This window comes from Cnephaeus nilssonii, assembly GCF_951640355.1.
Source record: "Cnephaeus nilssonii genome assembly, chromosome: X".
Taxonomy (NCBI): Eukaryota; Metazoa; Chordata; class Mammalia; order Chiroptera; family Vespertilionidae; genus Cnephaeus; species Cnephaeus nilssonii.
Window position 1 is genome coordinate 38,967,271 of NC_137071.1, and position 60,948 is coordinate 39,028,218.

The following is a 60,948-nucleotide window of genomic DNA, read 5'->3' on the forward strand; positions in this document are numbered from 1 at the left end:
TAGATTCTATGCAATCCCCTTAAGATACAAACGGCATATTTCACAGACCTAGAACAAACTCTCTAAAAAAAAAATCATACGACATAAAAAAAGACCCTGAATAGCCATAGCAATCCTGAGAAAGAAGTACAAAGTTGGAAGGATCACAACACCAGATATCAAGCTACATTACAAAGCCACTATTCCCAAATCTGCCTGGTACTGGCACAAGAACAGACATATAGACCAATGGAACAGAACAGAGAACCCAGAAATCGACCCAAGCCAGTATGCTCAGTTAATATTTGACAAAGGAGGCAAGAGCATACAATGGAGTCAAGACTGTATCTTCAATAAATGGTGTTGGGAAAATTGGTCAGATACATGCAAAAAAAATGAGAATAGACCACCAACTTACACCATACACAAAATAAACTCAAAATGGATAAAGGACTTGAATGTAAGATGGGAAACCATAAAAATTTTAGAAGAATCCATAGGCAGCAGAATAGCAGACATATGTCATAGCAATATCTTTAAAGATACAGCTCTTAGGACAATGGAAACTAAGGAGAAAATAAACAAATGGGACTACATTAAAATAAAAGGCTTCTGCAAAGCAAAAGAAACCATCAACAAAACAAGTAAGCCCACTGCATGGGAGAACATGTTTGCCAATGTTATCTCCAATAAGGGTTTAATCTCCAAAATTTATTGGGAACTCATACAATTTAACAAAAGGAAGATAAATAATCCAATAAAAATGGGCAAAGGACCTAAATAAACACTTTTGAAAAGAGGACACACAAAAGCCCAAGAGAGATATGGAAACATGCTCAATGACACTAATCATCCAAGAGATGCAAATCAAAACAACAATTAGGTGCCATCTCACACCTGTCAGAATGGCTATCATCAACAAATAAACAACAACAAGTACTGGAGAGGATGCGGAGAAAAAGGAATTCTCTTGCACTGCTGGTGGGAATGCAGACTGGTGCAACCACAGTGGAAAACAGTATGGAGTTTCCTCAAAAAATTAAAAATGGAACTGCCATTTGACCCAGTAATCCCACTTCTAGGACTATATCCCAAGAAACCAGAAACACCAATTAGAAAGGATCTATGCACCCCTATGTTCATAGCAGCACAGTTTACAATAGCTAAGATTTGGAAACAGACTAAATGCCCATCAGCAGATGAGTGGATTAAAAAACTGTGGTACATCTGCACAATGGAATACTATGCTGCTGTAAAGAAGAAGGAACTCTTACCATTTGAAGCAGCATGGCTGAACCTGCAGAGCATTATGCTAAGTGAAATAAGTCAATCAGAGAAAGATAAATATCACATGATATCACTCATTTGAGGAATATAATGACCAACATAAACTGATGAACAAAAATAAAGCCAGAGAAGAAAAATATTTTAGAATATAATAGAAGCAATTCTGTTATTTGCAGATTTTTAATATTTCCTACAACTTTTGTGATATTATACTATGTTAGTATAGTTTGGGTAATATTATTATATTAAAATTTTTTTCTTGTAATATTAATGTTTATTGCATGTAATATACTTAAAATTCTTTTTCTTAAAATATTAATGTTTATTGCATGTTAAAAAAGAAAGAAACCCGAAGCACCAATCAGAAAGAATGTAAACACCCTATGTTCATAGCAGCATCCTATCTAATAATAGACAAATATGCAAATTTACCATACCTCCGCTACACCCAAGCCACGCCCACCAGGCCAAGCCACGCCCACCAGCCAATCAGAGCGAGTATGCAAATAAACCGAACCAAGATGGCTACAGCCACAGAGAGCAAGGTTTCCCAGGCAATAGAGGGAAACAAGCTTTCCGCCTGCCCTTGACAGACCTAAGCCTCCACTCAAGCTACCAAGTTTCAATTATAGAAGGTAAACAAATTCAAACAGAATGGCGGCAGACACGGAGCTGGAGAGACCAGGCCAGGGTTGCCCGCGGTAACGGAGAAAACAAAGCTTTCTGCACACCCTGGCCAGGCTCAGGCCTCTGCTTAAGGCTACAAAGTTTCAATTATAGAAGGTGAATTAACTCAAACAGAAATGGCTGCCAGTGGAGCATGCAGGAGGCTTGGCTCTGCTCCAGGCTACAAAGTTTCAATTGTAGAAGGTAAATAAATTCCAGATACCAGTGCCTCCGCTTGGGTCATCAGGGGGCGTGGCTGGCTTGCAAACCACCACAGGCCCTTTGCTCAGGCTGCCCCATACCCCAAGGGAACCCCCACCCTTATCTGGGACACCCTTCAGGGCAAACCAGCTGGCCCCCACTTCTGCACCAGGCCTCTATCCTGTCTAATAAAAGAGTAATATGCAGATTGACCACCACTCCAACACACAATATGTCTGCCCCCATGTGGTCAAAGATCCTGCCCCCATGTGGACACACGATGGCCACCACAAGATGGCCAGCAGGGGAGGGCAGTTGGGAGGCACCTGGCCTGCAAGGGAGGGAAGTTGGAGGTGATCAACCCTGCAGGGGAGGGCAGTTAGGGGTGACCGGGCCGGCAGAGGAGGGAAGTTGGGGGCAAACAGGCTGGCAGGGGAGCAATTAGGCATCAATCAGGCTGGCAGCGGAGTGGTTAGGGGGTGATCAGGCTGGTAGGCAGAAGCAGTTAGGGGCAATCAGGAAGGCAGGCAGGCAAGCAGTTGGGAGCCTACAGTCCTGGATTGTGAGAGGGATAACCAACTGCCCATTTAGGCCCGATCCCCCTAGGATCGGGCCTAAATGGGCAGTCGGACATCCCTCGAGGGGTCCCAGATTGGAGAGGGTACAGGCTGGGCTGAGGGACACCCCACCCTCCGTGCACGAATTTCGTGCACCGGGCCTCTAGTAATTTATAATAGCTAAGATCTGGAAACAGCCCAAATGCCCATCAGCAGATGAGTGGATAAAAATACTGTGGTACATTTACACCATGGAATACTATGCAGCAGTAAAATGAAGAATCTCTTACCCTTTGAGACAGTATGGAAGGACCTGGAGAATATCATGCTAAGTGAAATAAGTCAGTCAGAGAAAGACAAGTATCACATGATCACACTCATATGTGGAATCTAATTAACAAAATAAACTGATGAATGGAGTTGTTCCAGAGACTCTAAGCATGGAACAGAAGGCGGAATCTCAGAAAGCAGGGGAGGGTGGGTGGGTGGATGGTAATCAGCCAAAGACCTTGTATGCATATATGCATAACCTTTGGACACAGACAATAGGGTGCTGAAGGCCTGGGGCAGGGTGGGGGTGGTGTCAGGCTAGAGGGGGTCAATGGGGGGGAAAGGAGGACATATGTAATACTTTCAACAATAAAGAATTATTTTAAAAAAAAAGATTCCAACAAAACACTACCAGATCTAATAAATGAATTTGACAAAATTCAAAATTAATATTCAGAAATTGGTGTCTTCTTTATACATTTTAATGAACTATCACAAAGAGAAACTAAGAAAACAATCCCATTTACTATTGCAACAACAACAAATTAAGGTAAATAGGAATACATTTAACCAACAAGATAAAAGACCTCTACTCAGAAAACTATAGGACATTGAAGAAAGAAATTGGGAAAGATATAAATAACTGGAAGCATATACCATGTTCATGGACTGGAAAAATTCAAATCATTAAAATATCCATACTACTCAAAGCAATATATAGATTCAGCACAATTCCTATAAAATACCAATGGTGTATTTCACAGATCTAGAACAAATATTCCAAAAATGTATGTGGAACCAAAAAAGACCCTGACCAGCCTCAGCAATATTAAGCAAGAACAAAGTTGGAGGCATCACAATACCAGATATCAAGTTATATGGCAAAGACACTGTAATAAAAACAGCCTGGGAATGGCACAAGAACAGACATATAGATCAATGGAACAGAACAGAGACCCCAGAAATCAACCCATGATTTTACGGTCAATTAATATTTGACAGAGGACACAAGAGAATACAATGTAGTAAAGACATTCTCTTCAATAAATGATCTTGGGAAAATTGGATAGGTATATGCAAAACAAAATGAAACTAGACCACCAAATTACACTATACACAAGAATAAATTCAAAATGGATAAAAAGACATATGTAAGTTGTGAAGCCATAAAAATTCTAGAAGTGCCCTAGCTGGTTTGGCCCAGTGGGTAGAGTGTAGGCCTGTGGACCAAAGGGTCCCAGGTTCAATTTCAGTCAAGGGCACATACCTGAGTTGTCAGCTCCTCCCTGACCTGGGCTCTGGTTGGGGGTCATCCATGAGGCAACCAATCGATGTGTTTCTCTCATATCGATATTTATCTCTGTCTTTCCCTCTCTCTTACACTGTCTAAAAATCAATGGAAAAATATCTTTGGGTGAGGATTGAAAAAAAGTTCTTGAAGAAAACATAGGCAGTAAAGTCTCAGCCATCTCTTGTAGCAATATTTTTGCTGATATATCTCTTAGGGCACAGGAAACAAAGGAAAAAAATAAACAAATGGGACTACATCAAACTAAAAAGCTTCTGCATAGCAAAAAAACAAACAAACCATCAACAAAATGAAAAGGGAACCCACTGTACGGGAGAATATATTTTCCAATGATACATCTGATAAAGGGTTAGTTTCCAAAATATATAAAGAACTTATACAACTTAATACCAGGAACACAAAAAATCCAATTAAAATGGGCAAAGGACCTAGACACTCCTCCAAAGAAGGCGTACACATGGCCAATAGACAAATGAAAAAATGTTCAACATCACTAATCATCAGAGAGATAAAAACTAAAACAATATTGAGATATTACCTCACACCTGCCAGAATGGCTATCATCAATAAATCAACAAACAATAAGTGCTGGTGAGGATGTGAAGAAAAGGGAACCACACTACACTGTTGGTGGGAATGCAGACTGGTGCAGCCATTATGGAAAACAGTATGGAGTGTCCTCAAAAAATTAAAAATGGAATTGCCTTTTGACTTAGCAGTTCCACTTTTGGAAATATATCTAAGAATCTCAAAACACCAATCACAAAGTATATATGCGCCCCCATGTTCATAGCAACACTATTTACAATAGCCAAGATCTAGAAACAGTGCACGTGCCCATCAGTAGAGGAGTGGATAAAAAAGCTGTGGTACATTTACACAATGGAATACTATGTGGGTATAAAAAAAGGAATTTTTACGTTTTGCAACAGCATGGATGGGCTTGGAAATTATTATGCTAAGTGAAATGAGCCAGTCAGAGAAAAACTAATACCATATGATCTCACTTGTATGTGGAATTTAATGAAAAAAAAAATAAACTGATGGAAACAAAATAGAAACAGAGGCATGAATACATGGAACAGTCTGACAGAGTTCTGAGGGGATAGGGAAGGGTGACTGAGTGAAGGTGAAGAGATTAGCTAAAGAACATGTATGCATGACAAACACAGACAGCAGTGGTGATGGCCAGAGGAAAGGGGAGGGGGAGAATGGGAGGCAGGTGGGCAAGGGAGGGTGGAATGGGGACATCTGTAAAAGTGTCAACAATAAAAAATTAAAAAAATAAAGTCATGAAAAAAAGATGGCGACTGGCAGGAAGGTAGGGAGAGAGAGAGTGTGAGTGAGGAACCCATAGAGGAGAGTGTAGATGTGTGTGGTGTGTGTGTGTGTATGAGATAGGGTCAGTTAGATTCTGCAGGTCTTCCAAGGGGCTCCCTAACAGGGCAGCCCTAGACGGCGGAGCCCCGCGCACAAAGCGGACACTTCTCGGCGGCTGGTGCGGACGCGGAGACCACGCCATCTTGAGAAACAGAGCTGCCTGAGACTCGTATCCTGGCTTCTGACACAAACCAGGACCCTGCAGCCACTGGGGACAGAGAACTGCTATCACAGCTTCAGACCAACAAACAACAAGAATCCAGACTTCCCCGCAGATTTCCGTGAGTCAAAGAGCCTATCCCCCTCCCCGCAGGCGCGGAGGATAGCGCCATAGTAACTGATAGACCCGCCCCTCACCCAAGCTGACGAGCTTTGCGCAGGGACTCGCTCCCCGGTAGGGAATTTGGCGCACACGCGTGTGCGGGACAGAAGCAGCTCCCCGTCGGGGAAATCTGTCAGTGCGCACAGAGGGATCCCCTTCGGGGAATTTGGGGGAATTTGGCTCGCGGGTCACAGCTCCCCCTTCGGGGATTCTTAGAGCGTGCACAGAGGGGCTTCCCTTTGGGGGATTTGGCACACAGGACGGACTCCGCCCCCCTTCCGGGACTCTGGGAGAGTGCACTGAGCCAGCTCACCTTCAGGATTTTAAGAATGTGCGCTCTAGCCGGTTTGGCTCAGTAGAGAGAGCACACACAGGACGCAGCTCCACTTCAGGGAATTTGGCACGCCGGACACAGCTGCCTGGGATCCCTGACTCACAGCGCATTCACACTAAGAGCCAGCGACCCCAATTGTTGGTGCGTGCACACACAGGGACCCTGATTCTCAACGAGAAACGGCACAAGGCAACAGAGACTTTGACACTCGAGTCTTGGTGCAGACACAGGGAACTCTGACTCCTGGCACATGCTAAGGATCTCATTTTCGGCACATACCAACAGTGTGGTGCGGACAGGGCCCCTGATTCTAAATGTGCACACGAGACCACACGGAACACTGGGGACACTGATCCTGGGCAAGTCTGGTTCCCACCAACCAAAGGCAGCCACACGTCCAAGTGTCAGAGCACTTCAGTGAAACTAGGGTGGAGCGAAGTCCCCACAGCACATGGCCCAGGTCCACGCAAACGGAAGCTTGAGATTTCTGGTAATAGCCAGAATGGGGAAACGAAATAACTCACAGAGGAAAGAAAATGTGGAGTCGCCAAGAAAGGAAATTAGTGAAACTGAAGCTTGCAACATGACCGAAAAGGAGTTCAGAGTAATGGTCATGGAATTTATACATCGGATGGATGAGAAAATCAACAACTTATGCAAGAATCAGGAAGAAATGAAAAGTGATATAGCTACAATCAAAAACACCATGGAAAGTTTCAACAGTAGACTACAAGAAGCAGAGGACCGAATTAGTGAGTTAGAAGATCAGGTACAGAAACAAGCTCAATCTGAACAGCAATTGGAGAAAAAAATTAAAAAGCAGGAGGAAAGCCTAAGGGAGCTTCGGGACAACATGAAACGAAGTAACATGCATATAATAGGGTTGCCAGAAGGACAAGAAGAGCAGCAGGGATTAGAAAATCTATTCGAAGAAATAATGACAGAAAACTTCCCGGATATAGGAAAGATAAAAGTTACGCAAGTACAGAGAGTCCCAAGCAGGATCAACCCCAAAAGACCCACAACAAGACATGTCATAATTTCAATGGCAAATATAAATGATAAAGAGAGAATACTAAAGGCGGCAAGAGAGAGACAGAGAGTTACCTACAAAGGAACACCCATCAGATTGTCAAATGATTACTCAACAGAAACACAACAAGCTAGGAGTGATTGGAAGGAGGTATACAAAGTGTTGCAAAGCAAAGGACTGAATCCAAGAATACTATATCCAGCAAGACTATCAATCAAAATTGAAGGGGAAATCAGGAGCTTTGCAGACAAAAAAAGCCTCAGGGAGTTTATCACCACCAAACCAGCAATGCAAGAATTGCTAAAGGGAATACTGTAAAAAGAAGAAATAAACAGGTAAGAAGGAATACAGACACAAAAATAGATATGAATACAAACAAATACCTTTCAGTAATAACTTTAAATGTAAACGGACTAAATGCTCCAATCAAAAGACATCGAGTAGCTGAATGGATAAAAAAACACGACCCATATATATGCTGTCTACAAGAGAACCACCTCAGAACAAGAGACTCACACAGATTGAAAGTGAAGGGATGGAAAAATATCTTTCAGGCAAATGGAAATGAAAAAAAAGCTGGGGTAGCGATACTTATATCTGACAAAATAGACCTCAAAGTAAATGCCATAACAAGAGATAAGGAAGGCCACTTCATAATACTAAAGGGAGAAATCCAACAAGAAAAAATAATTCTGGTAAACATATACGCTCCCAATATAGGAACACCCAAATACATGAAAAAAACTCCTGGAGGATATCAAGGGAGAGATTAATAGCAATACAATCATAGTAGGAGACTTTAATACCCCACTATCACCACTGGACAAATCCTCTAAACAAAAAATCAGCAAAGAAACAGCAATCCTAAATGACTCACTAGACCAGATGGAATTAATTGACATCTTCAGAACATTTCACCCCAAAGCCACAGAATATACATTCTTCTCAAGTACACATGGGTCATTTTCAAAGATAGACCATATGCTGGGTCACAGGCAAAGTCTCTTCAAATTCAAGAAGATAGAAATTATATCAAGCATCTTCTCAGATCACAGTGGCATAAAACTGGAAATCAACTACAATAAATACAATCCAAAGAAATCAAACACATGGAGACTAAACAGCATGCTATTAAACAAGGACTGGGTCACCAGAGAGATCAAGGAAGAAATAAAAAACATCATGGCAACAAATGACAATGAAAACACAACAATCCAAAATCTATGGGACACAGCAAAAGCAGTCTTGAGAGGGAAGTTCATAGCTCTACAAGCCTATTGCAAAAAACAAGAAACAATGGTAATAAATTACTTAACCCTACAACTCAAAGAGCTAGAAAAAGAGCAGCAAGAAAAGCCCAGTGTAACCAGAAGGAAGGAAATAACAAAGATCAGAGTGGAGATAAATGACATAGAGACCAAAGAAACAATACATAAGATCAACAAAACCAAGAGCTGGTTCTTTGAAAGGATAAACAAGATTGATGGACCTCTAGCAAGGCTCACCAAGAAGCAAAGAGAGAGGACCCAAATAAACAAAATCAGAAATGAAAGAGGTGAAATAACAACAGACCCCGCTGAGATACTAAGGATTGTTACAAAATACTACGAACAACTCTATTCCAACAAACTGGACAACCTGGAGGAAATGGACATATTCCTAGAAAAATATAACCTTCCAAAAATCAATCAAGAAGAATCTAAACAGCTCAATAGGCCAATAACTATGGACGAAATTGAAGCAGTCATCAAAAAGCTTCCGGCAAACAAAAGCCCGGGGCCTGATGGCTTCACAGGAGAGTTTTACCAAACATTCAAGGAAGAACTAAAACCTATCCTCCTCAGACTATTCCAAAAAATTCAAGTGGAAGGAACACTTCCAAGCTCCTTCTATGAAGCCAGCATTACCCTAATACCAAAATCAGATAAAGACAACACAATGAAAGAGAATTACAGACCAATATCCCTCATGAACATAGATGCCAAAATACTCAACAAAATTCTAGCAAATCGGCTCCAGCAGTACATCAGAAAGATCATACACCATGACCAAGTAGGATTTATCCCAGGAATGCAAGGATGGTACAATATCCGCAAATCAATAAACGTGATACATCACATAAACAAATTGAAAGATAAAAATCACATAGTCATATCAATTGATGCAGAAAAAGCATTTGACAAAATCCAACACCCTTTCTTGATAAAAACTCTCAACAAGGTGGGAATAGATGGCTCATACCTCAACATAATAAAAGCTATATATGATAAACCCACAGCAAATATCATACTCAATGGACAAAAACTAAAAACATTTCCCCTAAGAACAGGAACAAGACAGGGATGCCCACTCTCACCACTCCTGTTTGACATAGTACTGGAAGTATTAGCCATTGCAATTAGACAAGAAGAAGAAATAAAAGGCATCCAAATTGGAAAAGAACAAGTAAAGCTGTCTTTATTTGCAGACGACATGATATTGTACATAAAAAATCCGAAAGACTCCATCAAAAAACTAATAGACTTAATAAATGAATTCGGCAATGTAGCAGGATACAAAATTAACGCGAAGAAATCTATGGCCTTTCTATACACCAATAGTGAACTTACAGACAGAGAGACTAAAAAGGCAATCCCATTTACCATTGCACCAAAAAAATTAAGATACCTAGGAATAAACTTAACTAAGGAGGTAAAAGACCTATACACGGAAAACTACAGGACACTGAAAAAAGAGATAGAGGAAGACGTAAACAGATGGAAGAACATACCATGTTCATGGATTGGTAGAATCAACATCATTAAAATGTCCATACTACCCAAAGCAATCTATAGATTCAATGCACTCCCCATTAAAATACCAACGGCATATTTCACAGACCTTGAAAGAACTCTCCAAAAATTCATCTGGAATAAAAAAAGACCCCGAATAGCCACAGCAATCCTGAGAAAGAAGAATAAAGTAGGAGGGATCTCAATACTAGATTTCAAGCTGTATTACAAGGCCACTGTTCTCAAAACAGCCTGGTACTGGCACAAGAACAGACATATAGATCAATGGAACAGAATAGAGAATCCAGATATTGACCCAAACCACTATGCTCAATTAATATTTGACAAAGGAGGCATGAACATACAATGGAATAAAGACAGTTTCTTTAATAAATGGTGTTGGGAAAATTGGTCAGATACATGCAAAAAAATGAAGCTTGATCACCAACTTACGCCATACACAAAAATAAACTCAAAATGGATACAGGACTTAAACATAAGACGGGAAACCATAAAAATACTAGAGCAATCCACAGGCAGCAAAATGTCAGACATATGCCAAAAGAAATTCTTCACTGACACTGCCCCTAGGGCAATGGAAGCTAAAGAGAAAATTAACAAATGGGACTACATAAAAATAAAAAGCTTTTTCACAGCAAAAGAAACCATCAACAAAACAACAAGAAGGCCCACTGCATGGGAGAACATAATTGCAAATGGCATCACTGATAAAGGTTTAATCTCCAACATCTACAGGCAGCTTATACAACTTAATAAAAGGAAGATAAATGATCCAATAAAAAAATGGGCAACAGACCTAAATAGAATCTTTTCAAAAGAAGATAGAAGGAAGGCCAAGAGACACATGAAAACATGCTCAACGTCACTAATTATGCGAGAGATGCAAATCAAAACAACAATGCGGTACCATCTCACACCTGTCAGAATGGCTATCATCAACAAATCAACAAACGACAAGTGTTGGCGAGGATGTGGAGAAAAAGGAACCCTCGTGCACTGCTGGTGGGAATGCAGACAGGTGCAGCCACTGTGGAGAACAGTATGGAGTTTCCTCAAAAAACTGAAAATGGAACTCCCATTTGACCCAGTAATCCCACTCCTGGGAATATATCCGAAGAAACTAAAAACACCAATTAGAAAGGATATATGCACCCCTATGTTCATAGCAGCACAATTCACCATAGCTAAGATTTGGAAACAGCCTAGGTGCCCGTCAGCAGATGACTGGATCAGTAAACTGTGGTACATCTACACAATGGAATACTATGCTGCCATAAAAAAGAAGGAATTCTCATCATTTGCAGCAACCTGGGTGGAATTGGAGAACATTATGTTAAGTGAAATAAGTCAGTCAATGAAAGAAAAATACCACATGATCTCACTCATTTATGGACAATAAAGAACATTATAAACTTGAACAAAAAGATAGATACAGAGACAGTAAAGCATCAAACAGACTGTCAAATTACAAGGGGAAGGTTAGGGAGATATGAGATCAATCAAAGGACTTGTATGCATGCATATAAGCATAACCAATGGATGCAAAACTCTGGGGGGTGGGGGCATATATGGGAGTGGGGTGTGGGGGGGGGCAATGGTAAGATATGTACACATATAATACCTTAATAAAAAATTGAGAAAAAAAATAAAAAAAAATAAAGTCATGTAACTATCAAAAGTTTTCATGACATAGTAACTACATGAACTTTTAGACATTTGGAGAGTTATTGCTATACATTTTTTATTATTTTTAATCTCTACTATGAAAAAGGTGCTTTCCAAAAAACTAATAATGTTCACTGAAATACAAAATCAATTATATATAGGTTTTATGAAAATCCCCCTTAGATAATAAGTTACTAAAAATAAATCATTTTAACCCAACTCTTCATCATTTATTTAAAAGTTAGGGTTAAAGGAACCAAGATTGTGGCATAGGTAAACGCCTGTACTCACCACCTCCCACAACCACATCAAAATACAGAAAAATCATCATTCAGAACCAACTGAAAGATGGCTGAATGGAAATCCTGCAACTAGAGAAGTAAAGAAGAAAGCACATTGAGACTGTAAGGTGGTGCGTAGGTGCAGAACAGGCTGAACCGACACCCATGTGTGCCCTTTTTTTAATCAGAAGGGAGATGGTCTCTGCAGATGCCCTCTGTGAGGAGCAAGGGGTCCCAGCCCCACACCAGAACCTGAGCCCAGGATCCCAGATCTGGGAAGAGAATTCCCCATAACTAAGGGCTGTAAAAACCAACGGGGATTGGGGCTCAGTGACATGGAGGCTGCTGGAGATCCAGGTGTTCCTTTTATTTTATTTTTTCAGGTGTTCCTTTTAAAGGGCCAGCGCACGAACTGAACTTACTAGTACAAGGTCCCGCTTCCTCAGAACTCCAGTGCCAGAGTGAGGCTCTGGTGGACCCAGACACAAACAAGGAGGAACTAGATTGTCTGGAATTCAGGCAGTAACTTGGGGGTGGGGCAGCTTTCTCCCAGACTGAGGTGCTCACAGGGGTCATTGTTCCCATGCTGGGACTTAACCTGTTGCAAGGCTGACTGGCAGCCATATATGTTTGCTCCACCCTGGTGATTTCCTGAGACCCCTCCCCATCCAATTTGCAGCCCCAGCTAATCTGTTTGCAGTGGCTTTTACATATGAATTTGTCAGGGCCAGCCTGACGGTTGAACCTGGCTGAGGTAGGGAGGTGGGAATTGAGAAAATAAAGAAAGACAGGACAGCGGGATCGGGAGGACTATGAGTCATCGAGAGACTGTAGTGTGTTTATTAACCATGTAATGCCTTTTATACACAAATACTGAATAGGAGGTCTGTGAAGAGGAATGTATTCTTTGTTCCTCTTAATCTCTAAGGGAGAGACAGAGCAGAAGGACAAATTCTCGGCACAGCAAATCAGGCAGATTCTTAGTATTGTAAATTTCAGTAAATAGTTACAGACTTCTTGGCAAGCCATGAATGGTTCCTCTCATTCTACTGATAACCGCCATCCAAACAGGCCTGGGAAAACTGTGTGGGTAGGGGGCCAAGCCTTGCTAGCCCCTTCAGGTGCAAGGACCATGTCAGCTTACACCTGGTCTCCAACATGAATTGCCTATACTTGCTCAGGTTTCAGGCTTTGCTAAAATCTCTCAAGCCACAGCTGGGGCAGCATGTCCCAAAGCTATCAATAAGAGACCCATGAGCTAGCACTAGCACAAGCCTACCTTGTTTCACAGCTGGGCCTTGCCTGGGCACCTCCAAGCCCAATGCAAATAGCTCCTGCATGGTGGCCCCAATCAGTGGCTGACTTTGCACCTCCCTGGAGGCCCAGAGCCAGCGCACCCAGTGGACAGCTTCAAACCATGGCAGGTTACAACTCTACCCATCCATAATCTGCCCTCAAGGGGCAGATTCAGTGAGCACCAAAGCCCCACTGAAACAAGTCCTGCTCCATAAAGGTGTCTCCTACATAGCAGTTCTTTCATTGTAGATGTAGCTGGTCCTCACAGCCAATTGGCCTGGAGGTCAAGTCCTCCCAGTGATGCCAACAGCAATCAAGGCTCAACTGCAGCAAGACTGTGCACACAGCCCACTCTGGGAGGCACCTAGAGTGCCCAGCTCAGGTGACTGGGGAGGCTGAGCCATTGAGCCCTACAGGGCACCTACTACACAAGGCCACTCTACCAATTCCAAGAAACATATAAGCTCTACCTAATACATAGAAACAAACACAAGGAAGCAGCTAAAATGGGGAGACAAAGAAACATGTCACAATGAAAGAAATGTAAGCAAGCAAACTTTTGGATACAGAGTTCAAAACCATGGTTATAAGTTTACTCAAGTATCTTCATGAGACTTTAAAGGATATTAGTGAGAACATTAAAGACATGAAAAATGACCTGTCAGAAATTAAGAATATACTAACTGAAATAAAGAATAATTTACACGGATTCAACATAATTTATTCAACAATAATTTACACGGAGTCTGATAATCAAGTCAATGATGTGAAATATGGGGAAGCAAAAACACCAATGAGAAGAACAAAAAGAAAAAAGAATTTAAAAATATGAAGATAGTGTAAGGAGCCTCTGGGACAACTTCAAGCATACCAACATTCGCATTATGGGGCTGCCAGAAGTAGATGAGAGAGAGCAAGATATTGAAAACCTATTTTAAGAAATAATGACAGAAAACTTCTCCTACCTCATGAAAGAAACAGACTTACATGTCCAGGAAGTGCAGAGAATCCCAAACAAGATGAACCCAAAGAGGCTCACACCAAGACCCATCATAATTAAAATGCCATGGGCTAAATACAAAGAGATAATCTTAAAAGCAGCAAGATAAAAGCAGTTAGTTACCTACAAGGGAGCACCCATACAACTGTCAGCTGATTTCTCAACAGAAACTTTGCAGGCCAGAAGGGAGTGGCAAGAAATATTCAAAGTGATGAATAGCAAGAATCTACAACAACCAAGATTACTCTACCCAGCAAAGCTATCATTTAGAATTGAAGATCAGATAAAGAGCTTTACAAACAAGAGAAAGCTAAAGGAGTTCATCACCACCAAACCAGTATTGCAAGAAATGTTGAAGGGTATTCTTTAACAAGAAGAAGAAGAGATTTAAAAAAACATGAATAATAAAGTGGCAACAAATACATCTATTAACAATTGAATCTAAAAATAAAAATAAACAAACAAGAAATCTAATGAACAAAATAAACTGGTCAATAAAACAGAACCAGAGGCATGGAAGCATGGAACAGACTGATGAATCTCAGAGGGAAGGGGGCAATGGCAGTGGGAAGAGATTAACCAAAGATCTTACCTATGGACACAGACAGTAGGGGGTGGTGAAGGCCTGGGGTGGGTTTGGAACTGGGTGGAGAGGGGCAATGGGGGTAAAGGGGAGAACATCTGTAATACTCTCAATAATAAAGATTAAATTAATAAATATCAGTCTTATATATAACTGCTATAAAGTCAAATGGTTTTTATTATTTTGATCAACTACAATTGACTGCATGCTTCTATAAATAAGTCAGAAGCCACGACAGTACAAACAGGAAACATTTAATAAAATACTTATTTAAACCTTACCACATATATAGCAATATGCTTAGTGTTGGGATTAGGTAAAGCAGAGATACAAACATGAATGTGAATGGTTCTTTCCTTTACTGGAGCTCACATTCTGGTGGAGGAGACAGACAAATGAGGGAGATAATGAAGTGAGAGAAGTATAAGGGCAAGAATCCTGTGTGTGGAGAGCATTACTCACTATTTTTGACCCCACCATGGTCCTTCACATGTTTATGACCTTTAACATGCTAATCCATCTGGTCAGAATGTCTTCTACAATTTCCTTACCCTTTCCCTGATGAATCCTCAAAACCAGCTCAAATTTTACTTCCCTTACCTCAGATAACAGAATTACTTATTCCCTCCTTGGTATTCACTTAGCATTTATGAACAAATTTATGAGAACATATTATATTGTTCTGTAGCTATTTATGTGTTTGTCTCACCTAATAGAATGTGAGCACCTCATAGGGACTTGCCATATTTGTTTTAGAACCCTAAATACTTGGAGCTGGGCCCATAGTATGCAGAGAAGGAGTGAAAAATTAGAACTTCCTAACTTCAAAGATCCAAATTGGCACAGTGATTTTATAATGTGGGAGGGTAGCTTTTGGATATCTTCCTAGTATTAATATATGAATAAGTGATGAGTGCAAGCCTAAGAGAAATACTACTTTGACATGCTTCTACAGTATAGTTGATTGTGAAGCAACCTACTATGACTGGGGTATGAAAATAGATCAGATGGACAACTGGTAGAGAATTTTACAGCTTATAAACAGCTTTTGAATGTTTTGCATTTAATCTTTACAAACCCTTATGAAATAGGTGCCATCATTGTTCTCACTTTACAGGTGAGAAAACTATGGCTCAGAGAGATATTATAATTTGCTCATGATCCCATAATTAGTTACAGTAGAGTTGGGACTAGCACTTTACTGACTCTCATTTTACTATAGTTGTCACTGCTTATTAAACAGTTCCACCTCTCTCTGCTGTAACAAACAGTAACAATGTCTTACATGTATACAATTTTACAACTTATAACATAATTTTATCATACATTTTCTTGTTCCTCACACCAGTCCTCTCAGCAGACAGATAAGAAAACAGACTCATAGGTGACATGCCTGCATAGAATCACACAGCTCTTGTAAGTGGTAGAAGGACGATTTGAACCCATATCTCCTGACTCCAACTCCAAATACAGAAAGTTTCCCACTATTATTTGACTCACCTATTCCTGTTTGGAACCTTCAAGGATCACCAACAAGCTAGGCTGATGGGGCAGGCAGGAGAGTACCTCTGGCATAACATGGTTGACACATTTAGTATAACATCTATTGCATTATTACGTATTCTTTATTCTGAAAGCCTCTGAAATATTTTAAAACTATTTCTTTTTTTTTAATCCTTACCCAAGGATATTTTTCCATTGAATTTTAGAGAGAGTGGGAGAGAGAGAGAAAGACAGAGAGAAATATCGATGTGAGAGAAACACATCAATTGGTTGCCTCCTGCACGAGCCCCTACCAGGGCCCAGGCAACCAAGCCAAGGTACGTGCCCTTGACTGGAATAGAACACCAGACTCTTCATTCCATTTTTAAAACTATTTCTTATGAACTTCACTGACCACAGAAGTGTAGCGCTGCTGAGATAGAACAAAGCTGTTGAAAACAACAGCATATAACTGTCTGAGGAAGTGAAAACAAATAGTGTATTGTTTTATTTTTTAATTTTTTATTGATTTCATAGTGGAAGGGAGGGAGGGAGAGAGAAAAACATCAATGATGAGAGAGAATGATTGATTGGCTGCCTCTTGCACGCCCCACACTGGAGATCGAGCCTGCAACCCGGGCATGTTCCCCTACTGGGAATCGAACTGTGACCTCCTGGTTCATAGGTTGATGCTCAACTGCTGAACCACGCCGGCCAGGCAATGTATTGGTTTAAATAAGGAGAATTAAGACTTAGGAGCGTCTAATAACATCTGTTCCACCTCCCACCTTTCCCTTCTACTTCAATTTGCCTATCAATACATTTCAGATTTCTTCTTGAGGATCTTTGGGTATAACCAGACTTAAGTTGATGACATCATGGCTGCAATACTGCATCCATTCCTCAGAACTGTCCTGACTATTCAGTCCTTTCTCATTTTAGTCTAATTATTTGCACATGAAGAAAAAAAACAGAATATACTCTAGTCCATTCATTTTTCAAAGCAATTGAATTGGAGAGAATAAAAAAAGATCAAGCTCAGTATTATTAACTGAATGTAATACTTAACACACGTTTATTGCAGTTAAAGTTATAAAACAGGCACTATTTTTTTCCCAATTTACTGGAAGTATAGAATGGCATAGCCACATTTCCCTACAGCTTTTGACCAAGAGTCTTAGGAGTGGGAGTGTGTAGCATAAAGAGAAAGAGAGAGGCCCTCACTGGTTTGGCTCAGTGGACAGAGCATCAGCCTGCGGACTGAAAGGTCCCAGGTTCGATTCCAGACAAGGGCACATGGCCGGTTGCAGACTGGATCCCCACTGGGGGGTGGGGGTGCAGGAGGCAGCCTATCAATTATTCTCTCTCATTATTGATGTTTCTCTCTCCCTCTCCCTTCCTCTCTGAAATAAATGAAAATATATTTTTAAAAAAGAAAGAGAGAGAATGGAGAGGAGGGAGAGAAAAGGGGAGAGGTAAAAGAGGAGATAAGAAAGCAAAAGAGAAATAAGGAACTTCACAAATGAGTCATGGAAATTGGAGCCACTTTAATAACAACTCCCCAGGCGTCACTAGAGTGACTAGAGAACACACATTCACTGCACAGTTACTCTAACAGAGACCATCTCCTGTAGTGTATGATGCAGCTTTCTTACATGAATTTAAGCTGATTTTTTCCAGACTTTATATAGCAAGAAGTAACTAGTAAGTATGTAAACTACAGCTTTCTTGTCCTTCTAGAACATTAAACACTATAAATGCTTTGTGTGGGAGATGGAATCCAGTACAAATTAAGGTTATATTTACCAATATGGTTTCAATTAGTTTTGACAACAGAGTGTATGTGTGTAATGCAAGGTGTTTTAGATGTGCTATGGACATAAGCCCTTCCTAATGGGATAAATGGTGGTGGAAGGTAGCAGGAAAATGAACCCTAGGTCAAAACCTAGGAATAATGGGTCTTGAAATCAAATCACTGTGTGTCTATTATGTTTGAAATCCTAAAAGGATGAATGGATAATGAAAATCAACAGCCTATTATTTTCCGATCAATATTTTGCATAAAAATTCAACGTTTGATGTGGGGGCAAGGGACAAGAATTGAAGCCATCTAATCATACAAAGCTATAAAATTTTAAATAAGTTTAGCTGTGCTTAGTTCTTATGGTGACAATTTTTAATATATTTTTATTGATTTAAGAGAGGAAGGGAGAGGGAGAGAGATAGAAACATCAATGATGAGAATCATTGATTGGCTGCTTCCTGCAGGCCTCCCCCCTTCCCCCCCCCCCGGGGAATGAGCCACAACCAGGGCATGTGCCATGACTGGGAATGGAACCGTGACTTCCTGGTTTATAGGTCGATGCTCAACCATTGAGCCACACCGGCTAGGCTTGTGATGATAATTTTTGCTGTGACATACATCATATTGAGAATGCACGGAAGACAAAAAAATGCAACAAGAAAAAAAGAAAAATCCAATTTTATTTTAGAGGGTAGTGTAAAAACAGACAGTCCAACAAGCATGTTCTCAGTGCTTGAGGAAAATCTCATTTTCACAAACCATAGAAAATATGCTATTTCTTGTACTTATTTCTTTGCTATTTCTTATACTTATTTCTTTGCTAAGTGTTACGTACCTATAAACCATTTAAGAGTGCGTGAATTAGTGGGTATAATTGGAGATTGAGGAAGCAGTGAAGCAAGTCTTTATCTCCTTTATGATATAATTGCTGTATATAATTGATTTAATATAAATAAAAATGGAAACATTTTATTTATTTTTAAATATGTTTTTATTGATTTTTTTATAGAGAGAGGACAGAAGAGAGAGAGAGAGAGAGAGAGAAGACTCAATGTGAGAGAGAAACATCAATCAGTTGCCTCCCACAGGTACCCTAACCTGCTACCTGGGTAAGTGCCCTGACCGGGAATTTAACAGGTGACCTTTCGGTGCACAGGGTGATGATCAACCAACTGAGCCACACTGGCCAAGGTGGAAGATTTTGGATTATCTCAATTAGCCTTCATGTGAACTCTTTACATTTTTAGAATCAGTAAATGTTTCAAGTCCCTTTGCTTCCCAAGCATTAAAAAACCTTACACTTTGTTTCTCCCTAGGATTTGTGTAACTTATTCCAATGATGTCCTTGACACAGGGAATTAAAGGTGGGCTATATAAGTTAATAACAACCCAAATCTGGGTTTTATAAGTAATGATGTAGTCCTGTTGATTGAAAGTGTGTATGTGAAAGCACTTAGATTTGTTCCTCTTTAAAACTAATTCCTTAAAAATGGTACAGTTCAAAAAGTAGAAACTAAGAAAAGAGCTTAATGTTCTCATGATGACTGAACTATAGTTCCTTCTCATTTACCTGGGCCCCACTAAAATGCCCACTTAGTAGATAATTTTATTCACATATTTTATTTTTAAAGTACATTTTATTAATTTCAGAAAGGGAAAGAGAGCTAGAAACATCAATAATGAGAGAGAGTCATTGATAGGTTGACTCTTGCACACCCCCTACTGGGGATTGAGCCCACAACTCAGGTGTGTGCTCTGACTGGAATCGAACTGTGACCTCATGGTTCATAGATCGACACTCAACCACTGAGCCACACTGGCCAGGCTATACACATATTTTCTTTGAGGATGCCTGCTATTAAAAAAAATGATAAAGGAGAAAGGGAAAGGCAGTTCTCTAAACAGGTATTTCTAAATCTTTCTCAAAACACTCCTTTATACAGCACAGCTTGAGATTTAACAATTCCACAAATAATAAAGTGGTTTAACCATATGTAGATAATTGAGAATTTACTATTCTGTTCTTTTTTAAAATGTTATTTTATTCTTGAGAGTATTATGGATGTCCTCTGCTTTCCCCCTCCACCCATCTCTTACCCCATCCCACGCCTTCACCTGTCTATTGTCTGTGTCTATGGGCTATGACTAATTTGTACTTCTAAATCCCTTCACGTTTTTCACCCATTCCCCCAAACCCCCACCCATCTGTCAACCATCAAAATGATCTCTGTATCTATAAGTCTGTTATTGTTCTGCCTGATTGTTTATTTTTATATTTAATTGTTGATAGATATGTATTTATTACCATTTTATTGCTCCTATCCTTGATATTTTTTCTTCTTATCAAAGAAGACCCTTTAACATTTCATGTAATACTCCTTTAGTTTTTTCTTGTCTGGGAATCTCTCTAACCTTCAATTCTAAATTATATCTCTGCTGCAGGGAGTAATCTTGGTTGTCGGTCATCTGTTTTATTGACCAGTTTATTTTGTTCATTGGATTTCTTGTTTGTTTATTTTTATTTTTAGATTCAATTGTTAATAGATGTATTTGTTGCCACTTTATTATTCATATTTTTTAAATCTCTTCTTCTTGTTGTTAAAGAATGCCCTTCAACATTTCTTGCAATACTGGTTTGGTGGTGATGAACTCCTTTAGCTTTCTCTTGTTTGTACAGCTCTTTATCTGATCTTCAATTCTAAATGATAGCTTTGCTGGGTAGAGTAATCTTGGTTGTAGATTCTTGCTATTCATCACTTTGAATATTTCTTGCCACTCCCTTCTGGCCTGCAAAGTTTCTGTTGAGAAATCAGCTGACAGTTGTATGGGTGCTCCCTTGTAGGTAATTAACTGCTTTTATCTTGCTGCTTTTAAGATTATCTCTTTGTATTTAGCCCATGGCATTTTAATTATGATGGGTCTTGGTGTGAGCCTCTTTGGGTTCATCTTGTTTGGGACTCTCTGTGTTTCCTGGAGTTGTATGTCTATTTCTTTCACCAGGTAAGAGAATTTTTCTTTCATTACTTTTTCAAACAGGTTTTCAATATCTTGCTCCCTCTATTCTCTTTCCAGTACCCCATGATATGAATGTTGGTATGCTTGAAGTTGTCCCAGAGGCTCCTACACTATCTTCATATTTTTTAATTCTTTTTTCTTTTTGCTCTTCTGATTGGGTGTGTTTTGCTTCCTCATATTCCAAATCGCTGATTTCATTCTTAGTGTCCTCTATTGTTGGTTCCCTGTAAATATTCTTCATTTAAGTTAGTGTAGCCTTCATTTCTGACTGGTTCTTCTTTATGTTGTTGATGTACTCACTAAGTTTCTTGAAGTCCTCACTAAGTTCCTTGAGCATCCTTATAACCATTGTTTTGAACTCTGTATCTAGTAGTTTGTTTGCTTCCAATTAATTTAGTTCTTTTTCTGGATATTTCTTCTGTTCTTTAATTTGTGACATATTTCTTTGTCTCCACATTTTTGCTACTTCCCTGTATTTGTTTCTATGCATTAGGTAGAGCTGCTATGTCTCTTGGAATTGGTAGAGTGGCCTTTTGTAATAGGTGTCATGTAGGGCCCAGTGGCTCAGCCTCCCCAGTCACCTGGGCTGGGAACTCCAGGTGCAGCCCTGTGGGAGCTTTGTGCACTGTGCAACTGTAGCTGAGTCTTTCTTGATATTGACACCACTGGGAGGTATTGACCACCAGGCCAAACAGTTAGGAGGATCAGCTGCTACTACAGCAGAAGACCTGCTGTGCAAGACACACCCCTATGGAGTAGGACTTGCTTTAGTGGGGCTTTGGTGCTCACCAAGTCTGCCCCGTGAGTGTGTTACTCATGAATGTGGTAGGGTTGTAACTGTGTGTTCAAAGCTGACGACCAGGTGCACTGGGGCCTCCCTGGAGGTGGAAAGGCAACCACTGCCTGTACTCGGCCCACCGCCACCCAGCATGAGCTACAAAGCATTCTGGAGATGGCTGCTACTTGTGTTGGGCTTGGAGCTTCCAGGAAGAGGCCAAGCTAGGACCCAAGGCAAGTACCAGGCCTGGGGCAAGTTATTAAGAAGTACAGGTCACTCTCACCACTACTGTTTGACATAATACTGAAAGTATTAGCCATTGCACTACACAAGAAGAAGAAATAAAAGGCATTCAAATTGGAAAAGAAGTAAAACCGGCCTTATTTGCAGATGACATGATATTGTACATAAAAAACCTAAAAGACTCCATCAAAAAACTATTACACTTAATAAATGAATTCAGCAATGTAGCAGGATACAAAATTAATGCCAAGAAATATATAGCATTTCTATACACCAATAGTGAACTTACAGAAAGAGAGACTAAAAAAGCAATCCCATTTACCATCGCAACAAAAAAATTAAGATACCTAGGAATAAACTTAACTAAGGAGGTAAAAGACCTATATGCAGAAAACGACAGGACACTGAAAAAAGAGATAGAGGAAGACATAAACAGATGGAAGAACATACTGTGTTCATGGATTGGTAGAATCAACATCATTAAAATGTCCATACTACCCAAAGCAATCTATAGATTCAAGGCACTCCCCATTAAAATATCAGCGGCATATTTCACAGAACTAAAAAGAACTCTCCAAAAATTCATCTGGAATAAAAAAAGACCCCGAAAACCACAGCAATCCTGAGAAAGAAGAACAAAGTAGGTGGGATCTCAGTACCAGATTTCAAGCTGTATTACAAGGCCACTGTTCTCAAAACAGCCTGGTACTGGCACAAGAACAGACATATAGACCAATGCAATAGAATAGAGAACCCAGATATCGACCCAAGCCATTATACTCAATTAATAATTGACAAGAAAGGCAAGATCATACAATGGATTCAAGACAGTCTCTTCAATAAATGGTGTTGGGAAAATTGGACAGACACATGCAAAAAAATGAAACTAGACCACCAACTTACACCATACACAAAAATAAACTAAAAATGGATACAGGACTTAAACATAAGATGGGAAACCATAAAAATACTAGAGGAATCCACAGGCAGAGGAATCTCAGACATATGCCGAAAGAACTTCTTCACTGATACTTCTACTAGTGCAATGGAAACTAAAGAGAAAATAAACAAATGGGACTACATCAAAATAAAAAGCTTTTGCCCAGCAAAAGAAACGATCAACAAAAGAAAACCCACTGTAAGGGAGAACATATTTGCACATGTTATCACTGGTAAAGGTTTAATCTCCAACATCTACAGGGAACTTATAGAACTTAATAAAAGGAAGATAAATGATCCGATAAAGAAATTGGCAATGGATCTAAATAGAATCTTTTCAAAAGAAGACAGAAGGAAAGCCAAGAGACATATGAAAACATGCTCAAAGTCACTAATTATCTGAGAGATGCAAATCAAAACGACAATGCCGTACCATCTCACACCTGTCAGAATGGCAATCATCAACAAATCAACAAATGACAAGTGCTGGCGAGGATGCGGAGAAAAAGGAACCCTCGTGCACTGCTGGTGGGAATGCAGACAGGTGCAGCCACTGTGGAGAACAGTATGGAGTTTCCTCAAAAAACTAAAAATGGAACTCCCATTTGACCCAGTAATCCCACTTCTAGGAATATATCCCAAGAAACTAGAAACACCAATCAGAAAGGATATATGCACCCCTATGTTCATAGCAGCACAATTCACATAGCTAAGATTTGGAAACAGCCTAAATGCCCATCAGCAGATGAGTGGATTAGAAAACAATGGTACATCTACACAATGGAATACTACGCTGCTATAAAAAAGAAGGAATTCTTACCATTTGCAGCAGTATGGATTGACCTGGAGAGCATTATGTTGAATGAAATAAGCCAGTCAAGGAAAGAAAAATACCACATGATCTCACTCATTTATGGAAAATAAAGAACATTATAACCTGATGAGAAAAAAGATAGATACAGAGGCAGTAAAACACCGAACAGACTGTCAAATTACAGCAGGAAGGCTGGGGAGTGTTGGGGAGGGGGGGAAAGATATCAACCGAAGGACTTGTATGCATGCATATAAGTACAACCAATGGACACAAAAGAGACTGGGGGCGGGGGTGGGATGAGGGCATGGTACAAGGGTTAGGGGAGGCTGGGGGACGGTCAACGGGGAAAAATAAGGAGATATATGTACGACTATATGTAATACTTTAAACAATAAAAAAATTACAAAAAAAGAAGTACAGGGAATGCTGAGGCCTGGTGCTGCTTGTTTGAGAGCTTTTAGGAAAGTCCAAAGCATGAGGCAAAAGAAGCCAGTTGTATGGAAAAGTCACTGGAAATGGCTTGGATGAGTCTGAAAATAACAAGAGGTAGGGTCTCAGGGAATCACTAGGGTGGGGCAAAAAGTGTGATCCAGGTTGATAGAGATTCATATATGGTGCCCTGTCTGTCAGCTGCATTGAAGTGAGGGCTCAGCAAAGAAACAATGTACTCTGCTAGCACTTATGACTTAGAGAAATCTGTCCCTTCAACTCTTGCCCTGACTCCGGGCAAGTTAGTTCCTTCCCCAATATCCCAGGTTCCTTTCAAGCTGTTACCCTAGCACTGGAGCTCAGAGGCAGTGAGTCCAAGTAAGTTTGTGTGCGGGCCCTTTAAGAGGAACTGCCTGGGACTCCAGCAGCTTCCATGTCACTAGGCCACAATTCCCGCTGGTTTTTATAGCCACAAGATGTGGGGACTTCTCTTCCCGGTACTGGAACCCTGGGCTGGGGAGCCTAGTGTAAAAGTGTTTATAGTGGTGGTGGTGGGGAGTGGAGCCAGACAATCCTATAGAATAAAGAGGTAATATGCAAATTGTGTAGGGCTGGGCCCCCCCCCCCCCCCCCCCCCCATTCCTCAGGGAAACCTCCACAACCAAGATATTCCTCCCGGTTTTAAAACACCACATGTGGGTGTGGAACCAGCTGGTTCGAAGATTCTGCACTGTGTCTCTACCTTTCCTACCAGTCTGGATGTCCTTAGTTGTAGGACTTCCAGTCAGCCAGATTTCTGGTGGCTCTGAATGATGGCTGTTCTGCATTTTAGTTGTAATTTTGATATGGTTGTGGCAGGTGGTGAGTCCCATGTTTACGTACACTGCCATCTTGATGGAACTCTCTATTCTATTCTTGATGTAGCATATGCTGGATAGCTCTGTCCTCCATTACTATTGGACTTTCTTTTTAACATTTCCAGTGGTTTTGGCTCAGTAGACATGTCAGGTGTTTGTGTTTTCATGCAGGGTGTTTTACCCCCCACATATTTTGATTTAAAAAAATAAAGTAACATTTGTAGTAGTATCTAAATATTGATCTTAGAAGATTTTTCTGTGCATATGAAAAATAAATGAATGTTATTTCATATAAAATGATGGGATTGGAGGAAGAATGAATGGTAATAAGAATATTTTGTTTTGATTTGATTTGTTTTCTCTTTTTTCTTGATGGAAATTTCTTGAGGTCACAATTGGTAGCTTTTCCCTGCATAGGTTTCTCTGCTATTTTAGATTCAAGTGTAAGTTTGCAATCATTTGCTTAATCATATTTGAAAACAAATTATAGGCAAATTCTGTACTTATAATACGTGGCTTTCTTTAAACAAATTACATCCAGTCCTATAATTTCATCTGACTAATGTGATTTTCCAAAGTTTGCCAGTCATTAGTTCATTTATTTGTGAATTTTTTCAATCAATAACAATGAAAGATAAAAACTCTTTCAACACCTGTCATAAGTACATGCTAGAACATTATATTTGAAACTTTCTTCCCACTAACTTCATTGTGGGGCAAAAGTAACTACTTTCTTTTAGTTATCCTCAATGCTTTTATCTATCACTACTTATTAGGCACGAGGTTTTGACTAAGGCACAATATCATATTAATCTTCATATACTTATAATTTTAAAAATATTTCCTTGCCCAGAAAATTGTTACTCTTTCCTTTAAGGCTCAACTCATAGCTCTCTATAGTTGACATACAATCCTATATAATAAAGAGCTAATATGCTAATTAGACCGGAGTGCAGAACAACCTTCCGGAATGACCAGTGGGCAGGGCTACAAGGCAGCTGGGGCTGCGAGGCAGCAGGGGCCACGAGGACCAAGTCAGCTGGGGCCGCGAGGGCCAGGGCAGCCAGGGCCATGAGGGCCTACCCTTGCACAAATTTAGTGCATTTGGGCCTCTAGTATTATATTAATTTCAGGTGTACATTAATTTCAAATGTCTAACATAGTGATTAGACATTTATATACCTTATGATGTGATCAATACATTGAGTCTAGTAAACATCTGTCACCCTGCAAAGTTATCACAGTATTATTGACTATATTCCCCTTCACCTTTTTTCACTCATCCACTACCCTCCTCTGGCAATTCTCAGTTTGTTATCAGTTTCTCTGAGTCTGTTTTTGTTTTGTTTTGTTTGTTTGTTTTTTTTTTAGATTTCACATACAAGTAAAATGCAGTATCTGTCTTTCTCTGTCTCTTAATCACTTTTCACAGTTTGTAATTATTAATTATGTAATTATTTTATTACTAGAGGCTCAGTGCATGAAATTTGTGCATGGGGGAGGTGTCCCTCAGCCCAGCCTGCATCCTCTCCAATCTGGGACCCCTTAGGGGATGTCCGACTGCCAGTTTAGGCCCTATACCTGGGATAGGGCCTAAAATGGCAGTCGGACATCCCTCTTACAATCCAGGACTGCTGGCTTCTAACCACTCGCCTGCCTGCCTGCCTGATTGCCCCTAACCACTTCTGCCTGCCAGCCTGATCACCCCCTAACCACTCCCCTGCCAGCCTGATTGATGCCTAACTGCTCCCCTTCCAGCCCAGTCACCCCCAACTGCCCTCCCCTGCCAGCCAGGTTGCCCCCAACTGCCCTCCCCTGCTGGCCTGGTCGCCCCTAACTGCCCTCCCCTGCCGGCCTGGTCGCCCCTAACTGCCCTCCCCTGCTGGCCTGGTCCCCCCCCAACTTCCCTCCCCTGCCGGCCCAGTCACTTCTAACTGCCCTCCCCTGCTGGCCATCTTGTGGCTGCTATCTTGTGACCACATGGAGGCAGCCATCTTGTGTGAGGTGTGATGGTCAATTTGCATATTACCTCTTTATTCTATAGGATTGTCTGGCTCCACTCCCCACCACCACCACTAGAAACACTTTTATATCCTCAGCCCCTGACACATTTTCTGGTACTTAATGAATAAGTCAAAAAATAACTTTAATATTATATCATTCCTGAATTTTTTCCTAATACGTTCAAACACCACTCCCTGTCATACTAAGCTTAGTCTCATAGGGTGATTGGAGTGCTGCACAGAGCTGCAACCTTCAGAGTGCATCTTCCTGGAAGGCTCTTTTCAAAGTCTTGGACAAGTGCTGTGCTATGCTGCTATGGCACGGGGGTGACATTCTTACCCCATTCTATAACCCCACTACTCCAATCTACAACCCCAGTGACAGCATTGACCATTTCCTCTTCTATATATCAATGGAAATTTTCAAGTAACTTGAAGGAGTGACCAGACCTCAGGTTTGACTAGTGTTCTGACATAATAATTAACACTCCTCCTTTCATTCCCAAAACTGTCCCAGTTTGGACTATAATTGGAATGTATAAAATTATGTTTCAGCACTTTCTAGGGCCACTTCTAGCCAATGTTTTTATTACTTTGCAAGTTCTTTGAGGACATGATCAGTTCTCGTTTCTTTTCCTATATCTAGAACTTATCATAGTGTCTGGCACTCAGTGGCTGTTCTTTTTTCATTTGTTTTGTTTGTTGTTTGTTTTTTGGAGTAGCACAATATATTCAACACGATGAAAGACAAAAACCTACAACCAAAAATACTCCAACCAGCAAGGCCACTATTCAGAACTGAAGGTGAGACCAAGATTTCCCCAGACAAGCAACAGCCAAAGTGGTTCATTACCACCAAATGGGCACTATAAGAAATGCCAAAGGGAATTTTTTTTAATTAAATTTTTTAAATGTTGCCCTGGCTAGTACTCTCAGTGGTTATCAATGGCCTGAACACCACAGGGTTGCAGGTTCAATTCCCAGTCAAGGGTACATATTTGGGTTGCAAGTTTGATCCTGCATGTGGGAGGCAACCAATTGATGTGTCTCTCTCACATCAATGTTTCTCTCCCCCGCCCCACCCACTTCCACTCTCTCTAAAAATCAAAGGAAAAATATCCTCGGGTGGGGATTAATAAAAAATTAAAAAATGAAGTGATTTAAAAATATTTTTAATGTTGACATTACTGCATGTGTCCCCCTTTCCCTCTTTTCCCACCTTCACTCATACCTGCCTCACTCTCCCTTGGCCTTCACAAAACTATTGTTTGTATCTATTGGGTATGCATATATGTTGTTCTTTTGCATAAAAAGATATTCCTGCAATCTTTACCTCAAGAGGTTTGCATTGTAAAACAAAACAATAACAAAATATACATGACACCTACACACTTACATAGGTTCTAGGACAGACAAAAACAACTTTAAAATTATATTGCTAAAGGCTTTGAATAATAAATCCATGTTTATAACTGCTAAGTCATTTATTTTTCTTCTACTTTAGGTTATTGAGTAGGAAAATTTCACAATAATAACTAGTAATTTCAATGAGGATTTACTATGTTGTGGGATTTTCCTGAGTTTAAATTTGCTATTGTATGTCTATGTGAACATGGTAAAGATGCTCACACCAATGTGAATTTGGACAGGTAGTAGAGAAGGAGAAAAACATTCTATGCTCCATTAGCTAAGAGAATTCAAACATGTTTTTTACAGGTACCTCTCATTTGTCATGAAAATATATATTTAGTCTTATAAACAGTTGTTGTTTTTGTTTTGTTTTTTGTTAATTCTCACCCAACGATATTTTTCCATTGATTTTTTTAGAGAGAGTGGAAGAGAGAGAGGAGGAGAGATGAGAGATGAGAGAGAGAGAGAGAGAGAGAGAGAGAGAGAGAGAGAGAGAGAGAGATTGTTTCTAGAGAGAAGCATCAATTGGTTGCCTTTCGCACTTGCCCCTACAGGGGCTGGGGAATGAACTTTCATCCCAGATATGTGCCCTTGACCAGGAATCGAACCCACGATCCTTTGGTGTTCAGGCCGATGCTCTAAACAATGAGCAACACTGTCTGGGGCTAAACAGTTGTTTTAAGTGACTTTGGAGCTTTGAATAAATTCAGGGACAGAAATCTCAATGTCCTAGAAATTATTTTGAAGAGAATAAAAATTTAAGTCAGATAGTTAATGTGGAACTTATAAAAGGAATAGTCTAAGTGAAATGGGTGTCTATGTGTTGGCTAATTCATTAAATGAAAATATTGAAGTCATAAGTACTAGTGTAATCATTACAGGAGTTATTATATGCTGTCTGAATGTCAGTTATCAGATATCAATTCTGTGTGCATATGATGTTTTCAAATGTGACTCTTCTAAGTAAACATGTAGTTGTCCATATTATTCTTAGAACTACTGGTAACTTTTCTTCTTTTTTGTATAAATAAGATTGAGGTGTAACTGGATTACCCTAGTACACTGATTATACAGATAATCTAGTTTTAGATTAGTGAGCATGTTACAGTGAACCGGAATAAATCAAGCAATGCTCAGAGAGTTTGGAGTCACACTTTATTCACCGCTGTGGGCTTAGAGAAAATGAATTGAAATTCTAAGCAAAGCTAAAAGCAGAACTTCCCTTTTTATTAAAGAGCCAGCCCTATGTGTGCTTAGTGGTTATGTTGCTGCTGGCCTTGAAAACAACACAGTTCTATCCAATTAAAAATACACCTGGCATGGCATTGAGAGTATGGGCATATCTAGTCTCTGGCCTACAAGGTCAGACAGTTAAGTTTATCTTTCTCATTATTCAAGCAGGCTAAAGCAGGTTAGAAAGCAGTTATTTTTTTTTAGAATAAGAGGCCACCTAAAAAATAGCAGAGAATTCCAAACAGTAGTTTTATAAAATAAGGGTTAGTCTATGAGCCTTTAGTCTTCTCAAGCACAGCTGCTATCTGAAGAGCTTGCCAGTGCTCACAGGTCTATAGCCTTCCATTATGGTTAGTCTTCTTCTTCTTTAACTGAACCCCTAGTGTCTATTTTGCACCCTTTACATAATTTGAGAACCTAACTATGTTCTGTTCACTTTTCTAAACACTTTTCTTAATCATTGTATGTAATATTTACCCTGTGAGGTAACTACCAATATCTTCACTTTACATATCAGCAAAGCAAGGCTCAAATTGAAAGAAACACTCTGGCCAGTTTAGAACTCAAACCTACCAGGTAGGTGAGAGAAGTTTAGAAATAAAATTGTCCCTGATTCTCTTCTGTAATTTATATATTTTTAAATGTTCTAGTTTTTCATGCAAGTTGAGTCTATTTTCTTTCTTTTACAATATAATTAAAACAATTACCAGTACAACAAATAAAAGAGGCTTCAGATACAATTCATGATTGTGCACAAACCTCTTTCCTTATCTGGAGCACACCTCTCTATTTGTTTCCCTTCTAGCCTGCTTCAATGGCTTGAAAACAATTTTAATTGTTTTCTAATTTCCCCAGTAGATGAGGTCCCTGATATTTTGCATAGAGTAGTGCTGGAAAAGTTGTACTCTTCAAGAGTGGAGCTCAACTATAGCAAGAAGGATCCGGTGGCCCTAGCTGGTTTGCTCAGCGGTTACAGCGTCAGCCCATGGACTGAAGAGTCACGGGTTTGATTTCAGTCAAGGGCAAGTACCTCAGTTGCAATCGGCAGTCAGGGCATGTGCGGGAGGCAACTAATCAATGTGTATCTCTCACACCAATGTTTCTCTCTGTGTGTTTCTCCCCCTCCCTTCCACTCTCTCTAAAAATCAATGGAAAAAATGGCCTTGGGTGAGGATTAACAAAAAAAAAGTTGTGTGTTGTATTTTCTTAAAGAAGGATCTGGTGTGGGATCTTGACCACTTACCTGGCATAAAGGAAGAGATAGTCCTTTGAACGATATCTTATCTAATAATAGAGTAATATGCAAATAAGCATCACTCCGCTACGCCCACGATTGGGCCGGCGGGAGGCTGGGGGGCGGGACTCGGGGTGGCCTCTCAATGGCCGGATTGGCCCAGACCCGCCCCCATCAGCGATCGCGGGGCGGCGGTGGCGCCCAGACCCGCCCCAATCAGCGTTCGCGGGTCGGCGGAGCCCAGACCCGCCCCCATCAGCGTTCCTGGGGCAGAGGCGGTGGCCGAGCCCAGACCCGCCCCAATCAGCGTTCGCGGGGCGGTGGTGGCGGAGCCCAGACCCGCCCCCATCAGCGATCGCGGGCGGCGGAGCCCAGACCCGCCCCCATTAGCGTTTGAGGGGCGGCAGAGGTGGCGCCCAGACCTGCCCCCATCAGCTTTCACGGGGCGGCGGTGGTGTCGGAGCCCAGACCCGCCCCCATCAGCGATCGCGGGGCGGCGGTGGCGCCCAGAGCCGCCCCAATCAGCGTTCGCGGGTCGGCGGAGCCCAGACCCGCCCCAATCAGCGTTCGCGGGGCGGTGGTGGCGGAGCCCAGACCCGCCCCCATCAGCGATCACGGGGCGGCGGAGCCCAGACCCGCCCCCATTAGCGTTTGAGGGGCGGCAGAGGTGGTGCCCAGACCTGCCCCCATCAGCTTTCGCGGGGCGGCAGCGGTGGCTCCCAGACCCGCCCCCATCAGACTCGCCCCCATCAGACCCGCCCCTATCAGACCTGCCCCCATCAGCGTTCAAGGGGCAGCAGCAGTGGCGCCCAGACCTGCCCCCATCAGCTTTCCAGGGTTGGGGCGACCCCCGCGCCCGGACCCGCCTCCATGCTCCTGCACTGGAGGAGGGCCTGGTCAGCAGCCGCCTAGACTGCTTCAAGGGCCAAAGAGGGAGGCAGGGCCAGACCCCAGCGGCTGCAGCTGCTGTGGGGCCCAGGGAGCCAGGCAGGGCTGGACAGGCAACCTCAGGGTGGGCCTGGGGGTGGGTGCAGCGGCGCAGCTTGACAGCAGACAGCAGGGCCTGCTTGGCCGTAGCTGCCAGGGACCCACAACAGGCAAGTGGGCCTGCAGGCAGCACCCAGCAGGGCCTGCTTGGCTGTTGCTGCGATGACCCAAGAGAAGACAAGCGCAGCTGCAGGCAGCACCCAGCAGGGCTTGCTTGCCCATCGCTATAGTGTGGAGCAGACAAGCCTCACAGAGAGCAGAGAACCATAGGGAGCGGGCCTAAGGTCAGCAGGACATGCCCTGAGGGCTCTCGGATTGGAGAGGGTACAGGTCGGGCTGAGAGACGCCCCCCCCCTGCATGAATTTCATGCACTGGGCCTCTAGTGTATATATATACACATGAAATTAGTGCACGGCGGGGGGTTGTCCCTCAGTCCAGCCCGTACCCTCTCCAATCTGGGACTCCCACCAGGATCGGGCCTAAACGGGCAGTCGGACATCCCTCTCACAATCCAGGACTGCTGGCTCCCAACTGCTTGCCTGCCTGCCTTCCTGATTGCCCCTAACCGCTTCTGCCTGCCAGCCTAATCACCCCCTAACCACTCTGCTGCCAGCCTGGTTGATGCTTAACTGCTCCCCTGCCAGCCTGTTTGCCCCCAACTTCCCTCTTCTGCCAGCCTGGTCACCCCTAACTGCCCTCTCCTGCAGGGTTGATCTCCTCCAACTGCCCTCCTCTGCCAGCCTGGTCACCCCTAACTGCCCTCTCCTGCAGGGTTGATCACCTCCAACTGCCTTCTCTTACAAGCCTGGTCCCTCTCAACTGCCCTCGCTTGCAGGCCAGGTGCCTCCCAACTGCCCTCCCCTGCTGGCCATCTTGTAGTGGCCATCTTGTGTCCACATGGGGGCAGGATCTTTGACCACATGGGGGCAGCTATATTGTGTGTTGCAGTGATGATCAATCTGTATATTACTCTTTTATTAGATAGGATTGAGGCCTGGTGCACGGGTGGGGGCCAGCTGGTTTGCCCTGAAGGGTGTCCCAGATAAGGGTGGGGGTTCCCTTGGGGCGTAGGGCGGCCTGAGCGAGGGGCCTGTGGTGGTTTGCAGGCCGGCCACGCCCCCTGGCAACCCAAGCAGAGGCCCTGGTATCTGGGATTTATTTTCCTTCTACAATTGAAACTTTGTAGCCTGGAGTGGAGCCAAGCCTGCTGCCCCCTCCGGGGCGGCAGCCATTTCTGTGGAAGTTAATTCACCTTCTATAATTGAAACTTTGTTGCCTTAATCGGGTGGGCCCGGCCAGGGTGTGCGGAAAGCTTTGCTTCCCCTGTTGCCGCTGGCAACCCTGGCCTGCTCTCTCAAGCTCCATTCTGCTGCCATTTGTTTGAATTTGTTTACCTTCTATAATTGAAACTTTGTAGCTTGAGTGGAGGCTTAGGCCTGCTATGGCTATGGAAAGCTTGGCTTGCTCTGTTACCTGGGAAACCTTGCTCTCTGTGGCTGTAGCCATCTTGGTTTGGGTTAATTTGCATACTTGCCCTGATTGGCTGGTGGACGTGTCTTGACTGGTGGGCGTGGCTTATGTAGCGGAGTGATGGTTAATTTGCATATTACCATTTTATTAGGGAGGATATATATACCCATACATTTGCATATATACATACACATTTGCACCCTGTTGAATTGCCATGTTTTTGTTTCTCTAAGTTGTGATAAGCTGTTAACTTTAGCTGTGATTTTTTGGGGGGTGGAGATTATAGCATTATTGCCACCACAGAAAGACATATGTCTAGAATTATTACATAATTTAAAACTCTATATTTTTATGCAAGGCGAGTCCAACTATTTTAAGTAGAAAAATAAAATGTCAGACAACCTGTAGTTTCTTAAGAAGAAATCACTATATTCTAAAATGCTTTTCCAGAATTTTACTAAATATGATTGTGGTAATTTTACTAAATATGATTGTGGTAATTTTACTAAATATGATTGTGGTAATTTTACTAAATATGATTGTGGTTCATTTGCAGGGACTGGTAACATCTGAACATACCAAATCAGACAAACCTTGCACCACCACATTGTACCACAAAGAAATGCCACTATATGTGGGTTCCAATCAGGCTAAAAAGAAAAAGAGTTGATTAGATCTCAGACCTACTAATCGGGATGACGGCCACGGCTGCAGTGGAGACACCAAAAATGAAGAGTGCCTCCAAAGAAGAGAAGCAGCCACCTAACCAAGACAGCACAGAACAGGGCAATGCTGATTCTGAAGAGTGGATGAACTCTGAAAGCTTCCCTGAACAGATGAGCCTTAAGAGCAGCAACAGCAGTGACAATAGCTGCCAACCTGGAGTTGTTCAGTTGAAGAAAAAGGAGATTTCCTCCAAGCCACACCGCCAGCTCTGTAGATCACCCTGCCTAGATTGCCCAAGCTTCTCCCAGAGCAGCATTCTACAGGATGGGAAGGTTGACTTGGAAAAAGAATACCAAGCCAAGGTGGATTTTGCTCTAAAGCTGGGCTATGCAGAGGAACAGATTCAATCAGTGCTGAACAAGCTGGGCCCAGAATCACTTATTAATGATGTATTGGCAGAGCTTGTCAGACTTGGGAACAAAGGTGATTCGGAAGGGCAGGTCAACTTGAGTCTGTTAGTGCCTCGGGGGCCCAGCTCCAGAGAGATTGCAAGCCCTGAACTGTCTCTTGAAATTGAAATAGACAGCAGTGACAATTTGAGGCCAGTTGTCATTGATGGAAGTAATGTGGCAATGAGGTAAGACTGGTGTATTTTCTCTCTCTTTCTTTAAAAGTGCCCTGAGCTCATAGAAATTGTCTTCCTTTGCCAAAGACTATGAGAGGCCCTTGGTTATTGTCTGTAGCTTGTGCTCCTCTAAGTGGACAGAGGCTAAAATGATTCTGCCCTGGCTTTTTCTTTCTCTTTTGAAATGGTTGCCAATTTTTTTTTCAGGTATGCTGAAAGCAGCTTAGACACCAGTGATGCTTCAGAGAAGACATAACCATTTAGCCTTTGTTTTTCTTGGAGTTCCCTCTCCCACGTGTACTTGGCTGGACCAATCATTCTGAAAATGTTGCTTTAATAATGTGACTTGAGTGCATTCTTAGGAACTTAACAGTAACTCCTGATCACCATTCTACCAAATTTGAATCCCTTTGCCTGGCTTTGTGATATGACCTTTTCTTCCTCCCATTTGATTTTATCTCTCACACTTATTGCATCACATAAGTCTCTTTAAAAATCTACATGCAAATTATGCTGATTTCTATGCCCACTACTTGTGTTCATGTCATTTTCCAACCTAGGATGACCTCCTCCTTATCTTCATACCCTTCATGTTGTACCACCTCCACAAACAACGTTCTGACTTTTCTGGTCCCAATGATAGTCTCTGAGCTGCAGTACTTATGGTAGGCTGAATAATATCTCCCTAAAGATGTCTGCATCCTAATCCCTGGAATCTGTGAATATGTTATTTTACATGGTAAAAGGGGCTTTGCAGATATGATTGAGTTAAGGATCTTGAGGTGTGGGAGATTATCCTGGATTATCAAGGTGGCCTCAGTATAATCACAAGGGTTCTTATAAGAGTGAGGGAGACAGCAGGAACAGAATAAATGGTAGGAAATGCAATGACAGAAGGAAGAGTATAGAGTTATGTAAAAAAGGAGCCATAGGTCAAGAAATGTGGGCAACTTTCAGAAGCTGAAAAGACTAAGAAATGAATTATCCCCTGAAATCTTCAGAAAGAACACAGCCTTGCCAACACTTTAATTTTAGACTTCTGACTTCCTGAATTATAAGAGAATAAATTGGTGTGGTTTTAAGCCACTAAATGTTACATCAGCAATAGGAAAGTAATACACAACCAAGAATGCCTTCATACTTCATTCTATACTCTCTGGTATAATTGTTTATTGCATGTCAGAGAGCCTTAGAAATTCCTTCTTCTGTTCATCCAAGTTTGGATTAAACATTCCCAGTGATCAGGAGCCAACTTTCTACTGAGTCCACCATTGCTTGATGAGTTCACTGGTATACTTAGACTGTACACAATCAGAACAAATTTTTTATTATACTGTGATATGACCTTTTCTTCCTCCCATTTGATTTTATCTCTCACACTTATTGCATTTACATAAGTCTCTTTAACAATCTCCATGTAAATTATGCCAATTTCTATGCCCACTGTTGTTTTATGTCTCCCTTGTTTTCCCCACATCACATAGCACAGTATTGGATGCTCCCACAGAGATATGAGGGAGCAGGAATAGGGGTAGCTCTTATGAACAATACCATTACTGTATTCAGGAGTTGCTTAACAGACTAACTGGAGGTACAGTTTAATAATAGTTCTACTTAATCCTCACAGCAACTTTATTTTACAGATGACAAAACTAGAGTTCAGCAAAGTTAAGTGACTTCCTTGAGGTCACTTGCTATAGCACTTGAACTTAAGTTTCTGGCTTCAAATGAATGAAATTAAACTAACATTTATAAATATACATTTTGTACCAGGTCTTTTTGCGTATGTAATCTAATCATCGCTAAAAACCCTGAAAGAATGGACTAATTCAGTTCATTTTTGCATGTGAGGAGACTCAGGTTCAGAGAGACTGAGTAGCTGCCCAAGTTTGCAGAAGTAATAATTAACAAAGCTTTTATCAAAACCTGAAACTGACTTCATCGCCCCTCAACAATATCATGCAACACTACACTGAGTGGCCAGATTATTATGATCTCTGAACGCATAATAATCTGGTCACTCAGTGTATATGGCTGTTAGTGATATTAAAAATACTTGGCGTTCCTCCTAGGAGCAGATAATACATTTACAGAATTCCTTTTTAAAATCTTTTAAATCATGACAGCAGCATTGCCAGGTGGGTAAAGCAGGCTAGACATCTCTCCTGTTTTAATGAGGGGAAACTAGAAGCATGGTAACAAGGAAGTTAAATGCTCTGTACACAAAACAATAACGATGCTGTGGGGCCAGTGGAAAGCAGAAGGTGATTTTTTTTCAAAGGGTCAGGGTAACTCTGCTTCCCTCCTAATAGGCATAACCTAGAGTGATTCGAGAGGAAGTAGCATGGGATCTGTTACACTCAAGCAGACAACCCTAAACACCTTAGACTGGGCGTAGGGTTTTGTGTTTTGGAGGTGGGGATGAGAAGAACCCAGGACTTCTTTGAGTACATGATGATATAAAATCTAGTCAATGATTCATAATTATGAAGGATACTATGTGGTTCTTTTACTTTGAAAGGAATAATGACAAATTAATTACCAAGGTAATTTGTTTTGACATATCTAGTTTGTGCCAGTAGCAAACTATCATACTGATAAGAAGATGAACTATTGTCTTTCTTAAAAGTTGCTTTACTAAATTAAAGATATCTTACACAATTTAAATAAAGCAAAAACAAAAAAATAATGCTGAACCTTATTTTTAGGAGTATGTTACAATAGTGCATAGTGGACCACATGCTTTTGTTTGCCTTTGTTAGTATCTCTTCCCTTATTTGACTAGGTAAGTTACTGGTGAGTCCCATTTATTCTGCAATCACATTGCACATGGTCAAAGTTCAGTGCCACAGTCAGCTTATAAATTTGTTAGTACCATTAATCTAAATTTGGCTTTTCTCATTGGTTACCTGTAAATTTATCATGATTCATACTTCTTAGACAAACTACATAATAACATCTGTTCTTTCTCAGCATGCTGGATAAGCCTGCATTGATATTATAACTAGAGGCCTGGTGCATGGATTCATGCACTGGTGGGGTCCCTGGACCTGGCCTGCAGGGATCGGGCCGAAACCGGCTCTCTGACATCCCTCAAGGGGTCCCAGATTGCACGAGGGTGCAGGCCAGGCCGAGGGACCCCACTGGTGCACAAATCAGTGCACCGGGCCTCTAGTATGCATATAAGATCTTTGATTAATCTCTTCACGCCCTCCCCTTCTCTCCTTCCCTATGAGATTCATCAGTCTGTTCCATGTTTCCATGCCTGTGGTATCTGCTCCTGTGTTGAGCATCTTCCCTCCTGGTGGTCAATGTGTGTCATAGCTACCGGCTGGTCACTGGTTGGCCGGTCACTTAGGCTTTTATATATATAGATGCTTTGTTTGTCATTGACAGTATATGTTTAATATTTGCAGTGGTGGTGTACCTGTGATTTACACACTGATATATGCTAAGATACTAAATGATACATTCATTCTGCGAGCTGTTCTTTTGGGAGGAAAAATCCATTTCAGGGGAATTAAGGCTTTCAAATATAAATGCTACCATATTCTTTGTTAAGTCTGGGAGAAGCCCAAATATTTGAACCTTGTTTTTTAAAAAGCTCAGAGGGAGAGGCTAGTGACCCATCTGCTAAGCAGAATTTGGTTTGTAACCTGAATTATGATATGTACCTAAGCCAGTTTACTGGACAAAGTAACATGTAGTGTCACCAAGACACTGTGTGACTTGCAGATCCTAGGCTTTTAGATTGCTTTTCAGATAGGCTTTTAGATCCCAGGATTTTTTTTTTAATTGCAAAGGAACTCTTTGTGGGATGGGCTAAAACAAGTCATCTTGGCAAGCTTTACTTTATTTTTCATTCTTTTTATTTATTCATTCCTTAAACATTTATTGAGCACTTCACTTTGCATACTGCACCCTTATGTAGGTCTTCATTACCACCTTGGTAAATGTTGAAAGTGAATTCTGCTTCCTATTGGACATTTGATGCACTTCATGGAATGCTCCAATGACATGGTTTTAATATATATTTCAATGGAATGCTGTGGGTATTTTACATTTTCTTTAACATGATAATGCTGATTGAGAAGTTCTTGTCTCTGGGTGGTTGTAAAATAGATTCTTCAGGTTTTTTAAAAACAATAAATTTTAAGTATTTTCCACATTTTTCTACCATAAGTATATATTACTTTTATAATGATAAAAAATAATTTTAAACAAATAATTTGGTAGTAGAAAATATAGCCCAGTCAGGTGTGGCTCAGTGGTTGAGCATCGACCCAGGAACCAAGAATTTACTGGTTCAATTCCCGGTCAGGGCAGATGCCTGGGTTGTGGGCTCAGTACCCAGTAGGGGGTGTGCAGGAGGCAGCCAATCGATGATTCTCTCTCATCATTGATGTTTCTATCTCTCTCTCCCTCTCCCTTCCTCTCTGAAATCAATAAAAAATATTTTTAAACAAGAAAATATAAAGTTGAGGTATCCAACAGCCAATGTTACTCTTGTATTTATTCCTAGTTTTAGACTGTTTTTGAGATGGCACACTTTATAGCACTGAAAAGCCAAGTAAAATGAAATCCCATCCCATTTCTCCAAATTTCTCCTGTACGGGAAATTGGGATGATTTTCTTGGAGTTCATGTTATTTTTATACTTACCAGTATTATAGCAGTGGGAAAAATCACAACTGGACATCTTCCCTATAAGCCAGTATAATAACTATTTAAGAGCCATGGGCTTGCCCAATTTACCCATAGTTCAACTTTTTAGAAGCAATCAGTGGTAGCTAGCTGTCCCTAAGCCTACCTTGGAGTATATTGGCAGTTAAATACCATATTTTCCGGCGTATAAGACGACTGGGCATATAAGACGACCCCCAACTTTTCCAGTTAAAATATAGAGTTTGGGATATACTCGCCGTATAAGACTACCCCTCTTCCAACGCACACCAATAAAAATTTAAAAAACATCAGATTTGATTTCAATATGGTAATTTTAATTCAAATGCTTATGACATGCAGGTACTTAGCAGGAAAACTGTCACTTATAAACATAAGGCTGTTTGTCATCAAACATGTAAACATAAAACAGTGCAAGTGGATTAAACTTTTCCTAATTCACTCTAAAGCTGAAAGGAAGGATAAGACAATAAACCCATGGGAGCTGCCATGCTGTTTGTTTTCTAAGCTGTCAACCAAACTGGAACTGATGATGATAGGAGGAAGATAACAAACAATAGAGAGAGAGCAAGTGCCGGGCAAGTCCCTGGCGAGTTAGCAACACCCATCATAACTGCAAGCTACGGTATTTTTACAGGTTTTGCTGGTGTGACAGTTTCCCTTTAAAAGCCTTCAAAATCCTCCTGTTCATCATCTGATATCATAAGTACATCAATGACATCTTGTGATACATTTGTAAGGCAGTCATCGTATGGATCGAATTCCGTATCAGATGGTGTGGTCTCAGCTTCAGCTTCCTCTTCATCTTGCCACAAGTAGTTGTCCTCCATACCATCTAATGAATTTGATATGCCATACTTCTTGAAAGACTTGATTACTGTTTCTGCATCAATATCATTCCAGGCTTTTATGACAAACTTGCACAAAACATCCAACTGTGGAGCACGCATGTTTCCCCCTTTTGTGAATGACTTTTCACCGCTAACCATCCATTCATTCCACTGTTCTCCAATGCGATCTTTAAATGTGTTTTTCTGGGCACAGCGCCGCTCTATCTCTTTTTTCCATACCCCGGGCGTCCTGGACGCCTGCAGCTTGCTCCACCCTTCACTTACACCTTCCCGGTGAGGCGCCCCTTCACCTTGTCATCGGGACTGCATTAAGTCACTTCTTTCCACGAATACTGGTGAGTGGATTTTCTTCTACTGTACTTGTACAGTGCCATCCTTGCTGCTTTCATAAGGTCGCCGCATACGGTGGGGGAGGAGCTCAAAAACGGCCGCGGCCGCATCCCCGCAGTATGTGGCGAGCACCCTGCCACACTCCATTCATTTCAATGGAGCTGGACGGAGACCATATGCAGCACAAAAAGGAGCCAACCCAAGACACTTGCAGTCTCTGTCAGGCTCCATTGAAATGAATGGAGTGTGGCTGTTTTTGAGCTCCCCGCACCCTATGCGGCGACCGCAGATTCTCCAGTCCAGCTCAGAAGTTTCAGCTCCCGCCTTATAAGACAACACCTGGCGTATAAGATGACCCCCGACTTTTGAGATTTTCCTGGGTTAAAAAGTCGTCTTATACGCCGGAAAATACGGTATGTTTTCTTTCTTTTACCTTAAGTGCTTCGACTTTTAGTAGAGTAGTAGAATTGCTTTACGGTACTTACTGGAGACTTTTAAACATTATTAACATGTTTGGAAATGTCCTTGTTAGGACATTTAATAAATTTTTGTCATGTACCTCAAAAATGATCAGAATGGAAACTCTTGAAGTGCATATATTAATGGGGCCCTTGAGAATATGTATTAATCCACCCAAGATAATTACATCTAATTTCTCTTGTAGTTGAGTGATTATCAGTGAGGAAGTGAGGAATCTAAAGAGAGCCCCCATCACATTGTCTTAATTAGTATTATAGCAAAATGTTTCTTTTCTTCTGAGCAGCCTTGTTACACAGGTAATATCAGTTATTGCAATGGAATTGCTACATGTAAGCCAACTTGTTTTTACCATCCAAGCTGTTTAAACTTACTGTTATTTATTGTGGTTTATGTATATGTCAGAGCACCAGATTTCATGCTAAGAGATCAGAATTTTCACAGCCAAACTAGTACACCATTTGTGAGTTTTTAAAGATTATTACAATAAATATATTTTTTCAATTCTTCTGCTAATTTTCCCTCTTCCGATTTCCAATCAAGTTAATTTTTTACATTGTTTGTTCCTACAAGTAATTGTGATACAATGTCTTCTCGTTTTGTATCATGACATAATTTTAAAAGAAATACTTAATTTTGAAGGAATTTGAGAATTAGAGAAAGAAAATAAATCACTTAGAACCTTCTCACACAGAATAACAATTTTTATTAGTATTTCGATATATCTATTTTTTAGTATTTGATAAACTTATACATAGACTGTTTTCTACAAAATTGGGATTGTATTATATATACTAGTCTGTATCCTTTCTTTTCTCTTTTATTATTATACTAGAGGCCTGGTGCACGAAATTTGTGCATGGGGGGGTCCCCTCAGCCCAGCCTGCACCCTCTCCAATCCAGGACCCCTCGGGGGATGTCCTGGGGATCGGGCCTAAACCGACAGTCAGACATTCCTCTCACAATCCAGGACCACTGGCTCCTAACTGCTCACCTGCCTGCCCACCTGATCGCCCCTAACTGCCCCTCCCTGCTGGCCTGGTTGCCCCCAACTGCTCCCCCCGCCGGCCTACTTGCCACTAACTACCCCCCCACACCGGCCTGGTCGCCCCTTACTGCCCCCTACTGTGGGCATGGTCACCCCCAACTGCCCCCCCCTGTGGGCCTTGTCACCCCACGCAGCCTGCTGCTTGGTTGTTTGGTTACCCCTCACTAACCCCCCTGCTGGCTTGGTTGCCCATGCAGCCTGCTGCTCAGTCGTTTGGTCAACCCTCACTAACCTCCCTGCTGGCCTGGTTGCCCCACACAGCCTGCTGCTCAGTCATTTGGTCACCCCTCACTAACCCCCCCTGCCAGCCTGGTCGCCCCCAACTGCCCCCCCACAGGCCTGGTCACCCCACGCAACCTGCTGTTTGGTCATTTGGTCGCCCCTCACTAACTCCCCTACTGGCCTGGGCGCCCCACGCAGCCTGCTGCTCAGTTGTTTGGTCACCCCTCACTAACCCCCCTACCAGCCTGGTGGCCCCACATAACCTGTTGGGTCATTCGTTTGGTTGTTTCGGATGCAACTGTCACTTAGCCTTATATATATATATATATTGTAAGCATTTCTCATATCTTAAAATTTTCAATAATATGATTTTGTTGGAGTATTATATTTAATTAAATGTGATAACTATTTTCAGTCAGCATTTATGTGTGTCTTTTTTGCTGTCAATGTTCTTTTAAAGCTTAATATATGTACTTAAGACTCATCTCCAACTAATCCTCCATATAAACTTTATCTTTTCTCTTGCGATATCTCTTCTTCTTTATTTTTAATTTTTAAAAATTCTTTATTGTTGAAAATATTACATATGTCCTCCTTTCCCCCCATTGTTCTCTCCCAGCCTGTACTCACCAACCAGCCCCGGCCTTCCCTGCCCCATTGTTTGCGTCCATCAGTTATGCTTTTATGCATATAAGTTCCTTGGTTGATCTCTTATCCCCCATATACTCCCAGCCCACCCTCCCCTTCCTTCCCTCTGAGGTTTGACTGTCTGTTCGATGATTCTATGACTCTAGATCTATATTTGTTCATCAGTTTACATTGTTCATTATGTTCCACAAATAAGTGAGATCATGTGATACTTATCGTTCTCTGACTGGCTTATTTTGCTTAACATAATGCTCTCCAGTTCCATCCATACTGAGTTCTTTCTTTTTTACAGCAGCATAGTATTTCATTGTGTAGATGTAGCAAAGGTTTTTATTTTATTTTTTTAAATATATTTTCTTTATTTTTTTGCAGAGAGGAAGGGAGAGGGTTAGAGTTAGAAACATCGATGAGAGAGAAACATCAATCAGCTGCCTCCTGCACACCTCCTACTGGGGATGTGCCCACAACCAAGATACATGCTTTTGACTGAAATTGAACCTGGGACCTTCAGTCCACAGGCCGATGCTCTATCCACTGAGCCAAACTGGTTAGCGTAGCAAAGGTTTTTAATCCACTTATCTGCTGATGGGCACTTAAGCTGTTTCCAAATTTTAGCTATTGTAAATTGTGCTGCTATGAACATTAGGGGTGCATATGTTCTTTCTCTTTGGTGTTTCTAGTTTCTTGGGATATATTCCTAGCAGTGGGATTTCTGGGTCAAATGGGAATTCCATGTTTGGTTTTTTGAGGAAACTCCATACTATTCTCCACAGTGGCTGCACCAGTCTGCATTCCCCACCAGCAGTGCACGAGGGTTCCCTTTTCTCCGAATCCTCACCAGCACTTGTCATTTGTTGATTTGTTGATGATAGCCATTCTGACAGGTGTGAGATGGTACCTCATTGTTGTTTTGATTTGCATCTCTCGGATGATTAGTGACTTTGAGCATGTTTTCATATGCCTCTTGGCCTTCTGTATGTCCACTTTCGAAAAGTGTCTATTTAAGTCCTTTACCCATTTTTTGATTGGATTGTTTGCCTTCCTTTTGTTAGGTTGTATGAGTTCCCTATGAATTTTAAAGATTAAACCCTTATCAGATGTAACATTGGCAAATATGTTCTACCATGCAGTGGGCTCTCTTGTTATTTGTTGGTTTCTTTTGCTGTGCAGAAGCTTTTTATTTTGATGTAGTCCTATTTGTTTATTTTTTCTTTAGTTTCCATTGTCTTAGGAGATGTATCAGTAAACATACTGCTATGAGATATGTCTTCTATTTTGCTGCCCATTGATTCTTCTATGATTTTTATAGTTTCCCATCTTACATTTTAAGTCTTTTATCCATTTTGAGTTTATTTTTGTTTATGGTGTAAGTTGGTGGTCAAGTTTCAATTTTTTGCATGTATCTGTCCAATTTTCCCAACACCATTTATTGAAGAGGCTGTCTTGCCTCCATTGTATGCCCTTGCCTCCTTTGTCAAATATTAATTGAGCATAGTGGTTTGGGTTGATTTCTGAGTTCTCTGTTCTGTTCCATTGGTCTATATATCTGTTCTTGTGCCAGTACCAGGCTGTTTTCAGAACAGTGGCTTTGTAATATAACTTGATGTCTGCAACTCTTCTGTTTCATCTGTTGAGAATATCCAAATCTTTGTAAAGAAGGTTATAATAGGAACAGAAAGAGCAGAGAGAAAATTGAAGTAGTGATAGGAAATAACCTATCATTAATAAATTGGGAGTTGTTTTTAACAATCTGTGACCTTGAATGAAGGTATAATAATGGCAAAATTTGTAATGACTGAATAAAAATAATTTTATTTCCTCTTTTTAAAAATACATTTTCGGCATTATCAAGAAAGAAAATGTTAATATCTTGCTACTAAGAAAAAGTCTGTTTAAAGTATTTATTTCCTACCTTTTGTCAGTCCTCTCATCTTACTCTTTGTCTTTCTAAAGCCATGGGAATAAAGAAGAGTTCTCTTGCAGAGGAATACAACTAGCTGTGGATTGGTTTCTAGATAAAGGCCATAAAGATATTACTGTATTTGTGCCTGCATGGAGAAAGGAGCAATCCCGACCTGATGCACCAATTACAGGTATGATTTTAAATAAGACATTTTTTTCTCATCCAGAGCAAAGCAGCAAGATAGGTTAGAGAGATGTTGATGGTCCCAATTTAGATAATTATTTTTATAAGTTTATTAAGTATACTTAAAATGTATTTTATTAAGTGTATTTTAAGAATATTTTTTCCAGAGATTAAAAATGGTGGAAGAGTAAGTGGATGCTGCACAGATATGCTCCCAGGAACAAACTGGTATTACAACTAAAATACAGAAAAACTTCCTGAATAATCAACGGAAAACTCGCAGGAGAGAACCTTGACACCTGAGGACCAAAAGTGGAGACCGCATAGAGACTGGTAGGAAGGGCAGAGGCCTGAAAGGGTGGGTCAGGCGTCCACAGACAGCAACTGAAGTCCTGGAGAGATATGTCAGCTGTGGGGGGTTGCCATTGAGAATTCTAGGATCTAATCCCAAAGCTGGGCCCCCTAGCAGAGAGCACCAAAACTGAGGAGGTACCCACATAACAGCTGGCTATGAAAAGCAGTAGAGTACTGTCTGCCAGAGAGTAATAGCTGAAAATTCAGGCACCCTCTTAAAGGGCCAACACACAAAATTCCCTGTGGAGCCACCCACCTTGTGCTCCAGCAGAGAGAGGGTGAAGTGGACTAGAGCTGTGAGAGCAGAAGCCAGGACTGGGGATTCAGGGGATAGAGTTCAGAAGGAAGATACCCCAAGATTCCTGGGCTGAGTCATTCCCTCACACAGCAGAGGACATCTTTCCCACATAGACATTTGCCTTGTGGTGGGCGGGGAGAGGGAAGACAGTTAACACATCCTATTGGAAAACACCTTACCCTGAGGCTATTTAAGAGGTTAAAAATAACAATTAGCCTCCAGGCAGAAGCAATTGTCCCACCCTGTTGAAAAAACATTTCACCACACCTGAGGACTATTGCCTGGAGGGCAATTCAAGTCAGAATCCTAACAGTCTGTAGGCAAAGGCAGTCTCTGGAGGCTTTAAGTCTTTGCCTGCTCTAATTCTTAAAAACAGCCTTTAACACTATCCTGTACTAGAGATTGAGAGGTGTAGGGGATATACCTAATACATAGTCACAAACCCAAATAGAAAGCCAAAATGAGGAGACAAAGAAAAAAACCCAAATGAAAGAACTATAAAAATTTCCAGAAGTAGAGATAAATGAAGCAGAGAGAAGAAATTTATCTGAAGCAGAGTTCAGAGTAATGATAGTAAAGATGCTCAACAGCATGAAAAAAGATATAGTAACTATGAAAAAAGAACAGTCTGAAATAAAGAATGACAGAACACAAATAAAGAACACACAGAAGATTAGAGGAAGGAATACACAGATTAGGGAAAGCTGAGGATTGAATCAGTGAATTAGAAGACAGAGTTGAAAATATCACTCAATCAGAAAACCAAAAAGAAAAAACAATTAAAAAGCAGGAGCACAGATTAAGGGAGCTGTGGGACAATGTGAAACATAACAATATTGGAATAGCAGGTGTGCCCAAAGAGGCAGAAAGGGAGAAAGGCATAGAGAAGGTGTTTGAAGAAATAATGGCAGAAAACTTCCCTAACTTGGTAAAAGAAAGTCATACAAGTTCAGGAGGCACAGAGAACCCCAAACAAGAGGAACCAAACAGGCCCACACCAAGACACATCATAATTAAAATGCCAAAAATTAAAGACAAAGAGAGAATCTTAAAGGCAGTAAGAGAAAAGAAAACTGTTACCTACAAAAGAGTTCCCATAAGGCTGACACCAGATTTCTCATCAGAAACTCTACAGGCCAGAAGGCAATGGCATGAAGTACTCAAGGTAATGGAAAGCAAGGATCTGAGACCAAGATTACTATATCCAGCCAGGCTATCATTCAAAATAGATGGTCAATAAAGACCTTCCAGAGGAAAAAAAATAGTCTAAAGGAGTGTATCACCACCAACCCAGCATTACAAGAAATGCTAAAGGGATTGCTGTAATGAGAAGAAACAGAGAGAGAAACCTAATTATACAGAATTAAAATGGCAATAAATAAGTACCTATCATAATAACCTTAAGTGTAAATGGATTAAATGCTCCAATCAAAAGGCATAGGGTAGCTGAATGGATACAAAAATATGACACAACTATATGCTGTCTACAAGAGACCTGCCTCAAAACAAAAGACACACACAGGATGAGAGTGAAGGGGTGGAAAAAAATTTTCCATGCAAATGGAAAAAAAAAAAAAGGTGGAGTAGCAATACTCATATCTGACAAAAAAAAACACACAAAACTTTAAAATAAAGGCCATCACAAGAGACAACAAAGGTCACTATACAATACTAAAGGGATCACTCCAACAAGAGATATAACCCGGGTAAACATATGCACCCAATAGAGAAACAACTAAATATATTTAAAAAAACTTCTACAGGACTTTAATGGAGAGATCGACATCAATACAGTCATAGTAGGGGACTTTAACATGCCTCTGACTTCACTGGATAGATCTCCCAGATAAAAACTTAACAAGGAAACAGAGACTCTAAGGGACACACTGGCTCAGATGGATTTAATTGATATTTAATGAACATTTCACCCCAACGAGGCAGAATATACATTCTTCTCAAGTGCACATGGATCATTCACAAAGATAGACCACATGTTAGGACACAAAACAAGTCTCTACAAGTTCAAGAAGATTTAAATCATATCAAGCATCTTCTCAGATCACAGTGGAATGAAATTAGAAATCAACTACAGTAAAAACACCCAAAAAGTTCCAACACATGGAGGCTAAATAACATGTTACTAAACAATGAATGGGTTATGAAGAGATCAAGAAGAAATAAAAAACTTCCTGGAAACAAATGAAAAAGAACACACAACAACCCCAAATCTCTGGGACACAGCAAATGCAGCCCTGAGAGGGAAGTTCATAGCACTACAAGCATACCTCAAAAAAACAAGAAAAATCAGCAATATATTATTTAACACTATAACTTAAAGAATTAGAAAGAGAACAGCAAGAAAATCCCATAGTAAGTAGAAGAAAGGAAATAATAAAGATTAGAGCAGAAATAAATGACATAGTGACTAAAAAAATAATACAAAAATCAATGAAACCAAGAGCTGGTTCCTTGAAAGGATAAACAACATTGATAAGCCATTAGCCAGACTCAACAACAACAACAACAACAACAACAACAAAAACAAAGAGAAAGGACCCAAATATATAAAATCAGAAATGAAAGTGGAGGAGTAACCTCTGTCACCGCAGAAATACAAAGGATTGTAAGAAAATACTATGAACAACTATATGCCAACAAGTTGGACAATGTGGATGAAATAGTCAAATTCCTAGAAATATACAATCTCCCAAAACTGAATCAGGAAGAATAAAAAAACCTGAATAGGCTAATAATAATTTATGAAATAGAAGCAGTAATCAAAAATTTCCTACCAAACAAAAGCCTAGGTGTGGAAGGCTTCACAGGGGAATTTTACCAAACATTCAAAGAAGAGCTAACTCCTATACTTCAGAAAATCGAAGAGCAAGGAACACTTCCAAACTATTTTTGTGAGGACAGCATTATCCTAATTCCAAAACCAGATAAAGACACTACAAAGAAAGAGAATTACAGGCTAATATCCCTGATGAACATAGGTGCTAAAATCCTCAACAAAATATTAGCAAATTGCCCTAACTGGTTTAGCTCAATGGATAGAGCGTCAGCCTGTGGACTGAAAGGTCCAAGGTTCGATTCTGGTCAAGGGCATGTACCTTGGTTTCGGGCTCATCCCCAGTAGGAGGTGTGCAGGAAGCAGCTGATCGATGTTTCTTTTTTTTTTAATTTTCTTTATTGATTAAGGTGTCACATATTTGTCCTCATCCCCCCATTCCCATTTGATCGATGTTTCTCTCTCATCGATGATTCTAACTCTCTATCCCTCTCTCTTCCTCTCTGTAAAAAATCAATAAAATATATTTTAAAAAATATTAGCAAATTGCACCCAGCAATATATTAAAAAGATCATACACCATGAAGAAGTGGAATTTATTTCAGGGATGCAAGGCTGGTATAATATTCTCAAATCAATAAATGTTATACATCACATAAATTGAAAGACAAAAATCACATGATTATATCAATAGATACAGAAAAAGTACCCATATTTTATAAAAACTCTCAGCAAAGTGGGAATAGAGGGAGCATATCTTAACATGATAAAGGCCATATATGACAACCCTACAGCCAACATCATACTCAATGGGCAAAAACCAAATCCATTTCTCCTAAGAACAGGAAAAAGACAGGGATGCCCACTTTCACCACTCCTGTTTGACATAGCACTGGAAGTGCTAGCCATAATGATCAGACAAGAAGAAATATAAGGCATCCCAATTGGAAAAGAAGTAGTAAAACAGATGACAGTATATTGTACATAGAAAACCCCAAAGACTCCATAAAAAAACTACTAGACTTAATAAATGAATTCAGCAATGTAGCAGGATACAAAATTAACACCCAGAAATCTATGGCTTTTTTTATACACCAATAATGAACACCCATAAAGAAAAACAATCCCATTTACCATTGCAAAAAAAAATTAAGATACCTAGGAATAAATTTAACTAAGGAGGTAAAAGACCTGTACTCGGAAAACTACAGCACGTTGAAAAAAGACATAGAAGAAGACATAAACAAATGGAAGAATATACTATGTTCATGGATTGGTGGAATCAATGTCATTAAAATGTCCATAATACCCAAAGCAATCTATAGATTCAATTCAATCCCTAGAACAAACTTTCCAATAATTCATAAGCCATAAATAAAGACTCCGATTAGCTGCAGCAATCCTGAGAAAGAACAAAGTTGGAGGGATCACAATACCAGATATCAAACTATACTACAAAGCCACTGTTCTCAAAACTGTTTGGTACTGGCACAAGAACAGACATATAGACCAATGGAACATAACAGAGAACCCAGAAATTAACCCAAGCCAATATGCTCAATTAATATTTGACAAAGGAGGCAAGAGCATATATAATGGAGTCAAAACAGTCTCTTCAATAAATGGTGTTGGGAAAATTGGACAGATACATGCAAAAAAAATGAAACTAGACCACCAACTTACACCATACACAAAAAACAAACTCAAAATGGATAAATGACTTAAATGTAATATAGGAAACCATAAAAATCTTAGAAGAATCCATAGGCAGCAAATATCAGACATATGTTGTAGCAATATCTTTACTGATACAGCTCCTAGGACAATGGAAACTAAGAAGAAAATAAAACAAATGGGACGACATCAAAATAAAAAGCTTTTGCACAGCAAAAGAAACCACCAACAAAACAACAGGAAAGCCCACTGCATGGGAGAACATATTTGCCAATGTTATCTCTGATAAGCATCTAATCTCCAAAATTTACAGGGAACTCATACAACTTAACAAAAGGAAGATAAATAATCCAATCAAAAAATGGGCAAAGGACCTAAAAAGACACTTTTTGAAAGAGGACATACAGAAGGCCAAGAGGCATGAAAACATGCTCAAAGTCACTAATCATCGAAGAGATGCAAATCAAAATGACAATGAGGTACCATCTCATACCTGTCAGAATGGCTATCATCAACAAAGCAACAAACAAGTGCTGTGGAGCATGGGGAGGAAAATGAACACTCTTGCACTGCTGGTGGGAATGCAGACTGGTGCAACCACTGTGGAGAACAGTATGGAGTTTCCTAAAAAAATTAAAATGGACCTAACCCTACAACTCAAAGAGTTAGAAACCGAGCAACAAGAGAAGCCAAGTGTAGCCCTGGCCGGTTTGGCTCAGTGGATAGAGCGTCAGCCTGTGAACTGAAAGGTCCCAGGTTCGATTCCGGTCAAGGGCACATGCCCAGGTTGTGGGCTTGATCCCCAGTGGGGGACTTGCAGGAGGCAGCCGATCCATGATTCTCTCTCATCATGGATGTTTCTCTCTCTCTCTCCCTCTACCTTCCTCTCTGAAATCCAATAAAGATATATTTTTTTTTAAAAAAAAAAGAGAAGCCAAGTGTAAACAGAAAGAAGGAAATAATAAAGATCAGAGAGGAGATAAATGACATAGAGACCAAAGAAACAATACAAAAGATCAACAAAACCAAGATCTGGTTCTATGAAGGGATAAACAAGATTGCTGAACCTGTAGCCAGGCTCACCAAGAAGCAAAGAGAGAGGTCCCAAATAAACAAAATCGGAAATGAAAGAGGCGAAATAACATCAGACCCCACAGAAATACAAAGGATTGCTAAAAAGTACTACAAACAACTTTATTCCAACAAACTGGACAACTTGGAGGAAATGGACATATTCCTAGAAAAATATAACCTTCCAAAACTCAATCAGGAAGAATCTAAACATCTCAATAGGTCAAGAACTATGGAAGAAATTGAAGCAGTCATCAAAAAGCTTCCGGCAAACAAAAGCCCGGGGCCAGATGGCTTCACAGGGGAGTTTTACCAAACATTCAAGGAAGAACTAAAACCTATCCTCAGACTATTTCAAAAAATTCAAGAGGAAGGAACACTTCCAAGCTCCTTCTATGAAGTCAGCATCACCCTAATACCAAAACCAGATAAAGACAACACAATGAAAGAGAATTACAGGCCACTATCCCTCATGAACATAGATACCAAAATCCTCAACAAAATTCTAGCAAATTTGATCCAGCAGTACATCAGAAAGATCATACCCATGACCAAGTAGGATTTATCCCAGGAATGCAAGGATGGTACAATATCTGCAAATCAATAAACGTGATAAATCACATAAACAAATTCAGAGATAAAAGTCAAATAGTCATATCAATTGATGCAGAAAAAGCATTTGACAAAATCTAACACCCTTTCTTGATAAAAACTCTCAACAAGGTGGGAATAGAAGGATCATACCTCAACATAATCAAATCTATATATGATAAACCCACAGCTAACATCATACTCAATGGGCAAAAACTAAAACCATTTCCCTTAAGAACAGGAACAAGACAGGGATGCCCACTCTCACCACTCCTGTTTGACATAGTACTGGAAGTATTAGCCATTGCGATCAGACAAAGAGAAGAAATAAAAGGCATACAAATTGGAAAAGAACAAGTAAAGCTGTCCTTATTTGCAGATGACATGATATTGTACATAAAAAGCCCGAAAGACTCCATAAAAAACTAACAGACTTAATAAATTAATTTGGCAATGTAGCAGGATACAAAATTAGCGCCAAGAAATCTATGGCATTTCTATACACCAATAGTGAACTTACAGAAAGAGGGACTAAAAAAGCAATCCCATTCACCATCGCACAAAAAAATTAAGATACCTGGGAATAAACATAACCAAGGAGGTAAAAGACCTATACGTGGAAAACTACAGGACACTGAAAAAAGAGATAGAGGAAGACGTAAACAGATGGAAGAACATACCATGTTCATGGATTGGTAGAATCAACATCATTAAAATGTCCATACTACCCAAAGCAATCTATAGATTCAATGTACTCCCCATTAAAATACCAACGGCATATTACACAGACCTAGAAAGAACTCTTCAAAAATTCATCGGGAATAAAAAAAGACCCTGAATAGCCACAGCAATGCTGAGAAAGAAGAACAAAGTAGGAGGGATCTCAATACCAGATTTCAAGCTGTATTACAAAGCCATTGTTCTCAAAACAGCCTGATACTGGCACAAGAACAGACATATAGACCAATGGAATAGAATTGAGAATCCAGATATCGACCCAAACTACTATGCTCAATTAATATTTGACAAAGGAGGCATGAACATACAATGGAGTCAAGACAATCTCTTCAATAAATGGTGTGGGGAAAATTGGACAGATACATGCAAAAAAATGAAACTAGATCACCAATTTACACCATACACAAAAATAAACTCAAAATGGATACAGGACTTAAACATAAGACGGGAAACCATAAAAATACTAGAGGAATCCACAGGCAGCAAAATCGCAGACATATGCTGAAAGAACTTCTTCACTGATACTGCTCCTAGGGCAATGGTAGCTAAAGAGAAAATAAACAAATGGGACTACATCAAAATAAAAAGCTTTTGCACAGCAAAAGAAACCATCAACAAAACAACAAGAAAACCCACTGCATGGGAAAACATATTTGCAAATGTTATCACTGATAAAGGTTTAATCTCCAACATCTACAGGCAACTTACACAATTTAATAAAAGGAAGATAAATGATCCAGTAAAAAAATGGGCAACGGATCTAAATAGAATCTTTTTGAAAGAAGACAGAATAAAGGCCAAGAGATACATGAAAACATGCTCAAAGTCACAAATTATCTGAGAGATGCAAATCAAAACGACAATGCAGTACCATCTCACACCTGTCAGAATGGCTATCATCAACAAATCAACAAACGACAAGTCCTGGCGAGGATGCGGAGAAAAGGAACCCTTGTGCACTGCTGGTGGGAATGCAGACAGGTGCAGCCACTTTGGAGAACAGTATGGAGTTTCCTCAAAAAACTAAAAATGGAATTCCCATTTGACCCAGTAATCCTACTCCTAGGAATATATCCTAAGAAACTGGAAACACCAGTCTGAAAGGATATATGCACCCCTATGTTCATAGCAGCACAATTTACAATAGCTAAGACTTGGAAACAGCCTAGGTGCCCGTCAGCAGATGACTGGATCAGAAAACTATGGTACATCTACACAATGGAAAAATATGCTGCCATAAAAAAGAAGGAATTCTTACCATTTGCAGCAACCTGGATGGAACTGGAGAACATTATGCTAAGTGAAATAAGCCAGTCAATGAAAGAAAAATACTACATGATCTCACTCATTTATGGATAATAAAGAACCTTATAAATTGATGAACAAAAAGATACAGAGGCAGTAAAGCATCAAACAGACTGTCAAATTACCGTGGGAAGGTTAGGGAGAGGTGGGGGAGATAAGAGATCAACCGAAGGACTTGTATGCATGCATATAAGCATAACCAATGGACGCAAAACACTGGGGGTGAGGGCATGTATGGGAGTGGGGTGTGGGGGCAATGGTAAGATATGTACACATATAATACCTTAATAAAAAATTTAAAAAAATTAAAATGGAACTCCCATTTGATCCAGTGATCCCACTTCTAGGAATATATCCAAGAAATCAGAAACACCAATCAGAAAGAATATATGCACCCCTAATGTTTATAGCAGCACAATTTACAATAGCTAATATTAAAAAAAGAAGAAGAATAAATAAGAACAAACAAAAAGAAAAAAAAGAAAGAAAAAAAAGATTTGGAAACAGCCTAAGTGTCCATCAGCAGATGAGTGGATTAAAAAACTAAGGTGTATCTCTACAATGGAATACTATGCTGCTGTAAAAAAGGAAGAGCTCTTACCATTTGCAACAGCGTGGATGGACCTGCAGAGCATTATGCTAAGTGAAATAAGCCAGTCAGAGAAAGATAAATATCACATGATCTCACTCATTCGTGGAATATAATGAACAACATATACTGATGAACAAAAATAGAGCCAGTGGAAAAAAATACTTTAGAATATAATTGAAGTAACCCTGTTATTTGCAGATTTTTTATATTTACTTCAACTTTTGTGATATTATACTATGTAAGTACAGTTTTGGTAATACTATTATATTTAAAATCTTTTTTTCTTGAAATATTGTTTATTGCATGTAATATATTTAAAATCATTTTTCTTGAGATAAAAGGAATATTTTTCCAAATAAAACCATCATTCTGTTGTGGCATACAACAGTTAAATAGAGACACCTTCAATTCAGCAAAGAATCTAGCACACAGTTTGAAAAAAGGTGTGCTTTTCTATTTTACCATAGACTACAGACTAAAGGAGGTTGAATCTGGTTATGAACATGACTGTTTCCTAAAAGACTAAAGAAACTTTGGTAGAAAATTAATCTCATTCTGTACCAGAGAAGTGATGTGGTATTTGAAATTAGGGGGTAGAATAGAGAGAGAGAGAAGTCTCATGGCAGTCAGAGTCAACTTATCCATGAGAATAGTAGTCCCAGGGCCCAGGGTTCATGATGATAATTTTAGGGTCCCACAGAAATATTTCAAAATTTTATTTTTTAAATTATTTTTAAAGTCCTCACGTGAATACAAGGGGAGAGAGAGAGAGAGAGAGAGAGAGAGAGAGAGAGAGAGAGAGAGAGACTTTGATTGGTTGCCTTCTGTATGTGCCCCAACTGGGGATCCAACCTGCAACCCAGGTATGTGCACTGACTGGGAATTGAACCAGCAACCTTTCAGTGCACTGGACAATGCTCAACCAACTGAGCCACTCTGGCTGGGCAGAAATGCTTTAATTTATTTTCTTTTTAACATCAGGAGGAAAAAATTGGATATAATGATGATTAAATAATAATATAGCTAACTAGATCATTTGTTCCTATACCAGTGCAACTGTAAAGTATAATTTTTAATATTTCTTTATGGAAGAAGGGCCCATGAAGGCAAAACTGCCAAAAATTCACAAGAATCATATGCAGCCCTAATGTTAGGAAGCTCACTGTATTCACTAACAACAATATGTGAAGCTAGCTCTTTATATTTCAGAGCATATAGACCCCAGTCCTCTGAGTATCAGCTATTGGCTGATGTGACAAATTAGGAAGTCCAGTGAATGGCTATTGGAGCTGTCTGCCAGCAGCTGAACAGGAGGCTCCCAGACTCAGTCTGAGTAGATCCTGACCCTACATGTACGCAGCCTTCCTTTTCTCAACAATTAAGAGGCTAAAAGGAAAGATGGGCAGTACTAACATACCACAGCTTGATGTTTTCCCTTAGCTGTGGCCTTCCTTTGGGCAGAAGGTAAAAACAGAAGTCCCTAGGAGTGATGCTTTATTCTCCTAGTGGCAGACACATTCTCAGTATACTACCCTATTTTCTTCAGCAGCTAAAAACTGGTACATTAGTTTTTTTTAAATATAATTTTATTTATTTCAGAGAGGAAAGGAGAGGGGGAGAGAAATAGAAACATCAATGATGAGAATCATTGATCGGCTGCCTCCTGCACACCCACCCCACACTGGGGATTGAGCCCACAACCCAGGCATGTGTCCTGACCGGGAATTGAACCGTGACCTCCTGGTTCATAGGTCAACCCTCAACCACTTTGCAACACCGGCCAGGCTGGTGCTTAAGTTTTTAGCTGCATAAATTCTAGAATATCAGTGATATTTCTCACTCTTCATGGTAGGTTTAAAAGTTAGTTGTTATTGAATCCAGTTCCCTCATGTTTTTTTACTCACCCAAGGATATGTTTTTATTGATTTTTTCTTTTTAGAGAGAGAGGGAGACACACAGAGAAACATTGATGTGAGAGAGAAACATCGATTGGTTGCCTCCCAAATGTTCCCCAACCAGAGATTGAACCCGCAACCTAGGTATGTGCCCTGACTGGGAATCTAATCTGCATTCTTTCAGTTTATGGGACAACTCTCCAACCCACTGTGTCACACTGGCCAGGGCTCCAGTTCCTTCATTTTATCTAAAAGAAAGCTGAAATCCAAAGGGAAAGGTGACTTGTCTAAGGTCACAATTCAAATTGGTGCCACAGCCAGGAGTAGAGGCCACTTTCTCTCTAAGGGAAAATAATATATTTATCGAGTACCAATTTATGAATTCGTAATGTTGTTAATTTCCGAAGATAATTTCTACTCTGTGGCATATAATCCATATTTTGACAGATCAAGATATCCTACGAAAACTGGAGAAGGAGAAGATTCTTGTCTTCACACCATCCCGAAGGGTCCAAGGCAGGAGAGTTGTCTGCTACGATGACCGGTTCATAGTCAAACTGGCTTTTGATTCCGATGGCATCATTGTATCCAATGATAACTATCGAGACCTTCAAGTCGAAAAGCCAGAATGGAAGAAGTTTATAGAAGAGCGATTGCTGATGTATTCTTTTGTGAATGACAAGTATGTTTCTTTCCTGTAGACTTTGAATAGCCTAAATCCAAGTTACCACTAGGAATAGATTTCATTTCACGTCAGTAAACATTTACTGAACACTTACTGTGTACCATGCATTATGCTGGCTGCCATGGGGATAAAATGCTGGATAAGAAATAAGACTTACCCTTAACAAGAGACAACCATAGTATGTTGTGATAAGTGCTATAGTTACAATTTTTAAATTGCTTTATCTATGTGAAACAATAGGAAAAGGCTTCACAGAGAAGATGACATTTAAGCTGAAGTTTACAGATAGAGGAGAGGGGGCTGCTGGGCATTACAGGTAAAGGAGACATCATGAATAAAGCTATAAAGGTGTGGAAGTGGGTTACATGTTGAGGAAAACCACAAGTATGCTAGTTTGGCTGGGATATATAGTCCATGAGAGAATTATATACAAGAAAAATCATTTTTTTGTGATCAAGGGGGAACAGGGAGAAAAAATGCCGGCTTAGCAAAAGATAGACTTGAAACAGGAAGGGCAATTATGAGGCTGTGACAATAGTAATGAAGGTATAAACTTCTGATAAGGGGTATTGGGAACAGGAGGGAAGACATTTATCTCTTGCTTGCTTTCAGATTTATGCCTCCAGATGATCCTTTAGGACGCCATGGCCCAAGCCTTGAAAATTTCTTAAGAAAGAGACCTGTTGTTCCTGAACACAAGAAGCAACCATGCCCTTATGGTGAGTATCTTATGTGCAAAACTGAGTTCTGTACTAAGGAAAGCATAAGGACTCTGTGAATACTTCCTCTTCAAGATTTCCCTTTCAAATGGAAAAGTCTGGCTTGTCTACTTTCTGTGAGTTAAAGTCTTGTCTTCATGTATTTTCATTTAGGTATTTAAAGAAACATCCTAGAAACTGCATGAGAAAAGGATAACTAGAATTGAAAAGATTAGTTGTTACTTGTTAAAAATTAGTTGTTACTTGTGTTCTAGCTGCCTCTGTTCTGAGCAGTGTTGCTGGGGCAGGGAAATGCAAAACCCCACAGGGCTTACAGAAGCAGAAAGGACAATGCCAAATTGGGTTTTGCCCCAAGAAAGATATCTCTCAGGCAGGTGATTGCACCCTCTGTCAACTAACAAATACCCTTCTCTTCAGATCTGTACTTACCAATTTGCTTCTAAACTTTGGTTTCATTTACTTTTAAAAAATACAGGTTTATAGAGTACTTTAATGATCTTACTCAAGTCCCTCTGTTACAAAGTTTGTGAGCCTAACAGTGCAACATGGGCTGCCTGGTCTGAGGGTCTGAGGCTACTTTGGATGTTCAGTCTTTTGGGGGTAATCATTTATGAACATCTGGGTTTTTTACCTCAATTAACATTTATTTAAATAATAGAGTATTTTCATGTTCATTATCTTCATTTAATCTTTACAACAACCCTATAATATAGGAATAATTTCAAACCTTGTTTACAGAAGAGGAAACTGAGGCTCAGGAAGTAGTCACTCCCCAAGGTCACATGGCTAGTAAGTGACATAGCTGGAATTGAAACTTAACTCTGACTGACCTCCAAGCCTGTGCTCTTTGCATTGCACCATACTGCCTACTGCTGCTCTACACCACTTCAGCACACAGGTTATGCCTAGGCAAAGCTGTGAATTATAGGAAAATGAAGGCTGTTCAACTGCTTAGCTCCTAGCTTTCACACTGCAGTTTCCTCCCCAGCTTTCTTCTTCTCTCTCCCCTCACAGTGTGTGATGCCTCCTTGGTGTTGTCTGTCTCTCATCTTTATGGAAAGTTACTTTTTTGCCTTAACTCCAAACAGTAAAACTCTAACCTGAGTGACCAGATTGTTACGACAGTTTCTGGCACAGAGAGTCACACCACTATGAGAGAGGTCTTACCCCAAGGCATTATTTTTCAGGCAAAAAATGCACCTACGGCCACAAGTGCAAATACTACCATCCGGAGCGGGCCAACCAACCCCAGCGTTCGGTGGCTGATGAGCTCCGCATCAGTGCCAAACTATCCACAGTGAAAACTATGAGCGAAGGCACCCTGGCCAAATGTGGTACAGGGTTGTCTAATGCCAAAAGTGAGATAACCTCAGAAGTCAAGCGTGTGGCCCCTAAGCGCCAATCAGATCCCAGCATCCGATCGGTGGCTGTGGAACCTGAGGAATGGCTGTCCATTTCCCGTAAGCCTGAGGCCAGTTCTGTACCCTCACTTGTGACCGCCCTAAGTGTCCCCACAATCCCACCTCCCAAAAGCCATGCAGTGGGTGCACTCAACACCCGTTCGGCCAGTAGCCCAGTGCCAGGATCCTCTCATTTCCCCCACCAGAAGTCCTCATTGGAGCACATGGCCAGCATGCAGTACCCCCCAATCCTGGTTACCAACAGCCATGGGAACCCTATTAGTTATGCCGAGCAATACCCAAAGTTTGAGTCCTTGGGGGACCATGGCTACTATTCAATGTTAGGTGACTTCTCCAAAATGAACATCAACAGCATGCATAATCGAGAGTACTACATGGCTGAAGCAGACTCGGGGATGTATGCCAGGAATCCCAACCTCTGTCCAGACAGCCGTATGAGCCATACCAGGAATGACAACTATTCCTCTTACAACAACCTGTACTTGGCTGTAGCTGATGCCCATCCTGAAGGCAGTATGAAGCTGCATCGCTCAGCATCTCAAAACCGTCTTCAGCCTTTTCCTCATGGTTACCATGAAGCCTTAATGCGAGTGCAGAGCTATGGCCCAGAGGATTCTAAGCAAGCCCCCCACAAGCAGTCGGTCCCCCACTTAGTTCTGCATGCCCAGCACCCAGCAACTGGAGCAAGATCTAGCTGTCCTGGAGACTACCCCATGCCTCACAATATCCATCCTGGGGCAACCTCCCAGCCAGGACGTGCCCTGGTGATGACTCGGATGGACAGCATTTCTGACTCCCGCCTCTATGAGAGCAACCCCATGAGGCAAAGACGACCTCCTCTGTGCCGGGAACAACATGCCAGCTGGGACCCACTGCCTTGTACAACTGACTCTTATGGCTACCATTCCTATCCCTTGAGTAACAACCTCATGCAACCATGTTATGAACCAGTGATGGTACGGAGTGTGCCTGAAAAGATGGAGCAGCTTTGGAGGAATCCTTGGGTTGGAATGTGCAATGATTCCAGGGAGCATATGATCCCAGAGCACCAGTATCAGACCTACAAGAACCTCTGCAATATTTTCCCTTCCAACATTGTTCTTGCAGTGATGGAGAAGAATCCTCACACAGCAGATGCCCAGCAGCTGGCAGCCTTGATTGTTTCTAAGCTTAGGGCTGCACGTTGACATGACATAGTATCTATTCCTTTATATAAATATGAATATTAATACTAATAATGCACTAATACTATGGTAAAAGAAACTAATAATTGTGTGTTGTGCTTTAAAAGTTGCAAACTGTTAATGTCATTGAAGCACATAGCAACCCTGTGAGGTAAGTTTTACTAATGTGTGTTTGCTAGACAAGGAAACTGAAGCTCAGTGAGATTAAATTATTTGCCAAGGTCACACTGCTAGCAAATGACCAAGTCAGAACTCACACCCACGTCCTCTGATTCCAAGTCTCATACCCTTTTGCACTGCACCATGCAGGTAATGAGGATAAAACCCAGGGGGAGAGGCCC

At 40.7% G+C, this 60,948-nt stretch overlaps 1 protein-coding gene across 1 annotated transcript; it reads left to right on the forward strand.

Annotated features, from left to right (window-relative positions):
- Nucleotides 1-34,349: 34,349 nt before the first annotated feature.
- Nucleotides 34,350-60,610, forward strand: ZC3H12B (zinc finger CCCH-type containing 12B; the record flags this gene model as incomplete). Its single annotated transcript, XM_079764739.1, has 5 exons — nt 34,350-34,957; nt 45,157-45,296; nt 57,046-57,280; nt 57,896-58,002; nt 59,190-60,610. The coding sequence occupies 5 exons, from the start codon at nt 34,350-34,352 to the stop codon at nt 60,608-60,610; spliced, it is 2,511 nt and encodes an 836-aa protein (XP_079620865.1).
- Between the last annotated feature and the right edge of the window lie 338 nt (nt 60,611-60,948).